The sequence below is a fragment of the Rhamphochromis longiceps genome, linkage group LG4 (genome assembly GCF_057381845.1).
Source record: "Rhamphochromis longiceps isolate RC_006_pf linkage group LG4, R_longiceps_female_GT1.1, whole genome shotgun sequence".
Lineage (NCBI taxonomy): Eukaryota > Metazoa > Chordata > Actinopteri > Cichliformes > Cichlidae > Rhamphochromis > Rhamphochromis longiceps.
In genome coordinates, this window is record NC_140560.1 from 29,031,336 (window position 1) to 29,103,424 (window position 72,089).

The 72,089-nt window shown below is 39.7% G+C and overlaps 3 protein-coding genes and 1 non-coding gene across 9 annotated transcripts; 2 read left to right on the plus strand and 2 right to left on the minus strand.

Annotated features, from left to right (window-relative positions):
• Nucleotides 1-789: 789 nt before the first annotated feature.
• Nucleotides 790-4,595, plus strand: pla2g10 (phospholipase A2 group X). The gene is made up of 4 exons (XM_085405251.1): nt 790-883; nt 1,408-1,576; nt 2,256-2,362; nt 3,623-4,595. Exons 1-4 carry the CDS (start codon nt 847-849, stop codon nt 3,769-3,771), a joined length of 462 nt encoding a protein of 153 aa, XP_085261377.1. The 5' UTR covers nt 790-846; the 3' UTR covers nt 3,772-4,595.
• A 4,107-nt stretch (nt 4,596-8,702) lies between these two features.
• On the minus strand, nt 8,703-8,774 carry trnat-cgu (transfer RNA threonine (anticodon CGU)). The gene has a single exon. It is a non-coding gene; the product is annotated as a tRNA-Thr (tRNA).
• A 4,273-nt stretch (nt 8,775-13,047) lies between these two features.
• axin1 (axin 1) lies at nt 13,048-43,071 on the plus strand. 6 transcript variants are annotated; one of them, XM_085404370.1, is made up of 12 exons: nt 13,048-13,140; nt 16,646-16,831; nt 22,331-23,302; nt 28,468-28,608; nt 29,223-29,319; nt 31,756-31,893; nt 35,081-35,604; nt 35,693-35,857; nt 36,044-36,283; nt 36,678-36,761; nt 39,539-39,688; nt 39,784-43,071. In XM_085404370.1, exons 3-12 carry the CDS (start codon nt 22,407-22,409, stop codon nt 39,908-39,910), a joined length of 2,562 nt encoding a protein of 853 aa, XP_085260496.1. In that variant the 5' UTR covers nt 13,048-13,140; nt 16,646-16,831; nt 22,331-22,406; the 3' UTR covers nt 39,911-43,071. The 6 variants fall into 6 exon arrangements, with proteins under 6 accessions (XP_085260496.1, XP_085260495.1, XP_085260497.1 ...); XM_085404369.1 differs by lacking the exon at nt 13,048-13,140 and adding an exon at nt 13,932-14,060; XM_085404371.1 differs by lacking the exons at nt 13,048-13,140; nt 16,646-16,831 and adding an exon at nt 19,499-19,626.
• Nucleotides 43,072-52,763: 9,692 nt separating this feature from the next.
• On the minus strand, nt 52,764-68,755 carry galr2b (galanin receptor 2b). Its single transcript, XM_085405252.1, has 3 exons — nt 68,649-68,755; nt 61,327-61,709; nt 52,764-54,674 (listed from the first exon to the last, which is right to left on the minus strand). Exons 2-3 carry the CDS (start codon nt 61,698-61,700, stop codon nt 53,909-53,911), a joined length of 1,140 nt encoding a protein of 379 aa, XP_085261378.1. The 5' UTR covers nt 61,701-61,709; nt 68,649-68,755; the 3' UTR covers nt 52,764-53,908.
• Nucleotides 68,756-72,089: the final 3,334 nt, after the last annotated feature.

Below are 72,089 nucleotides of genomic sequence, written 5' to 3' on the forward strand. Positions count from 1 at the left end.
TTACAACAGGTGTCAGAACACTTGACCCACATGTTTTGGTCATGCCCAGCTTTAATAACATACTGGTCTAAGATTTTTAAAACACTGTCAGAAGCACTTAACATCACTATCCAACCCAGTGCAGTAACGGCCATATTTGTTATTACAGATAGAAGACATTTGACAAGAGGGAAAAAGAGGGAACAGGGAAAAAAGACATAAAAACATCATTGCTTTTATAACACATTACTGCTTTGGTTTGGTTTGGTTTGTGGATGCAATTCATCCAATTAGAAAAAAAAAACCCTTTCAGAGGGTCTAGGGACAATTTTTTCTTTGTCTGAGATCGAGTGCTAACATATTACGGTAGACTTAAAACCTTTCCCACCTAGCAGCCCCTGATGCTCCCTATGTTCTGAGTGGGTGGGTGGTATTGCTTTCCAAAGGCAAAGGAGGGGAATGTAATAATGATTATATGTCACTGTCAACCCCCCAAAAAAGCTGAAAATCTTTTTTTCTATGTTTAAAATTCTTATAATAACGATAATAACAATAATATGTGTCTTTCCATAAAACTTCGACTCATCTTACACCTCTAGAAAATCTAAAAACAGAACATTTTGTTTTCTCAATATTGCAGTGTTAATGCTAAAACGAAAGAAAAACACAAACATTGATCCAACTTCAATAAAGCACTAGGGGGAGCATAGATTCACAAACACTGGATTAGCCTCCAGCCAATAGTTACGCTCAGGAGATTATTCAAACAGCGTCTATAAAAAGCTCTCCACTCCTTTCAATGTTACACTCAGAGGGTGGAAGTGAAGAGCACTTACAGATGAGATTTTTAACTACCTGTTGCATGCCATGGCAGTATTTTATCGGATACTTCTCCTGCTATCTGGTAAGGTGATAATTTACTTTAAAAGAGAGCTCCACAGGGAAGCATAGTGAAAACTACACGCTTAAGAAGTTATTTCAAGAGGTAGTCAGTGCATGTTTGAGGGGAAAACTACCTGTGTTTACACAAGAACAGTGATTCAGTGAGCACTTGAAATGGAGCAAATTGTGTTGATTTTGCTGTAAAATAGTATGTGCTTGTCTGTGATTTTAAGCCTTAGGTATGGTGTTCAGGGAGAGTAACAGGAAAGTCAGTCCTCTGAGTACTGTTACCTATTGCAACGGACATCTGAACATTTCAATTCCAGCTACAGAAAGTTTCTTATATCCTAAATCCAATTTGCAGATACATTTTACAATATAAAGCCAGCAAATAGCAGCACAAACGTCTTTGCAACTCTTTAATGTATAATTTTATCAAGATTGTGTTGCATACCAAATCACTAAAGCATATATAGTACATGGACCGGTGTAGGGACAGAGAGATAACTTCTTTCCTTCTCTTGTGTTGTTTGTGTCTCTTTGCAGTGACTGTGGCCTCTGCGGCAACACGCAGATCGCAGCGGACAAAGCGAGGGTTACTTGAGTTGGCAGGAGCAATCAAATGCAGCACCGGGAGATCTGCTTTGGCTTATATGGTGTACGGATGCTACTGTGGTCTGGGCGGCCAAGGCTGGCCCAAGGACAGGGCAGACTGGTGAGGCAGCATTTATTATCACATTCCCTTAAGAACCTGACAGAAGAAAATACAAATTGGTGAGGATAGTATATCTGGTCACCTGAAGATAGCGCACTCCAAAATGTAAACAGTCAGCTGACACTATATATAACCAACCTAGGCATTACACTTCGCAAAAAATATCCTTCCAAGTACTTAGGTCAAGTTTAGCCTTTCGTCGCAGGAGGAGGAAATAATGTGTACATATTATTTTCTCCTCCTAAATGCCGTTGGTTCTTCCCAGTCTATCCACATCCTGATGTGTACGCATAGTTTCCGCTTCTGAATGAGTCGAGTGAACCACAAATGCAGTGCGACGGGATGGAAGGAGGGAATGCTGTGTAAATTCAGCAGACTCACACGGTCCAATACTTACTCCAAAAATTCCACACCCAAATCCTAATTACCGTCTCCTTCTTTTCCTTCTTAACCACAAGACATCTCACCCCCTCAAGCCAGTTAACTTCTAACTATCTGTTGTGAAAACTCATGTGGTGATCCTGCCCTGCCTTTTAAATAGTCCTGGTGTGATTTAAACCACAGCCTTGCAACCACCCACCTACTGTTTTCTTTACCCTGCCTTTCCTAGATTGAGATCGGGCCGAGTTCAGTTTTCAAAATAATGGATTTATCATGTTGTTAATCTGTCTGTGTGCAGGTGCTGCCACAGACATGATTGCTGTTATGGAGATGCAGAACGTCTTGGCTGCTATACAAAATTGAGTCAGTATCGGTGGACCTGTGAGGACAAGACAGCTGAGTGTGGTATTGCGATTTCTATCATTCTTTTGTTTTTCTTTTTGCGATCCATGATTTAAAGTTAAAACAGCTGATGCTCTTATTAATTCCATGGCTTTGAATTTTAGGATGTTCTTCACTAAGTCCAATTGTACTGAGATTGAGATCAGTACCAATATAAAATCTTCCTTTGCTACCCCTCAATGTCTCCTAGATGGATTCACAAAAGGCAGACCGATAGCTTTAGTGTAATCTTACTGACAAACAGTGGCAGAAGCACACAATTTTGAAAGGAATGCCCCAGCGGAGACCATTACTGACACTGCAGCGCTGTTATTTATTCATTTTATTTTGAAATTGGTGGTCAGATGGTCATCGCCCTTGATCACTCACTCTTATAATCAGCTTAACTGCCATGTGGGCACCTGCACCTTCATGTTTATGCCACAGAAAGGATGAGGCTGCTCATGCTTTCCCATAGTGAAACACAGAAAGCAAATAAGAAGACAGTTGATTGGAGAAAAGAAGGATTTATCCAGGATATCTTAATGGCATAAAGCACAGTATTTGCTTATCAAAAAGACCAGCTGTCAAACCCCCCCCCCCCCCCCCCCCCAAAAAAAAACAAGACAAAACAAATATTTTAGAAATCTGTCAAAATCCTGTCTTATCTTAAAATTGTTTTGTTTTTTATTAGGCAAATAGGAAACTGAATTCATGTTTTTATACCTAGCACACTGGGTTTCTCCTAGAGGTCAGAAATGAATCAAGCATATTATTCATTCACTAAATTTTTTTCTGTTTAGAAATAACTGTAATTTGGCATCTGAATCAAAAAATAATAACATGGTTTTTGTATAACAGTAAACTTGGAATTTCGTGGATAACAGCAATAATTATATTTTCACATAAAAAATCTAGTTTTGACTAAAGAACTTGCACTTACTGGCAGATTAACCATGACAGAAATATATAAAAAATGATTTTGGTGATTACCAAGAGTGTTAATTTAGGTCAGCTGTGTCATAAACCTTACTTCGAGTGTTGGTCTGCTAAATTTATTAAGCACTGTACATTATTAGGTTTAAACATGACCCAAATGGTATTTATAACTGGTTACTGAACTTCTCTAATTATAGACAAACTGCTAAAAATGAAACAAAAATATAGCTGGAGTTCTCCAAATGTTTGTATACGTAGCTATGAAACACAAAAACGTAAAAAGAGATTCACAATGTTAATGAAAAATTGACTGAAAATGAGTGAAAATCCTGTTCTTCATTGCAGATAATTTGAAGGACCAATGCGAAAAGCTGCTGTGCAAGTGTGACAGAGATGCTGCCAAATGTTTGAGAAAAGCACCTTTCATTCGGAAATATGCACTATGGCCAGATTTTCTATGTGGCCATGAGCATCCTACATGCAATATTTACTGACACAATAAATACATCTTTATGTGTCTTATGTGCCTTTTCTTTCAATATACGCAGCGTTACAGTAAGTCAGTCACTCTGCTTTTGCAGAAATTGTTTTAATAAAAAACACACAACGTATTACAGTAAATGAAACCCACCTATTTTCTTTCTCGAGTCAAATAGAGGGAACAATCAAATACTCAGACCTAACAATAGTACTTTTATTGGCTAGCATGTGTTACTGAACTGTGAAGTGGAGTGCCTGCTTCATAACAGTGAAGCTGACTCTATGCTTTGGGTGTGTTTTTGACTGGATTTCATTTACTGGAGTTAAAAAAAAAAGCTAATGGTGAGGGTTGTTTTCTTTATATTTAAAATCTGCTCTGACACGACTTCCTCCACTTTTTTCCAAAGCCAGTGAGGGAAAAGTCTCAGCAGCAGCGCCAAATTTTATTTTTGTATTTATTACTGAAAAAAAAAATTGAAACCTCTTGCATGTTTACTTCCTTTTAAGGTTTTAAAATATGGTCACAGTTGCATGTGTTTTCCTATGATGTGTACAGATTACCTCATAATCCCTAAATAGCTACCAAATGATTTTGCATGTGCAACGGCCTGAAGCCTCTATATCCACTTCCTGGATTCGCGGTTAGGAGAATGACTCAGCTGCGGCAATATTTGGTCTGTGATTTGATTGTTCATCTAAGGTATATAGTGACTCAGTCTTTTTATTTCTCTCCTCCAGCTAATTTGAGATTGTTAGAATATTGCGTGCTTTATTTCTTAATTAATGTACCTACCACAAGTACACACATCTGCATACCACACAGGTTACTGATTAAAGATTTACATATTTAATTTTAAATTTTTCTTTTCATAAGGGTTAAAGGTGATCTCGGGTGATTTTGTCTGGGTTGCCATTAGGAAACTTTGCTTGCAGAATCTTATTGTTTCTTCAATGGTTTCCTTTAGTCGCTGAAATAAAGAAACTTTTTTTTTTTCTTTTTACATCTGCAGCCCTCTTCATAACAGGAGGCTATATGTAAATACACTGACACATTTGATATTCACCTGTAGATGGAGCCACATCCACAGCTATGCAGGCATCTTTACACATCCAAACAAAGCTCTTGTTAGTGCTTCATAATGATCAGTAACATGTCACTGACTCAATAAAGTATATTAACTAAAAAGCATTAATGTTTTATGTTCTCTTGGATCCACAACTGGTGTTCTGGTTTTGGGACCAATTTTAGATAAAAGGGGTAAAACTTTATTTCCTCTCTGATGTCCAGTAAAGAGTATCTCAGCCAGTAATCAAAGTAGCCAAAGCTTTCTTCAACGTTACTTGATCTGATGTTATCTGATATTACACTTCTGTAAGCTTGGTCAGGGAATTCACATAGGAAACACGTTTTCTTTGAATTAGTGCAGTTCAGTTGTGTGGGCTGAAATGGGAGATGACGCCAAAGTGATCCACCCAAAGTCCCGGACTGGAATTAAGAATCTGGGTCACAGCCCAAAAACACTTGTGTGATTGTGTCCAGGCTTGGCCATGTGTAAACTCTGAGGTTAAAGAAGTCATCTCTATCCACCGCATGGCAGACAAAGTGACTCAAAATTCCACTCTTCTTCTTTATTTTTTCATTTTCATTTTCATCTGTAAAAATGAAAAGATAAATACTATGAAAAGCTTCGGTCGCACTGGTCTGGTTGCTACAGACGGTGAATGAATATGAATAAATATGTAAAAATAACACTTTTAGCCATTATAAGTTTCTGAAGAACAAACATTTTATTCCGTTTCTCTTTAAAACACATTTTAGATACACTGTAAGTTTTAGGTAGTCATTACATTTAAACTGCCGAAAATAATGTTTCCTTTAGCGCATACAAATGCAAAACCTGGTCTTAGCTGACCCTATATTAGCATCTTGCAGAGCAATGTGGTCCTCTTGAAGAAATCGTGCATCAACTCATAGCATTTAAATCCCCAAAGGAGAGCTGACAGAATCTGCTCCATGCTAATTGCATTCTTTAATCAACTGTTTGGGTCCCCAACGGAGAGCCAGACGGCACGCAGTGAAGTCTGGCTTAAAGGGCGCAAAACATAAACAACAAACAAATATGTGGATATGCCTTGCTAGACTGGAGGCTATCCACATGCTATGTCAGATGATTTTGTATTCATCTAATTCAGTGATGATACTGAAGGACTTTGATTTCCATAATACAATTACCAACTGAGATCCGAATGTAAGAGCAGGTTGAATGGGTCACTTTCTCTTGCCTTCACTGTATAAAAATCTCTTTTGAAAGCAGAGTATACAGCCCACAAGGAAATCAATGTGAGCGCAGCCTAGACCTGCTGCCAGTCTGCCACGTGCTACTGATTCCTTTGTTCTCCTCCTCCTGTTTTACTCCTGTTATACTCCATTTGTGGTGTTTTTCTTCTTTCTAAGGCTTAAATTGCAGAGGGCAGAAAATGAATTCAAGGGGATTCTATTACAGAGATGATACAGCTCTTCACATGGATTATTCACAAAAATAATAATGTTTATAATTAGGGAAAAGTAGAATCTGTAGAAATCTTAACAGTCCCTTTGTAATAACAACCTGCTACTTAAATACCATGTGTCATTATATAAGCAACAAGTAGCTGAATTTATTCAAGTTTCAGCTTGGGGTGGCACTTTTTATATTTGGAAATACAGCCCTGACTCAGCCCTTTTAAACTAATGAATGACTCTGTGATTCTGTGTGAAGACGCATTTTCAAAGTATTTTCCTCCATGTTTCTCCACACAGCCTCCACCTGTGACGGAAAACTCTAGAGGGAAAAGCGATAAACATCTGTCATTAGGCAGTCCAGAGGCTATTTGAGCTTACTAAGTGTCTTGGTTGTAGTATCTTACTTACTATATTAGGATTTTAAAAGCTGCTGTGAAAGCCAAAGCTATTTTGAAGGCGATAATTGCTTTTCTGATCTCATAGGCACTAAGGTGAGACTGTGTCATTATGCGTACATGCTGGTATATGTCATCTTGGGTGACTAGTATAGATCTTGAGCTGAATCTTGAATTAAAAGCATTAAGCACAAGGTTGAAGGCAACAAATCTTAGGATGGAAAAAACGCCCACAGCATTATACACTTGGATGGATGTAAGTAAAAACTCATCTTAGAAAATTTGTCGTAAACATGTTCCTGAAAACTTCTGCTCATAGAGTCAAAAAGACATTTCCACTTCACAATCATGACAAGAAAACCCTCTAGAACCAGTGAATTTGCCATGTGATAGTTTTTAGTGACCAAGGTGCTGATTTAGGACCAAGGAAGTGTAGCACTGAGTCTCAGTGATTGTAGCCAGAGTCTGAAAATCAGCCGTCAGCGGTGTGTTGTCAACATCACTGATTAAAGCTTTTGCAAAGCACTGCAGCATTTTCCAGTTGTTTTCCTTCTATCACCTCTCATTTCACAAAGGGTCACTTCAGCACACAGAACGTGATTGCAATGCAACATGAACCAGATATGAATCATTGATGCTGCAACACGAAGCGTTACCCAGGAAACTGCACTAGTCTACCATCAGTGGTATGTTTGCAGAGCATAAAAAATACAAATATATATTTTTGAGCTAATGAAATGTTTTTGGGGAATAAAATGTACACTCGTGATGTCATAATAGTGTTCAATAAGAAAATGTGGATCTCTGCTAGAGCTGTTTAAACACATGGGTAAATATGCAAATCTACTACAGATTTTTCCATTTCCATGTAATCTTCATCCATGGCTCTTTGCAGTTATGCCTTGCATTGAAATGAGTTCTCATGATACTGATTGCGCCAGTAATTTGATCTTATCCCAAAATTCAAATTAGAAGGTGTGATGTCTCTATACACATAGAGACATCACACCTTGTCCAGTTACTTTTGAGCCTTTATACATTTTTGAATGCTCAAAAGTAACTGGACAAGCTAATATAATTTTAAATATAACGGGCTATATATAAGTACTCAATGACTGTCTGAAATGTAGAATCCATAGACTTGACTAAATGCTGCATTTACTTCCTTGAGATGCTCTGCTAGGCCTTTACTCCAGCCTCCTGCAGTTGCTGCTTGTTTGTTGCTCTCTCTGCCTTTGTCTTTGGTTTTGTCTTCAGTACATGAGAACAATGTGATATTGAGTTCAGACCAAGTGACTGGCTTGACTATTGAAGAATATCCTGTTTCTCTGTCCTTAGAAACTCTTGGGTTGCTTACGCGATATGTAAGTATAGTCTTTTATAATTAAGAATTTGATTGCACGACCTGTTCCCATGAACAGATGCCAAGTACCTTTTATCTGCTTGTAATGGAATTACAAAGTACCAGGTCTCATTTGTCAGTCAAATATCAAAACCTTTTTGAAAAATATGTATTTAAATTCTTAAACATTCAATACAATACTTTCATCAATGCATTATTTGAAATAGATGAAAATATGCACACCTCAATTGTTTCATTTAAAATTTGCCGTGGTGATGTAAACAACATGTCCAAATATTTATGGACCTTTTATCTATATAGGAAAGAGGGTGGATTCTGAATACATTTTGTAACAAATTGAATTTAATTCTGTCTCAGAGCTGATCACAGTGTTATGTGACCAACATGTGTTTCATTGAGAATTATTGAGCAGATATGGGGTACAGAATTTCAAATTTCATAATGTTGAACTGCTATTTTAGTTTATAAATGACAAAAAAACATATTTTTTTAGTTATCAAGCTCAAGCCAAGTATTATTTGTACAGTATTTTCAATGTATGACAAGACATTAATGCAAGTATTCAACATCCTGGATTACAGTGGCTAATTTTCTAGCTATATACTGTTTGAAAAATAATGAAAAAGGTCCCAAATGCAATTACTCTCACAAAAGTTAACGTTTAAAAGTAATTAATACTACAAAAGGCACGGACGGGGTTCGAACCCGCGATCTTCGGTTTACGAGACCGACGCCTTACCACTTGGCCACCGCGCCTGCGCTGTGTTCGTCATCAAGATATCATTTAATAGTTATAAGAATAGCTGTATTTTCATTGTGAGTTTATATTCCATGACTTATTGTGGAGAGCTGCTACTTCAGGTCTTTTTCCCACGAGACAGGCGCCATTATGCTGCTGAGATAAAACATGCAATCGGTACAAATGTATTGTCGACATTTGGCCACAAGAGGGCACTGTTCTCTACTCCATGAAAACAAGATCGGTTTGTAATCTTTGGCAGGCAGAGGTCTCTGCTCTCCTATGACTAGTGTTAGCAACAGAGAGCTACACAGAAGGTAGGTTTGCTGTTGTTGTTACTCTTTGTTACTCTTTGTTTCTGTTGAAAGCTACTAGAAATGGTGATGTTGCTACACTCTGCAAAACTAAAACAGTACACAATGTAGAATTGAACTAATTTAAGCAATGGGGTCAAGCAAAAGTAAAGATGATGTTACCTGAAGGTTTACCCTTCTTATATATAAATAATTATCTTATTGATAAAGTTATTTTTCTTAAAACAAACAAACAAACAAACAAACAAACAAACAAACAAACAAACAAACAAACAAAAAACTGTTATCAAACAATGTATAAAGTGTAAGTGATTGAAATAATGTCTGCAAGCTCAGGAACTCAAAAACATTGTATTTCCCAGCTTGGCCTAACAGTGGTGCTACAGAAAATGTATGATCAGAACAAATCTAAATCGAATCCAATTTTGTGCAGTCCTATTGTTTTAGTCAGTATGGAATTGACAGAGATGGACATGAATGAGAAGTAGCTACAAAAACCAGTGAGCTGCTTGCAATTCGTTGCTAAGGAATACAAGGAATACAATATGCATGAAATCAGACTGCAGCTTTCCACAGTATTTCTTTGCAAAACATCAAAGATGAATGCTTGGCCGAGCTGCTTTTTATATTTTATTTTATCAGATATGCTAGAGGCTGTTTGAAAAATGAATAAGACTCATTTCCAGTGGGAGTGTGTTAGCAGTGGAAACTGCAGATGTAGAGTACTCACCTTGACCTGCTTATAGCACATACAGCACTACAGACTGAAAATTGGCTTTCTGTGGAATAAAAACACACAGGTAAATTGAATTCAGAGTGCCTTGAAACGTGCCAGTTTCTTTCTGTGCTTTAGTAGACCAAAGCAGCAAACTTTCATCTAAAATAAATAGCAAAGTACTTAAAAACAAGAGTGTTACATTTATTAATATACTAATATATTTTTTCAGACTGTGAGATTTTTTTAAGTTTCTCAAGTATTTAACAAAGGTGACTGTTGAACTACAGTTCCCATCTAGGGAATTATGTGATTTGATTTGGATTGCATGCTCTTAAGATGAACTTTTATTGAGCAGACTGTAACTGTCTTACGGGCAGGTTTCTACAATAAAACCAGATAAGTATCCAGCATTGAATCAAAAGGATTTCAAACTGCTCAAAGGGCCTGTGGTTTATTTTATAGCTCATAGATGATTTTTTCCCTGGTCTTCTTTTTCAAATCATAAACCCCTGCAACATTACAACCTGAGAAATAGAATATTTTCCAGTGTAAGATTACAGTGTGCATTCTTCTTTATGAAGGAAACACCAAGCATCTTACTCCCTGAGAGAATAAGTAGTATCACTGTAGCAGTCTGTTTAATTATTTATTGGTCTGTTGCTGTGAGAAATCCTATTTTGCTATGCTGCCTGTGAATGAATACTCTTTTGCCCTGAAACTATGAGAATATTTATTTATTTATTTTTTGTGGTAAACAGACAAGATTTTTTTTTCCTCTAGACTGAAGCACATTTGCTTTGTCTGAGTTCTGGTAACTGACAGTAAGTGGACAATAAATAAATATAAAAATAAATAGTCTGCACTAACCTTCTGGTTGTTTTTCTATTTTACATCTTTAAGCATTTTTATGGCAGTCACGCTAGACTGGTTTTGATAAAAAGTTGTTCATTTCATAAAAAAATAATTCCCTGTATATTCTTTCATATTGCAGAGATCACAAGTGCTAACCATGTATGCACTATGTTTAAAGTTTGCACTTGTACTTTAGCAGAAAGTATGGAATAAAAGAAAGCCAACAAATTGACAAATTCGACCGAACCAGAAAGTTATCATTCTTGTTTTGATTTGATCGATATAGTTATTAACCTTTTTTTTTTTTGTTGTGGCAGAAAAGCTAATCAATTGCCTTTGGTGCCTTTAAAATTAGTTTTATAGAATTAGTTTGAAGTCAATGTAAAAGTGCCTCTAGATGGTGATGGCTATTATTGCAAAAAGACTCCTGATCCTGTAGAATTTTATCAGAAAATATTTTTTCCTGTTTGGCCCGTTAAACACTTCCCTGCTATGCTTATGCACTCAGTAACTTATTTTGTGTCACACTAAATAAAAACCTAAATCTATTTTGGAAATTTTGGTCATGCCGTGGCATTTTCTCCCCACTCTCTGGCTAAGGACTTGTTACTAACAAGCTATGGCCAATGAGCCAATGAGCAAGTGATGTTTCAGACACGCCTGTTCTTATCACATCTGTTTTCCTGGAAAGGCTGATCTCAAGGCTTCAAAATGGGACTTCACAAACCAATGGGTGACATCTCTGTAGCTATTTCTATCTTTTATAGTTCCTTAAAAAGGGCTACGTCAACACGAGTTATTTTAAAGAAAGGATTTTCTGTTTTCATTTCATCCATGAAAAATGCAAAGGAAGTGCTGTCAAGAACATCGTAGCACATCAGGTGGTCAACTGTAGAAAAGTGCTGTCGAGAATACTGTGCACAGTCTGAAGTTAAAAATTAGATAAAAGCATGCACAGTCAAAGCTGATGTTGACTCTTATTTTCCTTGTCCATGCATAAAACGCTTAGAGATGTTTTCCTTAATAACCATGTACATGCAGAGCATGCACATTAGCACCACCATCACGATAACAGACCTTCATTAATCCCTGAGGGCTTCTACTAAATGCTGTCAATACATTGCTCCTTTGACTTATCAGTAATTGCAACCATCTTTGGCTGCGTGTTGATACTTTGTAGCTGCTTCCCATCACTGGAGGTCACTGTCACAAGCAAGTGGCCATGGAGAAGAGCAAAGTTATACAAAAAGCTGATGTGAAATGAAGTGTTAAAAAGAAGGAAAAGCATCCACTGTAGCAACCAACTGTGCTTTTTGCTTTTTTGTGTTTCCACTGTTTGTGGTGAACTCTTCTATTCCTCCCATTTCTGTTATGGCCCAATTTTCAGTCAGTCAGCGCACGTTCATTGACTGAGCTTCATACTGTTAGTTCCTTGGAGAGCTGGATGCAAGCGTGTTTGCGTAAGTTGCGTAAGTCCCTCTGCATAGGCAAATACTTATGGAAATGAAGATACATGCAGAACCATAAAATAAACTTTAGAAGTGCAGAAGTATGTTAGATTACCTCAATAAAGATAATTGTTTCCTCCGTTTTTTGTAGAAAATCACATAAAAAGAGCACTAACCTCTGTTAAAGCAATACACAGTAAAGTTACTTGGACAGCTAAGCGGTTGGAATTTTGTTGAGAAAAAGAACAAAGTAACAAAGTGATAGTAATTTTGACAGATTTGCACAAATATGTTTTTTGTTTTTTTTAAATAGAGCAACCTAAATGTAAGTTTTAAGCGTAGATAGTGTAAATTAAATGTGATGAAGTGGCAGCCAACGCTGCAGGTCTCTGCTGGTGTAGTTTGAAGGGAAAATTGGTCATTGTGCGAAGGGTATGCCGGATTTGACCCTGGTCGCAAACAGACATGCAAGTGTGAAATCCACTTGAAAGGTAAGCAACTGATTAAGCTGCATGACAAAGGGAATATCATCTCTCTTTCTCTCTCCAAATATTCTGTTCACCCACATCTCTTCTCTTTTCTTTGCATTCATTTGCTTATTAACGGGGCTGTTTCCACCGCCTTACACAGCACATACGTGTAAGTTTAAATAACAAATCCTCTCATGGCTGAAAAGCCTGCAAGACGTCTAAGAAACAATTCAATTTGACTGAATACTTATATTTCTCCCTCTCTCTCACTCTTTTCCTTACTCCCTCTCTCTCTCTCTTTTTAAAATTTGTACAAACAATTAGGTGCACGTCCTCATGCCTGTTGGGTCTGTTACCATAGCTACAATACCATTGTGCATGCAATCATCTGGTCCTTGTTTCCTCCAATAGGGTCGCACGGCTAAAGCTGTAATATAAAGTAAAGATGCTCATCTTTCAGCAACACACTAGTAAGAATCATTATGAGCAGAAAGTATTGTAGAGTGGCAGACAGGGGACTGCGCCCAGTCATGGCGGACAACAGAAATAAGATCCGACGAGCCAAACAGCAGGAGAGAAAGGTGAGAGCATCTACCATTTTGAAATTCAACTCCTTTCATTGTTCATTCAAAGAGTTTGGTGCAACAACAGTGACAGTAAACAATATACGGCTTTGCATTCAAGCTTTGAAAGCCAAAAAGGAGCAAAAAAGAAATGTCACTTTAAATGAAATGCATTAGCTGGACGAAAGCTGGCAGATACAGTCTTTAGACTTATAATTGTGTCCGAAGGTTCTTAAGTCAAACTGAGCTTCAGTTGGTGAGATCAAAGAATTTCAGCTGAGCTTTGCTTTAAAGGAACGATGTTCTTTGTACATTTCATATGACGGAATAGCTGAAAATAAGGGGAAGAGACCCAAAACATTAAAACAGATTTGAGGCTTAAACGATCTGAATCCTGAATAAAAATACATGAATTTAATTGTAGTTACACAGATGTGGCCTAAATCAAAGAGAACCCCAAAACACATCAATCAGAACATCCAAAGAAAAGATGCATTCAGGAGCAATCATGGAGGAGCTTTGAGGCCAGGCTTGTTGAAATCAAAGGCCTGAGAGCAGAAATATGTTACGCGAGCTATCCATATAAGTCAGAGAAAAATAAATGCGGTCAGTTCAACTGCAGCTTGGAAAAGGACAACAGCCAATGCAGCATGTTCAAGCTGCTCCCCTACTGGGCGGCCCATGAGCCTGTCGATATGGTGGTTTGATGTTGGATGGAAAATAAGAACCCCCCCACAACAAACAGAGGGCTGGAACAGAGAGACTGGAACAGAGAAAGAGAGGGTAGAAAGGGAAGAACCATCGACAGATGGACTCTGTTGTGATTAAAGATGGCGGCTGTCTTTACTGCAGACTATGAAGGACTATACTCGATGCCTAGAAAAGCGGTGGGAGTAGTCTGCGATTCAGCACAACAAAACCAAGAAGCACACAGTAAGGTAAACCAGCAGGTCTAATGTTTGCTTTGGAATCTGTGAGGATGAAAATTGGTGTTACGTTCCTTTGTCTTGTGTATCGTTCCCTTACGTCTGTTACCGTCTTTCATGTCTGTGCCGTACTGTTTTGTTGTGTCAGCCCTCTCATCAAAAGCAAAGCACATCATCTGATTTGACCAGTGAGTGTGTATCGGATGACCAGACAAGTGAAGACCACGATAGATTGAACACTTAAATTAATTTGGATTTCTTCCAGCCGGCTGATGTCTGGCAATGTATTTTCGCCATTTGGTACATGGTTCTGCATGTATGTCTTTGGTATTATATCACCATGGGAAATGTAGGCCTTTTAATAAGCTTTATTTTCCCTTTTTCTGGGAATATGGTGCTCTGCAAGCTATAATATCCTGCAAAATAAACTCAAGTCTGCAAATTGCTCAATCCTCTGTGGCTAATCCATTCCAAGACTTGTTAGTCATGATCTATTCAGCCTGGACAAAGGATATCAGCAGGACATCAGAATACATTTTCTGACAGTCTTTTGATATTACTCTTTGGATCATTTCCAGAACTTAAAACAAATACAGAAAAGCTTTAATATTCGTTCGTCATATCAACGGTTTTGAATGTTTTTAGTCCATAAGCCCCGCGATTGCTTTACATTATAGTTTTGAGAGCTTTGAAAGATGCATTGTCCTCTTCGTTGTTTCTTTTATACTTCTTAACTTTTGGCAAACTCTTTGAAGACAGCCAGCTTGAAAAATCTTTATTGTGTGCACTGAAAATGGGAGCTTCCATTTAAATATCTTAATGTGGCTTTGTTCATCAGAGAGTCTTCAGCAGAGATAAGCCTGTTTCAGCCAAAGCCTACAAAAGAGCCTAAATCCACACTGACAGGTGGAACAAAAGAATGCATAAAGAGCTGAACTGGGAGACATGAAGTTGTCCTCTGGTAATGCTTAACTGCAGCAGTAATTTGAGAATATTTTAAAATATGAGAACAGTTTTTAAAAGGTAGCTTTGTAGGGTTGTGAAAAAAAAATCCCCCCTGCAAAGTACAGAATAGTGAATGTGCATTTTTAGAATTTAGTATGAAGGATGGGTGCATGCATAAAGGAATTAAGAATAAAATGTAAAATCTTCTCCTTAAAGGTTTTATACAAGTGTGTTTCCATAACAATTCTGACACAAAGTGCTTATTTTACAATAGGTTTGCTGATTTTAGTGAAAACTTGTTCACACTTCAGAGTTAGGCACAGAGAAGCCTCTTCTATTGTTCCTCTGTGCACTAAGCAGCTTGGCCGAGCCAGTTGCTTGAGGGTTATTTATTTGTAGTTAAAAAGAAAGGGAAGAACATTTTTTTTGTACAAATTTCACACCCAGCTGTTTCAAACTATCAAAGAGGTCCAGTTTGAAAAGCCTTCTGGTTACAGGACTTCTTGAGCTTATGTTTTTAAACCTTTTCACTGTTGCAGTTATTTACAGTTTGTGGTGTTATGTTTTGGACAGCATGCCAAAAGAGGTCAAAGTGTGAATTTGTCTTTTATGATAAAGCACACTTATTTTTAGGGACAGTTCTATGCAGAAAGGCACATTTTATTTCTTGTTAATTGCTGAAGTTAAAAGCAGATAACTGACTTCTGGGAACCATCAAATCTGTTAATTTTGGGGACTTTAACCTCCTCTTATTTACTTTAACTGTAATATGAGAAATCTCTCTCTGATTACTCACAGACACCTCCTGTACAATCAGGAGTTGTGCAACCAAAACTGGCACACAGATACCTCTTGGGCATCTGAAGGTTCTTATCTATATCAGATGTAATGTTGTCATCATATCATCTTAGCCTGTTACAAAGTTGCAAGACAATGTGACAACATCATTACATGTGGTATAGATAAGAACCTTTAGATGCTCAAGAGGTATCTGTGTGCCAATTGTGGTTGCACAACTCCTGATTGTACAAGAGGAGTTTGTACAAACGGGGAGATTTATTTACGGTAGGATTGTTATTCATCTTTGAACTAAAGGTGGCAGCAGGGCTAAGGTTAGAGAGGATGCTATATTGTGCATGGTTTGCCTGCTTCTTGATTCTTTGACCTACTCCTGTACTTTCCTCAGTGTCAACTTGTGTCAGTGGTTTTTGTAGTGCAACAGATCCTACTTGGGTGGTGACTAAGAAAACATCTCAAATTATCTCAGGAGGGACTGAATGACTCAAACTGTAAAAAGTTGAGCTTTTTAATTCAATTCAGTTTTATTTATAGGGCACCAAATCACAACGCCTCAAGGCACTTTATAATCTAAAGTAAAGACCCTACAATTTTATAGTTTTTTACAATTTTAAACTATCGGTGTAATGGACTGGGTCATTGTGTTGGGCATGAGGCCACCCTACCCTAGTGTTAGGAGCTTTAGCTTTGTTTTTTCAAGAATATTTCGAATGTAGATCAGTAATGGTTTTGGTTTCAGATATATTGCAGCAGAAACATCTTCAAATGAAAATGTAACTGTTCCATAATGTTGAACTCCTGCATTTTTTCAGTTATGTAGGAACTAGTCTTAACCAATATTTCTTTCTTTTCAGAAGCAAATGGATGGCAATGGCAAACCATTATGGCGACATTCTGCTTCAGCCAGGACTTTCCATTTCACGGGGGTGAGAAGGGCTTTACCTTTGCAGAAGAAATGTGTGCTGAGTAACAATACAATGGAATCTTCAATAAAAGGATGCACTACTGGAGGATGCGTGAGGAAGTCAATCAAACTCAAGGTAATGCAGGTGGATTTGCTTGCAGATCTGCCTTTTCTCCATCTGTGTGTTCACCAAATATAAACATGTAGACCCAGAAGCTGTTGACCCTTGGAGGAGAAAATTTCCAGTTAACACTACAAAGGAGTATACTACAAAAGAAGTTTGACATAGCAACACTTCCTTTGTGCTAGCTGGCTTGACTAAACCTGAAACTCTCAGTCAGTGATAAGGGGTATCTTTCAACTTTCTCCGTTAAACTTGGTTTTCTGGTTCAGGCTTTGTGTGTCCTGACATAAAAGGAGGCGTTTCACTCGCCATATGACTTTTCTTTTTCACAAAATGATTCCAATCGTAGACATTATCAGGTCATGATGATTCAAAAACAATCCGACAAAAAGTACAACACTACTGGAAATAAGCAAAGAGAGTAATGCTGCAACAAGAGCGTTAAAATAAAGATTTTGACTGGAGTTCATGTATTTATTTTAAAGCCGATTGCACTCTTGGTGCTGCTGGTTGTTTTTAATTGGATTTTTAATTGGAGCTTGGAAACTTTAGATTAGATACAAGTAACATCACATGTTACTATTCCAAGTAGCCCACTAAAGGGGATATTAAAATAGCTTTAGTAATGTACGCCTTAGCAAGTTGCTCATGTAAAACTCTGACTTTAAACTCATCATCGCTAACCCATTGATCTTGCTTCATAGTATACTCTCAAGTCTCCAAAAACAGGTACAAAACGCAAGAACCCATAACAAGGCAATGTGATAACAATAAAAAAATCTAATAAAATATACAATAAATAAATAAAATGGTATGCAAACCCTAGGATAAAATGATTAATTTGTCAGTTAAAATAAGCACATAAATATGTTCTTATGTGGGACGATTCCAGAGTCTGGTGGCAGAGAATGGTTGCCTTTAGATTATAGACAAGACGAAGAGAAATTGTTGGGATGACCTTAAGGAGCAAAATATGGAATTAAAAAACCTGTAATATTTTTGTGCAGCTGATTCATGAAGGGCTTTAACAATTAAAATGTTTAAAATCAGTTCCTTATTTCACAGCTGGCCAGTGAGTAAAAACAACAGTGATGCGTTGTCTTATAATACTATAAGACTATAATACTATAGCCTGGCCAATGCAAGATTTTTAAGGCCAATACTGATATATGGTCATTTACAAATATAATCAGCCATTTTTTTCCCTTTCAAACATAAACAGATTTGCCTATCATTTGATAGGAGTAGTTATTCACGAGTCCTTATTAAGATAACATCACAATGCTTGATTATTGTCACAGCAAGCCATGGATTACTTGTGTACACTCTGTTTACGCTCTGCCCGACTCTGCTCGGACAAACTGGTTGTTATGATTGGGATATTCCAAACAAGTGTTGCCAACTGGGAAGTTACACAGTGCCCCCTGGCTGACAGACTATGCAACATCTCCCATCTTATATTCATCGGCCATTACAAATTCTGATATCGATATGTCACGAATATGTGCAGGGATTTACAGTTAACCAGCTGAGGAGTGACAAAGGTTTGGATAACTATTTGTATTAGCACTTGTAGTTCGTAAGAAGCTGTTCTTCACAACATTACCTGTTTGATTGTTAAAAGCTAAGAATGAATCGATAAAAACATCTACAGATCTACATATGTGACTAGAGGACCAAATTATTTTTGTTTCACTCAAAGAAAGTACCAGTTAAAAAATTGACAGTGCTGGAATTATTCTGATTTGCTTTTGGAAGAAACAACAATAACACAGAGTAACTGATGCTATAAAGAGAGAACTGTCAGGGTACTTAAAATGCTTAAACTGCTTCTGCACAAAATCAATTTTGCCTCGAGGAGGCTGCAGTGCATTGGGCCTTTTTCATGTTTTATGTTGCCCGCATAAATATTGTAAGAACTACAGTTCACACTTGAAAGGTTTCCAGGTTTGAGCCGGTGTTTGGAGTGATACGTTGAGACAAAGTGTGAAATGTTTGTGTTCTTGTTGTATACACCTGTATCCTGTTATCCTACTCTAGTTTTTTTTAATGATTTCATGTAATTACTCACTAATCAAAAACAATATGTTATTATAGTGTCCCACTAGCTTTACATCTTAGGCTCAGTAAAACAGTGTGACAGCTGAGGAATTCAAATGACACAATCAGTCAGCAGCTGCACATTGGCTATTGCAAACTGCTTATTATATTTGTTAATTCATGCACTTCAGTTTTCTTCATAAAGACACTCGAACAAGATCTCTTTATCCCAGTTGCTTTAAAAATACTTGCAAAAATTGCATTTACACAGAAAATGTACCATATTTTTTTGTGTCATGAATAATGAGGCCAGCCAGATTCATTGTTTTCACACTATTAGTATGTTAAAGTTTAGCTGATGGCCTCATCATTATGTGTTATGTACCGGTACGTTTGATGTCTGCTTTATCAGATGTTCTAGCGAAACTTCCTGGTGGTAAAAGTTTATGATAAAGGCCGCCTGAATGCAGCACATAACAGGAAGAGTAAACCTTTGCTGATTTTAACTGATCAAAGCGGCTCTTGTAGAATAATCAGTAAAGTCATCTGGTGCAGTCTGTGGTTGGAATGAAACCTGTAGACTCTCTGACTCCGAAACAAGTGGTTGCCCAACCTGCTCTGAAGTGTAGTCTACTCTTGCTGATAAGTGCTACTCATTCCCTGAAGAAGTTCTTTAGTGTCTTTTGTGGATACATTCTGAGTCTGTGTCATGGTTTCTGCCTGGCAAGACACACTCTGACAAAATAAGGCTCCTCAAACCCATTAAGGTAAACATTTGAGCATTTTTGAATCTTTATATATACCAGGGATTAAAAATCAGGGCAACGCTGACATCACAGGTTATCATACTGGCTGTAGATCTGATGTGAACAACAAAAAAACGGCTTTTCAGCTTAATGTGCACAGTGATGCTGATGTGTGTAGCAGTTAATCAGTTGACTTTTTAAATGTGTTGTTATGTCGTATTTCTGTGCATTATGCATGAATTTTCATGTATTTCACCACTTGAAAGAGAGAGAGAGGGGAGGAGGAGGCGGGTGGAGAGGAAAAATCGGTGTACCACATGTACCGAAGCTTAACACCGGCAGTTTGTGAAGTGAACAGGCGAGGCGCTGTGCATCATCTCCTGTAGCCTCAGCTCCATACAGACAGTGAGAGACAGCCATGGAGAGGCGGAGAGCGGGCTGCTTTCTTTGTTATTTTTAAACTCTTGCAATTCGCAACAATGACACTGTCGGCTGGGACTCGTGTCGGTCCGATAGCCCGATGCACTCGCAAGCAGAAAGATTTTCACCGGTTAAGTATATGTCACTTTTTTTAATGGCTCCCCCCTTGCTCAGAGATTGGGATTGCGGTAATCGGGGGGGGGAATATACCATCGCTTTGCTTTGCTGATTGTAAATGTGTTCGGAAATGGTTGCTGGGATTCCCTCTGTGTCCTCTGACGGTAGGGGAAATGTTTACGGGTGCTTATGCTGTGTGTTTAGTTTAGCAGCTGTTAGCGGGTACACCACAGATATTATTAGTGTGACAAAGTTGTGCACTTGTCGGTCGGCTGCTGATAGGCCTGGCTCGCTCTCTCCCTCTATGTGTGTATGTGTGTGTGTGTGTGTGGAGTTTGTTTCTGGCTCCCCTCCCCCACTCGCTGTCGTTCTGCTCATTCTGGAGAGGCCAAGACATGGATGTGATGAGAGGCTCACTTCAAAGGAACAACCCAACTGACACGGTTTCAGAAAAAAGGGTCATTTTCCCCCCTGTTTTAACTCGACTCTGACCGGCGGAAATTGTATGGAATCCCTTCTAAATATACCTCCGCCGGAGCCGCACACCTGAGAGCACAGAAGGTTCATTTATATATTAATACGCGGATGCATCGTCTTTACAGGTAGCAGCAGTTTGCCCGGGTGATTTATTCCTACCAGCATCGTTAATAGGCCTGAAACGCTCGTTTTCTTGGAGGGGAGGGCTAATTTTCATTCCAGCACATCTGGCCTGATGCACAGTGCACGTGCTGCTCACACTCCAGGGCTCTGCAGCGAGCAGAGCCGCTGCTGCCAGTTTTGTCTTCATACAGCCTTTGTTCAATCAGAAAGAAAAGATTTGTATCAGTACTGAACCAGACAAGAGAGTGGGTGTGCCCTAAAGGGAAGGGTGATCTTGCTACAGTAAACCCACCTGTCATTTGTTCTGAAATCATAATTTGGCAACATTTATATTTAATCCTATTAGTCAACAAGTAGGCTGCACTGGGATTTCGATTGGGAAGTGATTTAGGCTGAAGTCAGGGCTATTTGCGTTCAGCTTCTCTACCCGTGATTTGGATCTGCTTGCAGCTGTCAAGAAGTAGTGGATATGTAGTGGAGCTGCTGTGGATATGTGAATTTAAAGGGTCAGCTGTGGCTGCATTAGACCTTAAATTGAATCCTGACACAGTATCTGGGAAGCTTAGCCATAAGCTAAGCAGTCCGGACTGCGTAGAGGTGGAGATCCGGGCTCTACGGTGTCGTTCCTCAGCAAAAAAGCAGCACACTTGGTTATTACACAAAGACTAAGATGTGTCCTTGATCCCTAAAATCATTTGATACACCATCCCAGGTCCTTCCCTAACACCAGGGGGTATCATATAAAACGAGAATATGGCATAAGGATGTAGAATGTGTCATTTGCAGTACTGCTATGTCAGCTAGTGGGAAATAGACTTGGGCTGCTTCATTATCAATTTAATTTTGTAAACCCCAAGTGAATTTTCACCCTTCCAATACTAATTTGAATGAAACTGGAATAGATGTGTGAGCTAATGATATGCATTTGCTACACTGTATTCATACTGCTGTATTCATACTGCGGTCGCCCCATGATCGGAAGGTCGGCGGTTCGAATCCACTTAACGGCTACCCTGAGGTACCCCTGAGCAAGGTACCGTCCCTACACACTGCTCCCCGGGCGCCTGCTTAGTGGGCTGCCCACTGCTTCACTGAGTGAATGGGTCAAATGCAGAGAAAAACAAGTAATTTCCCCATGGGGATCAATAAAGTATCCATTATTATTTCGATTTCTGCTCAGGTTTGCAGATTGAATGTCGAATATCTGATCCTAGCGCATGAATGCTTTTCTTTCACTTTATGCTTTTTTGATTATAAAGTACCGCTGTACTGATTTTTACTGTGGGTGTGTTATTGGACATGACTCAAATGTGAGATCAATGTGCTTTAGGGCTTTAGAGTAGTTTTCAAAAGCTGACACAGAAATAAGTGATATTTATTTACCTGCTTTAAAAAAATCCAGCAAAAGAAAAAGCCCAAAAACCACATTGGTATTCTATTGATTGTGAATTTCTCAGTGTGGAATAAATTGTATTGTAAAAACCTCAGAGCAATGTTACACTGTTAGTGCCCTGTCACTGAGTAGCAAAAGACTGCCTTTCTATGACGTGTTGAAGCTGCATCTCATTATAAATTTTCCTCCTTGCAGGAGTTCTTTTGCAGTGGCATAAGTAGAACTCTGGATCGAATAGTTGTGCAGTGTGGGCTCTACGGGGACGTGGTATATGGATGCTGGGACTATGAGCATAAGCGACAAACGGGGCTACTTAGCAGACCTAGGAGGCAGCTTCACTGAGGATGCTCCCAGACCTCCTGTCCCCGGTGAAGAAGGAGAGCTCATATGCAGTGATGGTCGCCAGCACAGCAACTTCAGCTTCTCCTCGAAGAATGAGAGCCTCAAATGTGAGCCGTCTGTGGCTACACCCAGGCGATCTGACTTGGACCTGGGTTACGAGCCGGAGGGCAGCGCTTCGCCAACACCACCCTACTTAAAGTGGGCGGAATCTCTTCATTCTCTCCTGGATGACCAGGATGGCATCCTGCTGTTTAGGACGTTCCTCAAGCAAGAGGAATGTGCAGATATGTTGGACTTCTGGTTTGCCTGCAGTGGTTTTCGGAAACTTGAAGCCAGTGAGGTTACTGAGGAGAAGAAGGTGAAACTGGCAAAGCTGATATATAAAAAATACATCCTGGACAACAATGGGATTGTCTCTAGACAGATCAAACCAGCTACAAAGTCCTTCATCAGAGACTGTGTGATGAAGCTTCACATTGATCCTGCCATGTTTGATCAGGCTCAGACTGAAATACAGACTATGATGGAGGAAAATACCTATCCATTATTCCTTAAATCTGACCTATATTTGGAATACACACGGACAGGGGGTGAAAGCCCAAAGTTGTACAGTGACCAGAGCTCGGTTTCTGGCAATGGAAAGGGGCTATCGAGCTATTTACCACCTTTAAAGGAGTATGAGGAATGGAGATGCGACCAAGGACCAGAGGAGCTGCCTGAGTGCGACCCCACGCCAAGCAGCCGTCTGACTCAGAAGCTGCTGATGGAGACGGCACAGCAACGAGTTGCCAACAGCACAAGATTCCAGGACAGTCACGAGTACAGGTAAATCCTCTGAGCAATCAAAAAAGCTTCACTTCAGTTTTAGCTGCACAGCATTCCTCTGAAAACTGCTGAATTAGAAAAATAAAAAAGCCCTGAAACTGCACACCAGCACTTGGGCTGATGTGACTGTGAGTGTAGCTCAGGAGATGGCAAAGACTGTGTGTGAAGAGAGTTTTAAGTATTTGCACTTATGGTGGTGAACAAATCTCAGAAGATAATAAGGCTGCATTACCGACTGTTTGGAGGTTGCAGCAGAAATCTCTGTGGTGCTTGTGAGGGCGCTCTAATAATCATGTGTTTTGCTTAGCCACTGGAACAGACTTTGTATTGAAAGAGTCAAACAATGATTTTGTTTAAGGAGGAGTTCTCCTGAAATCATTGACCCTGGAGTTTGTAATCTTTGCCTTCCCTTTCCTCTGTATATGAGGGCTCCATAATAAAATATTGCAAAATACCTGTTTGACTGTTTAGTCTAGAGCTCCCAAACATTTTTTTTACTGTTAGCCAGGGCTGTTAATAGATCCTTAAAGTAGGGATCCTTTTTGAATTTTAATTCACAAAAATATTAAAATCTTCACAACAATATGACATGTTGGAATGCACAATCCTATATGATCTTTTTTCAGTTTACACATCTGCTACAAGCTTTCAGTACATTACATGGTCAATAGTGCAGCTTAAAGTCAAAGAAAATATGCTAATAAAAAGTGGAATGTGTTATGTAGAATTGGGACAAAGTTCATTTTTTGTATTCTGAAGCACATCAGCTGCATACCAATGTCCAGGTCTACAAAGTCTTGGCTTTTTAGCGCCAGTCAAGTGTTGAGTCGAGGTGTACTGTTTTGTGTTTGCCTGTCATGCTCCTGCACATGCTCTTGTTGTTCACAGTATTTATTCCAGTGCTGATATTTCTGATTGCATTGTTAACAGCTGAACAGAACTGGTGGTTTATTAAATTACCTATAGCTATGTGCTGTTATATTTGGTAATGTCTGCATGAGTGAACTGGAAATGCCCCGGAAGACCAAGTCTGATTAATCAAACAAGACAAATCTTCACTGATGCAACACTTGGATTTCTTTCTTGTTCTTTTTTTTTTGTATAGGCTGGCCTTAGGTTGTTGGTAATCTTTTCCTTGATTTTTAAATATGCATAATAGTGCAAATAATTAATAGCTTGGAGCTGTATGAAGGGAAAGAAAACTTTGGTTTAAGGTTGGTTATATTACAGAATGTACTGGATATATGTGGGTAGATCTCAGTGATATTTTATGCATGGAACCTTTCCAACATACAGCAGTCGAGAGACTGGCAGAAAGAAGTGATATTTTATTGGCTTTGGTAGGTTCTGAGTATTTAGACCAGGATCTAGATGATTCAAAGGCAAAGGAAATTATAATCCTGTTAAATTAAAAAAAAAAAGCAGCTTAGAAACAGAAACTTTGTTACAAGGGCTGATAGGAAGTCAACTTCTAAAACTTAGTGTGAACTAAGGTTACGGCTTCAGCGGAGGGTTAAGGACTCTTGCAGTAAAAATGGCCAACAGAAGCATGTTTGGTGTGCGTCACTGTTGAAATCTCACAAGGAGCACTTGTAGCATTGTTCGGTTATTGCTACAACGGAAATAGCTACATTGTAAGACTTTAACGCAATTGCCTAATTTGCTGTTATGTATAATTTTCAATTTCGCTGTCAGACTACAAAAATGTTGCCATGTTTGACCTCTGTTCCTGCAGTAGCAGCGGTATGATGGTGGGGAGAGGAATTTACATCAGCTGACGAACATAGAATACCTTACAGATAGAAAGTTCTCTGTTGCAGCAATATTGAACACAGCCCTGTACTATGTATCTGTGACTGAAAAAATCCCGATAATCATTTGGTCAGTTAAATAGCGTGAGCATGACTACTACCCTTTCTTTCCAAATTCGTTCACTGTGGGCACCTAGACTCTTACTAGCTGATATCTGAAGATTGCAGAATGCAAAAGGCTCTGTTGGAGGATATGAATGTTTGAAATCTTATCCAAAATATAGAAAGGAACAAAAAACAAAAAAAGCTTCTGCCGCAGGCATTTCGGGCGTTTGCTGGTGAAAATCTACACGGCAACTGATAAAGAGGTTTTAAGTTGTGATTGAAACACACTTGTGAGCTTATTTCCACATCATTATTTCAGCAATCAAGCATTTGGCCAGAATTACAAAAAAGCATTTCATTTTTAAAGCATCACCCATTGGGTTTTTGTGAAACTAAATTTTACAGCAGTTTTGTCAGATCTCTTCAGAGACAGGCAACAAGAGACATTAAATAGTCTTTCAGAACAGCTTTAAGAAATCAGATGACTTGAAAGAGAATAGCCTTTAAGTGCGTTAATGTTTTGGGAGATTTTTGCAATGTGAACGAGTCAGATATGTTCTCATTAAAGTTAAAGTTATATTTCAAAGGCACGACTTCACTATATTTGTTATTTTCAATGAAAGTTGTTGTTGCCTCTGAGTAATATTAAAAGCCACCCCACAACAATCACCAGGCTTAAGTAGAGTTGAGTTGCACATGGAATAATAATATTAGTCACAATTTTTATATTGTGTAAGTTAGATAGAGATACTGAGATACTGTATTGCATTTTTCAAGTTAAAATCTTGAACTGCCAGTGCCACCCATGCTTTCTTCCTGGCTGGCAAAGAATGCTGAAATGCACATGTTTCGAGAGCTATGCCTGAATGTATCGAAGAGACGAGTGTTCAGTGTTCGGTGACAGAGATGGTTCGATACGACTAATGGCCCTACGCTCATTATCGCGGGTGTCGTGTGCTGATTTTGACGTAGCTTCGTGTGTTGCATGCCAAAATCTTTGTGGCGCTTCAGCCAGTCAGGTCGTGTACCTCGCCGTTTTTGAAACCGGGTGCCAAAGCTGGGTTGAAGACACGAGTGTACGATCGTGTCGGGTTTTTTACGGCCACTTTAATGATATTCCAGCACAGAAGCTCAAAGACTTACAGATATACAGAGGAAGATTTTGCAACTTTTTGAAAACTTGAGAATTTGTGAATTTGCGAAAACTTTGCAAAAAAACAAAAAGTCAAATCTTTGCTTCTGGTTTTGGCTTATTTTCCTTGTATATCAGTATTTATGTGCCAGTATTATCTGAGTTGCAACACCTATCATTCAGGAGAATACTGCAATTTGAGACAATGTTACAGTGGCGAGAAAAGCGACAATTGGGCCGGGAAAATCTGGCCTTAAAGAAAGCATCTATGTACCCAGTGAATGACTATCATTGAACAGAGGTGGTGGGTTAAGAAACCAGTAAACAGATAACACCTTTTCTTCTTTCAGTTGTATCAAAACTGTTACCACATACTCCACAATTACCAGTTTAAAGGTTTTGATAGAATGCAATTTTTATACTTGTACTAGCCCTTTGCTAACCTGGCGTTCTAATTATTCATAATTATAACATATTTATAAGCTAAATGTTAATGAAGTTGAGTGCAGTGATTTTGTTTTGAACTCTGGCTCTTAACAAGGAAACTCTTAACTCTCAAGGGAGACCTGGCCAAGATAGGCAGCAGCAGGTGTCTCACAGTTACAGAAAAACATTTATAGAAATGTTTTCTAAAAATGTAAAAGGTTTTAAAAGAAGTTTCCCTAAATTTCATTAAATCTATGAGGAAGAATTGCATCTGGATGTGTCTGACATTTGACTGTCCAATACTCTGGTATTGAATTTGAAGAGTATGGCATGATGGTGCAGCAGTCAGCACTGTTGCCTCAGAGCAATAAGATCCCTGATCAGGCCATCTGGAGTTTACATGTTCTCCAAGTTCCTGTGTTCTCCCAAAGTACTCCAGCTTCCCCCGACTATCCAAAAGCATGCACGTAAGGTGATCCTATAATTGTCCGTAGGTGTGAATGTGAGCGTGAATGGTCATCTCTGTGTTCCTGCTGTGGACTGGTGGTCTGTCCAGGTTGTACCCTGCCTTTTGCCCTATGACAGCTGGAATAGGCCCCAATGCCCTGTGACTCTGATTTGAGCCACAGGGCACACAGGGCATTTGAGTATTTTACATGCTGAAATGCTATCAAAAATGCTGTTGCTAGCCTTTCTTGCTCTCTGTTGCTCTTACTTTACTCTGGTTGAGAGCCTGTTTGTGTAAGCCATGCCAAAGAGATAGAAGTGCGAGTGACAGGATATTACAGCAGCAAAAAAATAAATAAAAAAGATAAAAACCTTTTACACTGTATGAACAAACGGAGTCACTCATAACTCGCAGTTAATGGCTGTTTATGGCCTTTGAAGCCTCTGCTTCCTTGTGCCAGACATTTTTCAGATGTGAATCACTGGCAGTCAGGTGGCGCGAGGGGTCAGGGGATTGATATAAACTAGCATTAGGCTCACTGTCAAACTTGGGAAAACACTGTATAGTATTTGCAAATGACCTAAGTTGTGTATAATTGGTGGGCCTATATGAACTTAAATCCAATCTCACTTATGCCAACAATGGCAAAAAATTAAGCAAATATGAAGAATTAAAACGAAGGACTCTCATGTTCTCCTATCCTCATTCCTGTGGTTGAAGATAGAAATCTTCATCCAGCTACAAGAGCTGCAGGTTCTGTTATAATAGTAGAGCTTTCTGACAGATGGAAAACATTTAAATGAGTATGTTACAGAAAATAAATAGCAGGAACAAATAAACTCCAGAATGTAGTGACATAGAGTTTATCCATCCTGCTTACTTCATCCTTACTTTGAGGCAAACTCAGTTTAAAAAAAAGCAAGATAAAATATCAATCAATCAACAAATATTCATTCATGTATTGATTTGTTTTTATATGCAAATTGTATGTCCTCTGCTCCTTTATTCTTTGCTTCAAAGTTGTGAAGACAGCACACTGCTGCCTATACTGCACAAAAAACAAAACAAAACTGACTTCTCATTAATGCACTCAGTTCAACTGATTCTTGGCCTGAAGGCTGGTGTTTTACAAGATGTAGCATTTCTAATCTTGTTTATGTTGGTATGTTAACTACCTTAGAAATCATCCAAAAAACTTGAGGATGCCTTTCATATCTCGGTCTACTTCTGTTTGTTACCCTTTTGTCACCATGTCCTGTTTTTTGTTTTTTTCTTCTTTCTTTTTTTCCCCTCATTTTTCCAGGCATGCACCATGTCGGGAGACAATCAACCCGTACTACGTCAACACTGGCCATGTTATGGCTCCTGCCACCAGCGCCAATGACAGTGAGCAACAGAGCATGTCCAGTGACGCAGACACCATTTCCCTTACAGACAGCAGTGTGTATGTATTTTGGCTTCATCCAAACATTTCACACACAGTTGTACCAGTTAAAACAGGCTATGCAGGTTACAACTTTTAGGGGAATGACAGTTTTACCTTCACCAATAAAATAGACAGGATCCTATTATATGTGGGAATAGTATATATTTTAGTGCAACTTGGATTTCAGTGTTTTTAAGTCATTGCCAGTTGTGTGCTTTTGAATGAAGATATGCAAAATAAAGACTTTTAGTTGCAGATATGACACTGGGGAATTCAGCCAACGAAGCTTCAAAGCATGCACAACTGCACAAAAATGTTTTTGAAGCTGAATGGATTAGAGGCTGTTATCAGCTAACTGATCCAGGACTTCCAGAACAGGAAAAAAAACCCAGAATGAGTAATATCATATAAAATGACACTCTTCTGCATGTGATATGTGACCATAATGTGCAACGCCGCTTGTGCAGAAGGGACACTATTAGCCTGTGAGCATACCTGTCCTGCTTTACGAATTAATCACTATCTAGGTGTTCATTTTAGGCACAAATTCTGTGAAAAGCTTTCAACTTCAAAGCTGCCTCTGTTGTTTATTCATGAGCATGTTTTATGAAAATGTCTTTGTTTAATTCCAGAGATGGGGTTCCACCCTACAGATACCGCAAGCAGCATCGCCGCGAGATGCATGAAAGTGCCAGAGCAAATGGGCTAGTGCCACTACCTCATATTCCAGTGAGTTATTCATGGGTTATTTCCCTTTTCTCTCCATTTCTGCCTCGACACCTTTAGCTGTCGGTTCCTGGCTTATTTTTTTCTGCTCCGCCATTGGAGATGTGCATATTTAAGCTCTGCTGTGTCGCGGGGTCCTGTGATGGAGTATAAGAATAGCTGATGGTGAAAGAGTAGTCTGTCTAAATGCAGCTTGATGCTTTCCTAAGCTGCGTGCGCTTGAAGCCTAGTAGACATGAACCTTTCCCTGTGACAGCCTGATGCCTCCCTCTGCAGCTCCTGCTCTCTCTTGGTAGGAAACTCGAGCTCTAATTAGGCCTTGGAGTAAAGCGTCAAATTAAAATGCCTCATCCAGCCTCTCATTAAGATGTAAGAATTGACTATATAGAAGACCCCAAATCTCTACCCCTAACAAATTACTCTTCAGTTTTTTTTTAATAAGAAAAAACAGAGATTATGTTTTAAATATGTTTAAAGAAGAGTCTCTTGTCAAGTTATTTTTGCACTTACTGGATTCAAATCGGGGGCACAGTTTGAATAGGTAAGATTGCAGTGTAATTGCATACACTGACAGGAGAAGAAATTGTACACTTTACAAAAAATCCCAAGACTAAAGTTGCAGTTCCTGTGTAATTAAGTAGAATTTCAGTAGAATTTATTTTATTTGAAATGACAATGTAATTATATTAACATACAAATACTTAAAGGTAGGTACACTAAAAAAGCAATCAAACAAGGAAATAAATTAAAGTGGTGGAAAAGTGGAAGGAAATCATGCAGTACTTAATATTATTTAAAACCTTATTTAAAAGAACAAAAAACAACATTAACTGTCTTTCTAAGGTGTTGGGCTAATGAATGCTGGCACAACAGCTTTAGTGCTCATTGGTGTTAATTCTCGAGGTCCCAGGAACTCTACTGGACAGTTCTCCCAAAGCCTCCATTTAGAGTTTTTGTGACTGTGGTGTGTTAAATCTGCAGTCGGTTAACAAGGTTTAAATATGCCTATGGTAAAAGCAGTAGAATATGTTTTACATCATTTTGATATTCATCCCAACCCCCACAAGACCTACGCATGACTGTCTTTCAATTCAGCAGACTACTTCCATCATGACAGACATGAAAGACGAACACCCGGAAAAGCAGGGGTCTAGTTGGGCCCAGCTATGCCAGAAAAATGCTCCCACAGCATAACAGCTCTGGTGGATCCCCCTCACTGTAGGGACCAAGCATTCCTGCTTTAAATTGAATTTGTCACATATCTGTAGAATGAGGCCGTTATTAAATCTGGTCTAAATCTCTTTATGTCCTCACAAAGAAAGACACCTTTATCAAATATATGTATTATAATGTAAGTAAGTAAAATAATGTAAGTGATGTATTTCTAAGATAACTGTGTTTATGAGAAAATGTGATTTGATCTTTATGTTAGTTAAATATATGAACTACATTGCCCTGTTGTTTTTACAACGGGGCAATAGCCCTAATCAGTGCTAACAGCTGACCTGATTAGCTATTTTTGTGGGGGGGGCAATAATGCACAATGAACATTCATTCTTTAATTTATTATTCATATCTTTTTTTTGCACTTTAAGGTTTACTGTGTTGTGTTTTTTTTTTTGTGTTTAGTGCCGACATGGGACAGTTTTCCAATTTCGTTGTGTTATTGTACGAGGTATGACTGTGCAATGACAATTAAGAGTTATCTTATCTTACTTTTATGTCAGAGAACCTCCTTAAGCAGCACAAACAATAATTTTGTGCCATTTTATTCCAACAAAACAGTTTTAGCTCATTAAAATTATCATTAATATTTTTAGTTCATGCCTTAAAACTTCAATAAGATTAACGTCTTGTCATTCATACTTATGTTCTTTCTGTCATTGTCTTTTTCCATTAGTCAACCTCTCCTAAGGTTGTGCTGCCCTGATATTCTTCTGTAAAAGTTCTTTGTACAATATGGCAAGACACTTGTCAATGAAATATTATTAACTGAATTGAAGACTAAATGATTCAGATACCAAACTGGTGAGTCCCTACTGCTGGGGAGCAAACCCACATCTTCAGAAATAATTACTGTTAATACTTATTTTAAGGTTTTTCATGGTTCACACCAATCAGTCTTGAGCAAATACTCAGACTTGCAAGGTTAAGAGTATTTTACAGCAGTGAATGAAGCATACTGAAAAAAAGCCCATCAGCTTTAGTGATATTTAGTGGTAAAGTTGTGGCACATTTGCTAATACTTAAATTTATTATCCCTTTGGTGTTTTTAACACTCAACACCATCTAGTTTAATGTCTTCCTGCTTATGTTTAAGCACTTTAATGTGATTGCTGAAAGGATGTTGGAGGCCAAGGTGGGAAAACATCCTGGGACTGCTGAAGTGGCTTTGACAGTAATGCAGCAGTGCTTACATTTTGACATTTCTTTCTCCAGCGCCCAAACCGGATTCCAAAGGATATACACGTGGAGCCAGAAAGGTTTGCTGCAGAGCTGATCAGGAGACTGGAGGGCGTACTGAAAGAGAGGGAGGCTCAGGAGAAACTAGAGGAACGACTGAAGAGAGTACAGTTGGTATGTTCTCTCTGTTTTCTGAAGAAGCGTATACTATTGAAAGAACAATCAGAAGCTGTATTTTGTTAATTCTGCCTAATTTATATGAATAAGAAGCATCCTTTAGCGGTTTCTACAGAGGTTCAGGCTCAATGGAATCACGTGTTCACTGAATGACCTCTAATATAGTCTCAACAGTGCAGAGCTACTGGTTACACATTCAAGTCATGTGAGGAAGTGTTAGGAGCTGAATATTGCTACTACTGTGTAACACAACTGAAGAATTTTAGTGATGAGGGGATAGGGGAAATTAAAGTATGAGTTCCTAAAGTTAAAAATGCTTTGGGGCAAAGGAACAATTCTTTTTTATTTGCTATATCATCAGTAATATGTCAGCTAATAATGAAAAATGCAGTACAGTGACCTAAAGAACTAAACTTAAAACATTTTTTTCATTTGCAAAGCTTGAGTCAGAGATTGTTTGTGATTGCAACATGAAGGGCTGGTTTTAAAGATCACATTTAAAGTCCTCACAGTGCAAATGGTAAAATCAAAGAGCTCTGTTTTCCCAATTTACTAAGTTTGGTTTACTTTAATAAAAGAATACTTGAATAGATTGTGAAAGCTTATTGAAAAGCAGATTGCTGGTTGAAGTGTAACAGTAGATTCTACCGATGCTTATTTCTGAGCCAGACTGTGAGGTGTGTGCTCGGCCGTTGAGCTTTAAGTCTTCAGTAACAAAGGAGACTTAAATCCACCTGGCCTTAATGAAATTAATGAGGCCAACCATTTGAATAGGGAATAAAAAAACATTATGAATCACTTGGAGAATTCTGTCCTTGGCCTGTCAGCAATCTGGCTTTGTCTGTGAATCAGATGGAGCACCTGCACATTCCGCCACTTGTAAGCCTGGAACAGTGAGCCGCCTGTTTGATGTCACTTGAATGTTGATGAAATGGTTCCTGAAACCACAAATGAAATCTCCCTCAGTGTACGGTGCCAAGTATTAAGTCTCAAGGCAGGCAATTTATGTGGGTAGCTATGAAAGGAAAGAAGGTGCCATCACGCAGCTGAAGGTTTGGCCTGTGGAAACGGGAGGCGAGGACGCCATTCATCAAGTAATACTTTGGAAATGTGAGCTTGGGTTTTAGCTTGTAAATGAGGATATCAGAAGCAGTAAAATGTGATATAGTTATGGTGTCTGTAGCATAAAATTAGATTTTTAAGGGTGTGCCATCTTGTTAAAAAATCCAAAATCTGATTCCATGACAATGCAACTTTTCAGCTTTCCACAGCTCCGTCATGCATTCTGCACAAAATTTGATTAGGACTTCACATAATGTAATTATTGTACGGAGTAAGCAAATTATCGGCAAAAGATTGTGAGCAGGGCTCTCATTGATTCCTTGAAATATCTGCTCGTCTCTTCTTCATTGTTCTGTGTGGATTTTGTGGGCTCGGCTAGCGCAGATATCCGGATGGAACGCGGAGATGTAAAGAAACATCAATTACTTAAAAACTTGCCAAAAAATACTTGGCTGCATGGGTCATATTTTGCAATACAGCTGCATCTAAGAAAGCCGTGGGCATGAGAAAGTTAACTGCGTGTATGAACAGGCTGAGTTTCCTTTTCACACAGTTGGAGTAAGAGGATGGCGAGCACAGAGGCAGCGCTCAAAAGATGGTTTGGCATGTTTACAAGTGGAGATCTATTGAAGGTTGATTTAATTATTGACATAGCTGGCATGAAAGGTTTGAGCCTGTGCTGGTTAAAAATGAAAAGTAAAATCTGTCTTTCCATATATACATATTCTCTCCTTTACCTTCTTTCTCTGCCAAAATGTTCCCACCTTTATACAGGAGGCAAAATAAAAGGCGTATGGTGCTCATTTCTCCACCTACAATAAATTTTTTTCTCTTTATCCAAATTTCCCCGGGAAATTATGATGAATATATTATTATCAGGGTAAAACTGAATGCTTAAGGTCTTTACTGTCACCCTGGACAACCTACTGGCATGACTGTTGAGATTACAGGGGGCAGTAGGATTACATGATGACTGTGTCATCAGTTTTAACCACAAGTCAAGAGCCGTTGTTGTAAATAGGTGCTCATTTTGGTTTGGTGTAAACAACATGTGTTTGAATAGGTGGAGAAATAGTTTTAAAGTGCTCATGTAAATCTGCCCTTTGCTTAATGCTGCTTCGTTTAAATAGCCACGGGGCCTTATTGTATTACTAAGGCCCCGTGGCCTTAGTAATACAATAAGGCCATGCTAGTGCTAAGCTAAAATATCATTCACATCAAGGATTATGTGGAAACAAGTTAGAAGAGGGGAAATTATATATCATTCATGATCCTGTCATGATCGGTAATCTCTGATAGGGATTTATTTTTTCAACCACGAGTATCAAATAAAAATGCTCGAGCTCAAGTGTGGATTTCTAGAGACATTACACTCCTAGAAGTTTACATTAAAAAAATCTAGTAATGTTTTATGATGGTTTGTTATGTCAGTATTTCATTTAGAATAAAGTATTTCTGTTAACAGAGGCGTGAGATCCTGGGCCATATAGGAATAACAACATGACCATGCAGTTCTTGACCGGCATTCTCCGTTCACTCTTTCCGTTTAACATTGCACGTCCTGCACTTCCTACAGTGCCTGCTTATCAAAACCTATTATGAAAGCCTGCAGCACCCCACCCTTTAAATCCCCCTGGAGACGAGTCTGTCAGAGAGTTTTGTCCCAGTCAGTCAGCGCTCGAGCTGTAGCAATTCTGCTTGTCATGACACGAAGCCACAGAAATATGCTATTTGGATGCTGAAACGGTTGTATTCATAGATTGTCTCCAAACTGCTGCATTAAGAAGGAGAACACACATTTCAACTTAAGGTTAAACCTGCCATCTTCAGGTTGAAATAAGTACTGCAGCTGCAGCCTGGTGGAATAGCATCAGTTGTGCTGATAGTGCACATGGAACACAGCTGGTGAATAAATAAAATGCACATTTACATATTTTGTATTTCTTTGCTATATGATTTAAACATTCATTGTAATCCATGCTACGAGTATATATACATTATTTATAAATTAGGTTAGCCTTTTTTGTGTTTTCTTTGTGTTATATGTTGTGTTTATCTTTATTTAGATTTTTATTTCAAGGTTTTATCTTTTACATTGTGCGTATATGTGTTTGTGCTAAAGGAAGAGGAGGCTGACGAAGTCATGATGGCCACAGCAACATCATTATCCAGTCACAGGTTCCCCCCTGGTGCTTATTCACAGAATTACAACCCTCGCTATGCTGACAACACCTACAGCGCTCCTTTTGTCGGAGATGCTCATGAAGAAAACCCAGAGAGCATCTTGGACGACCACGTGCAGCGAGTCATGAAGACCCCGGGCTGCCAGTCGCCGGGAACCGGCCGTCATTCTCCGAAGTCGCGCTCACCAGACGGTTTCCCAGGGATAAAAGGGATTGGGATGCCAGGCCAGGGTAAACATGCATCCAGGCACGGTTTCAAGGGAGAAACTAGCCACTTGTACCACCACAAACACCATGGCCACCACACAAGCGTGGGCAAGCCCAAAGAGCAGGTGGAGGCTGATTTAGTCACGCATGTGCATGGGAGCTTTCCCTGGAGCACCGAGTCAAGTCATTACGGATCAAAGTCTCGCAGCTATGCAGACGGCATGGGATCCAACCCCATGGACTATGCAGGGTACATGTAAGGAACAAACTAAGAAAAACTGAATTCACACATGAAAAATACCTGTTGTTTTCTACTTATCAGTTATTTATTTTCTATTTTGCAGCGGCAGAGGTGGCACACAGTGTAAAAGAGCATCAAAGAGAGGTGAGGAATTGCGGCCTTATGACATGCCGGGGCCTGGAGAGGAGATGGAGAAAAACCAGAAGATCCTTTTGTGGCTGATGGAAGGACAGAAAGAAATGGTTCAGCATAAGAGAAGCCCATATGGGTCAGTGATTACCTTTTATTAGAAAACATAATTTTTTTTCCTTTTTTTAAATTAAATAAAACTAAAACATTTTAGACATGTGCTCATGCCACTACGTCACCAGTGCACAAGTAAAGCTAAAATATGCTAAAATAAGCATGTTTCTTTATTTTATTAAATAAATTGCTGATATGTTTTTTATCATAGGAGCACCACTGGGTCCAAAAGGACTGTTGGACATGAGGGATCCCGCCTCAGCTCAACGGGGTCGATGCATCCGTGCATCAGTGGTCAGCTGCGGAACAGTGTGCAGCCCTCTCACCCTTTCATCCAGGATCCCACCATGCCGCCCAACCCAGCTCCCAGCCCCCTCATTCAGCTGGAGGAGGTTTGCCGGCGACTCGAGGAGGAGAAGATGAAGTCCGGAACACTGCAGCCTAAGCAAAGGTAAAAGAACAGATATGACTCATGTCCACTTGTTTAGTTCTTCAGTTTTTCCAAAGAATATAATATTCTGCCATATCTGTACCCTGCTCTGTCGTACTTGTGACAATTGCTCCCCTCTTCAGCTCTGGGAGCTAAGTCATTGCTGGCTGTCAGCAGATAGAAATCTCAAATATATTGTGAAATACAAAGAGATTTAAAAGGCACAGACAAGCTTGTGTAAACGGTTTGAAAAGGGTTTGCATGTCACAGACTGTAATTTATATATATTAGTTAAGCCACAAAAGAGAAAGCCAGCCCTTTCCCTGTTATCTAGTGAAAATCTTTAGCCCGTGTGCCTCTTTTTTTTTTTTTAAGCTGGTCTGTGTCTAACCACCGGGGTTTTTTGGTCTCTCAGGTATGTGCTGGAGGTGATCCAGAGGGATCGCACAGCAGTCAGGCCCGTACAGTTCCCTCAGCTCAGCGAGCTCTCCGAGCCCGAGTACGTCCACTGTGTTCCACAAATAGCTTTTAACATTGTGTGCGACATGTTAAGTCAGTGGAAAATAATGGACAAATAGCACTTTCCTGCAGTACTGCCCTTTTGCAGGATTATTACTGATTTAATAACAATGGTTTTACTGTTAACTGTATGTGGCAGAATATTTTCATGATCTAAGGTTTATCATTTCCTCAACTGCTCACAAATAAATTGATCAGACTTGAAGGCTGAGATCATCAGATTTCTTGGTGATTAGTTTCTGTGAAGACCAAAAAAAAAATGAGGTCACAGAGGAAGTAGGAGTGTATGTTTTCTCTGTTCCCGGAGCGGCAGACTAGCTAGAGTGTTACAAAAAGGATCTGTTTTTGATGTTATTTGAGAAACATGTATTTCTGTTTGATGTCTGACTGCCTGATAGCTGCCTACCAGATGAGGAAGAGCATGAGAACTGCAGATGAAAGAAAGATTACGTGACACCACCTCCTGAATCCTCCTGTTAGATTTGCGAGGTCTGGCATTCGTTTACTGACCGGACCTTTCCGTAACTCGAGTACGCACCTCTAAAAAAATTACTTAAAGATGACAGCAAAATTGGAATACAGAAAATATGAAGGACAATAGGATAATAATAATAATAGTATTTAGGAATTATAATTATACATAAATCTAAATTATAAATATAGAATTTCTGATACTTTTGGTGAGACAGCTGTGGGCTGGGGCGTATACTGGAAACCCTGCATCACTGGCAGTATAAAAGCTGGGCGTAGCCACTGTTGTCACTTATTTTCTTCGAAAGCGTTTTTGTCATCACCGTCTTAATATTTTGAAACTGAACTTGTTATTCACGATTCATTAGCACATGAGCATAAACTGGAGAATCCACCAGTCCTTTTAGATGGGCCGTATTTTACAAAATGAACTTTATTCACTGTGACCCAAAATGACGGAGCCTCTAAACCTGAGGTGTCAAACTCATTTTACATTGCGGGACACATACAGCCCACTTTGATCTTAAGTGGGCCGGACGAGTGAAACTCCGCCTTCCTGTCAGTGTAAAGAAATTCCATGTCCGTTTTTCTACACGATAACGAAAAGGCTCCTGCGACAAAGAAAGAAATCTGTCTTGACTCTTTGGACTTAAATTGTAAGAAATAAATGTGTAAAATTACAAAACAAGTTCTGTTAGCTCATTGCCCAGACTGTCCTTTTTTTCAGCTGTAGTCGTAAAAAAATGTCTACAGTAGAAAGTAAAAAGCAGAAACTATTCTGTCATTTGATTATTTATTGTTTAATTACTTTGTGTAGTATGAATGGCTACAAGGGAGGGTTTTATCAATAGGAAAAGCTGCAAAAAATATGAAAATACAGTTAAAAGTCCAAAATGTCTGCTTGTGCTTGTTTGTGGTTAGCAGCAGATCAAACAAGTTAAGAATTATAAGAATTATAAATGGCTTCATGATGCTCATTTTACATTTTGCTCCTTTCTTCACTTCTTCCCGACACTTTTGAGTTTACTTCTGTGTACCTGGCCTGTATGCCTATACTGGCTGGCTTCAGAACGTCTGCCCCCCTTTCTTGTTTCACATAAAGGTTTGCATGTGATTGGCCGGATGGTGTGCCCATCAAAATAAAGTCCCACTCCTTCCTGGATTCTCAGCAGGGCTGAAGATTCGGCTCGCACATACCAATGGGCCATTAATAATTGACATATGAAATTATCTCACTCGCCTGATACAATTATATCCGGCCCACGGGCCATATGTTTGACACCGCTGCTCTAAACTCATCAGGAAAGTGTTTACTGAGGTCAGAGCTGAGAGCAGTTTTACCTCAGATTTCTACAGATTAGATTTTCTTCATTTTTGAGACTCGGAAGCTTTTATGCTCTCTGTGCTGTGTACTGGTATTAGATTATTTGAAGTGTCTTATTAAAGAAGCTTAAAGGCTAGGTTCTCACAGAAATTCTGGAGTCATAAGTATCTTCTCTCTAATCTTTCTGTGATTTCTAACTAGATTTATGGATGTTTACTTGAGGGAGCATGTTTGAGGTGGATAATGACATCTTTGGTAAATGTGACACTGAATCCAAAAGCATGCGTGTCGTGTTTGCATGACCAGCTGTGACTCACAAGGATGAGGATTTTGGAAGCAAATTGTGAATATCAGGCTTAATTTGCATCCGCAGTTCTTGCAGAAAAGAGAAAATCATGCGGCAGAGACGTATTAATACGAATGCATCAAAACCAATGTATGTATCCTATAATGAAAGCTGTGTGTTTAGATCGATGGAAAAACGGCCACCTGCATTTTGCCATCTGTTAGAGGCCAGATGGATGCGATGCTATGTAAATGCACTCCTACAGTAACGTGTTGACTAATGATAGCTGCTTATTCATTGACATCTCTCAGCTGTGATTATTGGCCTTGATTCATCATGAAATCACAGGCTATAAATTGCGGACAAAAATCAGTTTATATCTGAAACTTTCCGTAACTTGAATCAAGTTATACAATTGATCAAGTTTGTAGCAAAAATGTAAACCTCCTTTCCAGTCCATGAATTCAATTAGTCTTTTTTTCCCCTGTTCTTCCATCTATTGCTGTGATTTTTTTGAGTAACTTACAATTGTCACTACTCTAAGTCTCAGCAAACTCTATTCAAAGTAGACTTTTTTCCCTCTGTGTGTCTTTTAAGTGAAAAATGTTTTACATAGCTTTGGACATGAGAGAACTTCAAATGTTCTAAAAAAAAATCCTCTCTTTACTCTTTTCAGACACAAAGCTACTAAAAAGCAGCCATGTGAAAACATTACTGTGGCGTACTACTTCTGTGAGGAGCTGATACCTTACAGGACTTCTGTCAAAGGGAGGGTTGTCACGCTGGGCCAGTTCAAAGAACTGCTAACAAAGAAAGGAAATTACAGGTGAGACTCACGGTGCTACTGGGTAACATGTGGGGTGTCTTCTGGTATCAAAGAAAGTCAAGTTGACCTTGTATTATTTTTTTTTCTCTTTTTAGGTATTATTTCAAGAAGGTAAGCGATGAGTTTGACTGTGGGGTGGTGTTTGAAGAGGTACGTGAAGATGACGCTATCCTGCCCATCTTTGAGGAGAAGATCATTGGCAAAGTAGAAAAAGTTGACTAAATTTTAAAGAGGAGAGAGCCGAGTAGCCAGTGTATGATGGACTGAGGAGCAAGTGGATGGTGAAGAGGAAGTGCTTTACAAAGGAGAATGGATAAGGAGGCAAGAAAAAAGGTGGATCCAGCATCAGAAGATTATAGTAGTGGGCATTGACTTCTGTATCACGGCTGCAGTGAAGTTGGACTTGAAGAAGAAAAATCTCATTTTCTTTTTGGAGTGTAATGTAGCATTGTAAAGTTTACTAGAAAACAAGAACAAAAAGTGCTACTAATGCTACGTATTTTTGATAATGACTTATCAAAGGGTTTCCTTTCTAAAATAACTGCACTTGTAATTTTTATATGTATTGATACCAGATGTGTACAGTTTGTGTTAAAATACAGCAAAAATTTTCTATCTATTTAAGTATTTAAATTGCTACTTTTAAGCCTAATTAAAGCTGAAGCGTTGCCCCTCGTGAAGACGATCCGATTCCTCGATAGGGCTGATTCTTGTTTGCTTTTTTTCATTAATTGTAAGAGCCCTCTGGACGCTAATGTTTGTGACTTTAAAGTGCTTTTAATACTTCACTTCTCAGAACTTTATTTAGAGGCATCAAATCAGACTGCTTGTTCGTTATATTATATACTACTGACTCGGTGTAGACCTTCTTAAGAACCCATTCTTGCAACCCAGTGTAGGAATTTTATTAATGTATTTAAAAATATATTTAAAAAGTCCAATACAGAACAGATTATAATGTCTGTCTTATGGCTCAGTCACACATGAGTAAAAGTAGGATGGCAACCTTCTTGCAACAGTTTGATTGCACTGAATTTGTTTGCTGTTGGACTGCAAGTAGTTATGGTCACAAGCCACCAGTGGTTTAATGTGTAACACCCTCAACCTGTGGGTGACCACTTTAGATCTCCTCTGCCATTTGAACAGGGCCAAGCAGTAACGATTTGAGTTGGACTGACTGCAGTCACTCTTAGATTAGCAAAGGCTGACAAATATCTGCCATTTGATTTATAAATGCAGACTGCAAACATATTCCAGTCGTTCTGAGTCAGTCTTGCTGCCTTGCATCATTTTGCATTAGGGGACTTGATAGGTTGTCAAGCACCCATGCTATTTTGCAGTTAAATTACTGTCCTACAGAAACTATGTCACTATTTTTGCAGGAATCTGTGTTTCATATCTGTGAGGTTCTGGCTTGACTCTGAATGTAAGTAGTTAATGTGAATTTCTGTGTATGTTGTTGGAAACAGATTTTCTCTTTTTGGCGATTTATTGCGTGCCAACTTGACCCCAACGAAAGTTGCTTTAAAAATGGCAACTTACTACATCTGGTTGAAGCAACCGTTACAAAGGCAACAAGACCACAAGTTTATTGCATGTGGCTTCAATTAATTTTTTTTTGTCACAGTCTCTCAGCCACTGTTTTCCCTGGTATAGGTGACTGTAACAGAGAACAACCATATCCTCCATACATTTGCTGTATATGGCATGTAAGTGTGGCTTATTGCTATGTTCTTTAAGATTTGTCCATTACATTGCTTTTATCCTAAATTAAACTTAACAGGTGAAAATGGATGCAATAATAGTGACGAAAAAGTTGTGATTAAAAATCCCAAGGTGAATACCTATGCAACTTGGTTTATAATTTTGGTTACTTAACAACAACAAAAAAAACATTAGGCGTTGCGTTTTTTAAGTCAAAATAAGCACATTAAATAGAAAAAAATATATAATTAAAGACTTCACATATCTGTCAGGCTATAAAAAGTCAGTATCAATAAATTAAATAAAGCCAACATTTGAAACGGCACGAGATTTTGCAGATTTTTCGTTCTAATTATTTATTGACTTGTGTAAAACTGATATTACCAGTTAAAATTCTAACTTTTGCTTGTTTGAGGTAAACAAGTTTTAATTTTTTTTTAATTTTTAATTTTTAATTACAGAATCTATTTGAACATCGTGATGCCAAAAAGCATCTCAATATCAATTTCAAGTTTATTTTTTGTCTTTTCAACTTTGAGGTCCGTAGTTGGCTGGTAAATTAATAAGGGACTGCACTAAGAGCTCATGTCTACTCGATCGCCTTTTCTAGCTTATAACAGTCACATATTGTGCCTGACAGGATGTGTTTATTGACGTTTAGTAAATTTGCAACGGACACATTAAACCAAAGAGGAGGAAAAGGAGGCAAATGCTCATAAATGTTGAAGCCTCGTTTCCAAAATAGCTGTAAGTGAAAGCCTACAGAATTGATTTGATTTCAGCAACTTGCTTCAAAAAAGATTGGGCAGTTTCATAATATACAAACATGTAAAATGTATTATCCAAGTAACAGGGTTTAAACCATTTAGGCTTTAATATATTTGAATAATACAGTTTAACTACAGTGGTGTTTTTCCACCTGTTTGTATTTTCTGACTTTTTGATTATGGCACCAGGTTTATACTGAAATATCTCACACAAAAAAAGTCAGCTAGAGTGTCTAAGGTGACATTAAGATTCAAGGCCTCCATGTTTTATTTTTTCTTATTTTCTGTTCTTCCCCATTGTGCTGAAGCAGTGTGCTCTAATGAGTGTGTATTCCTTTGTAATGGAAAGACCCGTGGGCCTTGAATTCAAAGTGCTGTATTGTATGCGTTGTTGCGTAGAACCTTGTGTAAAGAATGCCTGCTTTTTTTTTCTTGACATGCTGCTTTTTTTAGATTTCTAATTTAAGTCAGTTTAATATATGAAGTGCGTTAGCCTTCTGTTGTCGTTTGCCTGGTAAATTGTGCATTTAACAAATTGAAATTCCCATTTATTATTTCTTTTAAAATATCAACTCTATCATCAGTCTTACTGTAATAGTCCCAGAAGTGAACTTCTCTTATTTAAGATCAGTATGTGGATAACAAACAGCAGAGTGCCTTTATTGCTATGCTAATGATGTCTTTAGTGTAACTTTCAGAGGGATATGGGGACGAGCTTTAATTTTGCATTGCCATGAGTTTAGTTCAGTATTTGTAACAGTTCCACCTTTTAATGTAAATATGTAAAACTTAAATTGCCCCTGACCAGCAGCCCAACTGTCTCATTCAGTACCTTGGAGCGGTTTCTGTTCAGTGACTGGCATGGGAACCATTTGAGGTACCAATAAATACTTGCAATAAAAAAGCACTTGTGTTCAATACAAATTGTTCCGTTGCATCTTTATTTGCTGAATTGGTTACGTAGTAGTGAGTGTTGTGGCACAATAAAATTTGTAGCCGTGCTAGGAAATGTAAAGGTTTTGTCAAAATTTTCCCAAGTGCTTTTGGTCAGATGAGATGAAGCGAGAGCTCTCTGGGCATAGAGACGCTACTTACATTTGTCGTTGTTTTGACTTCCAACATGACAGTGACCCAAAACATATGTCGCTCCCGGTGAAGAACAGCCTCGAGAAGACCAGAGTGAACATTACTGACAGCCCTGCACAAAGCCCTGACTTATTTATCTGTGGGGTGAAGTGAAGGTTGAGGTCCATGCCAGAGAACCACTAAATCTGGGGGATTTGACGAAAAAAGAGTGGGCTGGGATTGCTCAGGAGACGTGTGGGAGACTTGTTGAAAACTCAAATGACTGCAGGCTGTCATCCCCCCCCCCCCCCCCCCCCCAAAAAAAAAAAAAATACACAATTGACTGTTAGCATCAGTGAGGCTAAATGTTTAAAAAAAAATCCTTGCTCTATTTAAAAGTAATTGGGGAATACTTTAAAAATAAATACTTCATTGGGTTGCTAAAAATGCCTTACTATTTCTATAAGCTTTTAAAGTGCAGCACATTCTGGAGCTACACCTTAAAACAAGTGCTAACCCAGGGATAAAGTAGGCTAAGACACAGTGATAGGGGAAAAATCACATTAGCTAATTTCTTCCTCCATCACAACTATGCAGGTTGAGCTTTTATTTGTTGTTAAAACATTTCATATTGTTGTAGCTTAAATTTATGATCTTAGCGTACTGACACATGCAACTGTACCCATCTGAGTCATGTCATCTTTCAACCAAATTAGAGGTGTTGATGGCTTTTGGAGCACTACAGTACTGCATGATACACACCACTAGAGAACAATTGTGCCTTTGTTTTGGTGAGTGTGGTGGTGGTAAGAATTTTAGCATTTGACTTGTCTGTTTCTACTCATTAATTATCAGGCTTCTATCTTTCATATACAACCTATGGTTGGAGCTCCAGTCCATACGGATGGAGTGACCTGTGACACCAATGAGCAGGCCCCCAGGATAATGATATTTAAAATGTAAACTTACTTTAAATAGCTAATTACATACTGAATATTAAAGAGACTGGATATTCAACCATGTTTTGTGGAAAAAGGCCACGGAACCCTTTGACCCCATAGTTCCAGTATCCTTTAATCATTACCCTTGGGTCAAACCACATTGATCTGTAAACTTGACCTCTATTTTGATCCCAGCCACAAATTTTGTGTCTTGGGAAAAAAATCTGTCCACAGACATATACCACTAACCACACCTAACTTTTTGATATTTACTGCTGTTGTAGTCATCTCCAGGCCCATATTTTGCTGCGATAATCAACATGCATAGACGCACAGACTCATTAGGTGTAAACAACCCTGTCCACACTGTCACTGCTGGTAATCATACCATGCTTCAGATAGCAGCAGCTTGGTACAACTGCAGTGTTTTGTTGCAGACTGTAGATGGCACTCACAGGGTGCTGGTAATAATAGATTTGCTGCACCTTATTTTTACATAATACTCATATTCTTCCAAGCCAAATGGTTAGGACAAGCATATCGGATGCTATACACGAAAAATGAACGGTGGCTCAATGTGTTTACTGAGTATAAAGAAAGAAAGGATATTGTGGATGTGAAGAAATCAGAATCTCGCCGGGAAATCCTGCTGAGCTTTGTTCACCAACATTAGAAGATTACAAGAATGGAGGATGCAAACACTGCTCAGTTCAATTCAGTTCAAAGGGGTCTTATGGGCATGAAAGTTTTATAAAGCAATATTGCTGAGGCTTTAGGATATAATTTGGACAAACATATGGATTGGAAGCTACACAACTACAGTGAAATGAATTTCTGTGCACAATTACCACTGATTCATGTGAAACGTATTTAGTGTGTATAATATGTTTACTTGTCTGAGAGAGAGTGAACAGCTGAACCAGAAGATCTCCTCACACATCTCAAACTTGGACCAAAAAGAAAAGAAAAGAAAAGAAAAAACCCATTTTACAAAATAACATTGAAACAAATCTCCTGCGAGGAGCAGGTAGCAGAGTTAATAACTACTCGCTCTCATTGCTAACGATGGGTTTCCTGCATAGATTACCAGGAAGTGCTGTGTTTGTCACTTTACACATAAAGTCTGATCAGCATTTTATATAATGGAGAGTTAAATGAACATGATGCTGAGAGCAAATAAGGCAATCTCTGCTGATGCTGCCATATTGTTAGTTATGTTGCTGTGGTTTATTATCATATTTGGGGAGGTGGGTGGGGGTGTGGGGTGGGGTGTGGGGTCTTTTTAGGTGACTAACATCTCCTGATTCAGTTAAATAAACGAAAGTAATATGAATGGCATTATCAATCAGACTATTTCTCTGCTTTTCTCTTTCTCTTTGTACTTTTGTCTTTCTAGTAGAAAACATAAAAAATACTATATGGATATGCATTTGTGTATAGAACAGTATGCAAATGCTTTTGTGTATACAATGCACAATAGCATTGCGGGAGTTTTGATGTGATTATTCACCTCACCAAGAAACTACATGACAAGGCTACACTTGATCTGTCTGAGCCAGTCTGACCTGAAAATCGACACTATACTTCACTCTCCTCCTCCTTTGAGTCATTTTGCCCATTAGTCTGTAACCTTACTCAGTGAGTCACTGGGTTTAAATGTTAAGGAATATATATGAATATATGTGAGTTGGTCTGCAAAGGCTGTAAGACTGTAGTTACATGGCCTCTGTACAGAAAGTTAAGAGAAACTAGTTTCATATAAGTTAATAACATTTAAAATGTTCTGATCACTGACATAAATGCACAAAATGTCATCATGAAGTCACCATTATGTCACCAATTGAAGTTATACTGAAAATAATCAGGTAGCAATTGTAGAAATAAATATTTTGATAATGATTTCACTATCAAATAATCAGGCAAACATTTGATTTATATTGTTTTGTCATTGATTTATACAAGTTGCCTTCATTATTTTTCTGGAGTTACATGTCAGCTACTCCAGTCCTTCCTGGTTTGAGTAAAAGCGGAGTCAGAGAACAGAGCTAGTTCTAATGGATAGGTCAACAAAATAGACCCAAACACCCACTCTGACTGGATGAGGGAGAACTACATTCCTTTATATCACATTTATTTATTGTTGCAGTGGTTTAACCCTTTGCATTTAAAATGTTTTACTCCACTAGTAAACAGATTAAGCTGGTTCTTATTTTTTAAGGTCTTATTTTGTTAACCATTATTTTTGTGTAGTTCTGTGCATTACAGTTAGTTTAGTTAACTTTTTATGATCCCACTCTTAAAATGCACTTATGTTCATTATGTTTATGTATTATTTTTGTCTTTTTCAGGAATAATAAAACCCACATGTTGAAAGTAAGACCTTCTGCCAGTATTTCCTTTGAATACTTGGGCGCTTACAAATGCAGTCACCAATGTTAGGTACTCTTCAAATGACTATATACACTACACATGAGAATGACGCATCTGCAGCAAGTGAATTTTTATTTTATAACTGGATGTTGTTGAATTCAAATTTAACCCTAAGTTTGATATTTTTCCAATACCTGGGGTCATTAGAGAGAAATCAATCTCCAGATCATATTTTATGTCTTCAGCCATTTTAATTTAGATTTTAGTGTTTTATTTATTTATTTATTTTTTTAACATTGCCCTTATCATGTAAGATTATGGATTTTTCCATGTCTTTGGGCTACTAATTGCTGACTCACGGACTCTTGCACTGTTTTATAGTTACAAACAACTCACATTGGGTGATATAATATGTTTGTATTCTTAAGCAACCTCTAACACAAACTGCAGAGTGGTTTCCAAAGCAACCATAAAACCAACACAGACACTGTCAAGGTTGTCAGTGACGTAAGTATAACTTTCCTTGAATCATTTCCAACCTAAGAGGGCTAATTTGTGCATCTTTCTGGCATGAAGCATTATCATTCACTAAAAAAGACCCACAGTGATCCCACTTTGTAGCTACGCACTTAGTCATCTGCAGGTAAGAGGTGTTTTTTTTTCTATTAAAGCATTGTTCCATCAGGAATAGTACACTAGTCTACTACAACAAAGAAGCTGCTGAAAGTGTTGACACTTCTGACATACAGAAGGCAGAAAACACCACGGGTGTAAAATACTTTTTACAATAAGTATTTTACACCCGTTGCTGTGATAACAGCTATTGAAAAATTCTGGCAGTCACCAAAAAACTGTAGATTTGTGTGTTTGAGATTCTGATATAAAATATGCTTCTATTCTTCTAATATGCATCTATCTATCTATCTATCTATCTATCTATCTATCTATCTATCTATCTATCTATCTATCTATCTATCTATCTATCTATCTATCTATCTATCTATCTATCTATCTATCTATCTATCTATCTATCTATCTATCTATCTACAGACACCAGAATAAGCTGTTCCTGCAGAGGGAATAAAACGTGTATAATAAAATGATGTAAGAACTGCAACAGTGTCTCACTGACTAAGGAAAATTAATTATTCTAGACATGTGTAAGAACATGCACTTGTTCAGTCCCAAAATATAATTTGATATATTGCGTTGAAAAATGCCCTTTCCCCTGATATTTATATATATTTGCAACAGATTGATACTATAATGTAGCCTCTCTTGTTCCGGCCTTCCATTAAGGATTCAAATAGCTGACAGTGGCTGTATCCCAATTCAGGGTCTGCAGCCTTAAAGTACGCATTTCAAGGCCGATTACGTCACAGCGGCGCGCCGAAGGCTGTCCCAATTCAAAGGCTGCTGGAAATGCGGCCCTGAAATGCGTCCTTCATTTCCCTGAATTTTAAGGCTGTGGCAGTGTAGACTTCGTGGCCCAACATATCCCAGAATGCATAGCGCGGCGGTGGGTGTGGATAATTTTGCTGAAAAAAAACGGCGGATGAGGGGCAGCCGAAGAGTAAACTTTAAGTAAGTACTGAATATTATGTCACTTATTTATGTGCAAATGTTTAATAACGAAGAACATTAAAACATTACTGTTGGCCACATGTCGGCAAAGTTATGTGACATTAGTGACGTTTGTACTAACTTGATTTTAAAGCCTTTACTTTAAAATATACGCCGTTCAATAGCTGAGCTTAATCTTACAGAGAATGATCAAAGCTCATGTAGAAAGAAACAAACAAATGAACAAAAGATTTTCTCCTTCATTTCTGTTAAACAAAGCTGTATGAAACGTTTCCAGCTGTTAGTATCATGGTTGCTAGGCAACCTGGGCAGCGCAACGGAGGCTAGACCGTCCCATTTCACAAGCCTCGCACTTCCGGCCTTAGCGGTCTTTGAGTACGCGGCCCTTGAGGATCGTTGAGGCTGCGTACTTTAAGGCTGCAGACCCTGAATTGGGATACAGCCAGTGTCTTTGTTGCACTTTATTATCCATGATGTACTTACCATTGTGAACCTAACAAATCTTTTAGATCGCTCAGCAGACATCTGCAGCTAAGTCTTGAGTGTAATGCCTAATGCCTCTACAACATCTTTACAACATTCCAGTGTACTGACTGGTTTACCACTTCATTGATTCATTAGTAGCTTTCATTCAAAATGCAACATCGCCTGTAATGCCTCTGGCTTTGCCCTTTATTTTCACTGAAGCAGTAGTCTCTTGGGGAACTCCTCTGGCATGCTGTATGTGTATGTTAATATCTCTTACTCCAGCAGCAAAACAGTAATTAACAATATACAGCAGCAAGTGAACACAGTGGAAAACCAAATCGATTTTTTTGTCCCTGTGGAAGAGGACAGATATGGGCCGTTGAGTTTCTAAGCTTGCTGGAAAAGACGTTAACATGCGGCATTTGGGAAACTCTCCTTCAAAATTAAATTAAAATACAAAAGTAAAAAATGTGAAACAGTAATATTCTGCTACAATATAAAGTGAAAATATCTAACTATGAATTCATCTAAAATGTACAAATAAAAAAAGCAGTAGCATTCTTTCAGGGCAAGCAAGCCGAGCAATGCTTGCCCATTGAAATCGAAACATAGACATCAATTAAAACCTACAAAGTTGAAAGTAATCCCTGTTCTTGCATATCTACCACTGATCTATCCTAAAGCTTGTTGCTGGTTTGCATCCGTCATTCATATTTTGTGGCAGCCACTGGAAATCTGTTGCATCTTTTGTTCCCATATCTGTTTTGTTTCATTTAACAAAAGCTGGTGCTGCTCAAGCTGTGAGGTCAGCGGCCTTTCTGGTTGTTTGTACACTCTGTTCTTTGAGAGGAGACTGATGGGAGACTCACATGCCAGCTAAGCTGCTGCTGACTCTGCTTTTACTGCTCTGAGATCATCTATAATCTGTGCTTTGTGTTGAAACAGAGATAGCATTAGCTAGTAAACAAAAATGTAAAAAACTGAAAAATAGAATAGAATAGAATAGAATTCAACTTTATTGTCATTGCACATGCACAGGTACAGGGCAACGAAATGCAGTTTGCATCCATCCAGAAGTGCTTTAGTGATATAGATATATTACAATATATATTAGCAATAATATAGATATGTGAGTATATTACAGAAATGGGTCTATTATGGTATGTTATAATGTACACGGTATGAAGTATGTTGTGAATATTCTATAACTATAAGTATGTACAGGCTGTAGTGAGTACAAGCTATGTACAGGATATGAACAGGATATAAATATGAAAAACTATACAGAATATGAAATAAATAGCTTTACAGAATCTGGGATATACAGCTATACAGAAATGGGAACTATGCAAGTTGTAAACAGTTGTAGGATTAAAGATTATCGAATGTACAGAATGATTATTTACACAGAGCTATACAGTAGTGCAGTTAAGATAAGTGAGGGTGTAGATAGTTTCTACAGAGGCTATATAAAGTGCTAGTGGTTGTGAGTGGTGGTTCAGTCCATGTTATTATTGTGTTTGAGGGTACAGTTGTCCATTGTGGGTGTGTGTATGTTCAGTCCATGAGTTTAACGTGGGTCAGATGTCAGGAGGCAGAGTTCAGGAGTCTGACAGCTGTGGGGAAGAAGCTGTTCCGGTACCTGGTGGTCTTAGTCCGGAGGCTCCTGTGGCGCCTCCCAGAGGGCAGGAGGGTGAAGAGTCCATGTGATGGGTGACTGGGGTCTTTGATGATTTTCCCAGCCCTTTTCAGACACCGCTTCCTGTAGATGTCTTTTATGGCAGGAAGTGGTGCTCCAGCGATGCGCTGGGCAGTTTTCACGACCCTCTGCAACGCCTTCCGGTCCGAGGCAGAGCAGTTCCCGTACCAGACTGTTATACAGTTGGTCAGGATGCTCTCGATGGTGCAGCGATAGAAGTTCACCAGGATGTCTGAGGACAGGTGGTTCTTCCTCAGAGTCCTCAAGAAGAAGAGGCGCTGGTGAGCCTTCTTGACCAGCTTGGAGCAGTTGGTCGTCCAGGTGAGATCCTCGGAGATGTGGACTCCCAGGAACTTGAAGCTGCTCACACGCTCCACAGCCGTCCCCTTAATGTGGATGGGTGGATGTGGGTCAGCATTCCTCCTGTAGTCCACGATGAGCTCCTTGGTCTTCTCGGTGTTAAGCAGCAGGTTGTTTCTGTCGCACCACTCAGCCAGACGATCCACCTCCTCCCTGTAGGCGGCCTCATCGTTGTCACTGATGAGGCCAATCACCGTGGTGTCATCTGCAAACTTAATGATGGTGTTGGAACCATCAGCAGGTCTGCAGTCGTGGGTGAAGAGGGAGTAGAGGAAAGGGCTCATCACACAGCCTTGTGGTACACCGGTGTTCATTGTGATGGTAGATGAGCAGCGGTTATCCAGCCGGACATGTTGGGGGCGGTTGGTCAGGAAGTCCAGTAACCATTTGCAGAGAAGAGACTTTGCGTAAGCTTTCGCTTACAGATAAGCTTGCCCAACATGTTTAATATAGAGAAATTAGTGTGCAGGTTGATGATTTAAAAAACTCCTTTAGCATGTTAACAATAAAAGCCTTGATAATGGAGAGCTGACAGCCACTAACGGACACCTGATTTTTAATGCATTATAAGAGGTTGAACACAATGTAAACTGCGCTACTTAAAGTCGGTTATTTAAACTGAACATTAACCCTCAATAAAGAAATATTAGTCCAGATAAAACTGTTGGGGAAAGTTTTTTTTTCTGCTTTTTCATAGTTTGGTAATAATAATAATGGATACTTTATTGATCCCCATGGGGAAATTACTTGTTTTTCTCTGCATTTGACCCATTCACTCAGTGAAGCAGTGGGCAGCCCACTAAGCAGGCGCCCGGGGAGCAGTGTGTAGGGACGGTACCTTGCTCAGGGGTACCTCAGGGTAGCCGTTAAGTGGATTCGAACCGCCGACCTTCCGATCATGGGGCGACCACTTTACCTACTGAGCTATCCCTGCCTTTCACTACTCCTTTCACTACTGCCTTTCACTACTCCTTTCACTAAAGGATTATAAAAAGCAATACGTCCAGAACTCCCCATTGTATGTAAAAATGGTTCACAAAGCTGAATACAGCAGCTAATATAACCATCATTGCATAATTAAGAATATTAAGTAAAATATTTTGGATTACTAATAGATTTCTCAAAACATACATTCCAAACATAATCTTACAATCAGATTTGTTGTTATTTTTCAAAAACAGTCATTTGCAGTATAGATAGGGACAAAATGCATACTCTTTTTGTGGATTTTGTATCAAAAATGTTTTACAATAGCAGACCAATCACTAGATCTGACAAAAATCTACAGAAAATCCTTTACAGAGCTTTTTTGTGGCTGTTGAACATTTACCCGTTTACTTCACAAACCTCTAACTCAGACAGTTTACCAAGTATGGCGGGGAAATTTTGCATGGCTCTAATTTTAAGCACCTACTCATGTTCAGTTGAATGGCCTAGATGTTAAATATTCTTTGAGCTGCTTAATGCTAAGTTTTATGAAGTAAGCTTCGCAGTAAATGAAATATTTCTTCGCTGAGTGGACAAGAAGAGCATTTGAAGATATTCAACACAAACAGTTTAAAGCTACAGTGAGTGTTGCAAAAGCAGAATTTTTTTTTCTGCTTTTGCATTGGAGAAATAAGAAAGAATTCTATTTACCTCAAGTGTTAAACAGAGCTCCTTATGTAGTATAAAATAAGCAAAGACAGATGGCACTGACCTAGCATTTTTGTTGGTGGCAGGAGAAACCAGAGTACCTTGATAAAAAAAAAATACGAAGATGCAAACTCCACACAGGTTTGAACCCAGGACTCTCTTTCTGTGAGACAATAGATCTAACCACTGTTCCACCGTGTGCGAGGTAACCTCCTGGAGCTTATTTTGCTACAACAAATAACCTCAGTACAGTTTCACAGCAGAAAATAGTTTATTTGTTTTTAGGTGTGATACACATTGTTTTAAATCACTTTGATAGATATTTATTTAAATATATTTTCTTAAAATGTACAACAGAGATATACTTAAGTAAGCTGTATACCATAGGATGGGATGGGAAAGTATTACAGCAACACAAAATAGGGACACCCTGTGGGTGTGCTTTCATTTGGAAAAATAAAGCAAATGTATGATAACCAGTTCACAGTTTTTTAAATACACAAATAAAATACACTTAATACATACATTTTAAAATACATAAATCTCAATATATAAGTATGCCTTTTGAGAAACATATTTATTTAAATATAGCATTTCACACCAAACATGCCATGAATTTGTTAATCACAAAATACAATTATAGCAATAAACTATGCCCAGTTTTTTTTTTAAAGATTTCTACCAACAACTGCTTGGTATCAAATTTTGCTGACACCAAACATGTTATTTTTACTTAACATGTACCACCTGTCAATATCTTCAAAAGACAGAACAGCATCTTCATGCAAAAATACAAAACAATGAATCCAAATAACATTCTGCTCCACTTATGGAGCCCTAATGACTTGGAGGTTGAAGTAGGTCAAAATGTTGTATATAGTGCAGCTAAAATTGAGCTAATGCCGGATAAATGCCATATTAGGGCTCGAAGCACCTGAACACGAAATCTACAGTTGAACATGGTGTTGGAAATGCTAATGAATCCCATAAGATGGTCTTTATATGGAGGAGGAGCACTGCTTTGCTGTGCATTGCCATATTTCTGACTTTGATGCCTGAGCTCTAGAGGGACCCCAATCCTCCATGAAAAAGCTTGTTTGAAGTCAGAAAAGTAGCATATAGTGCTGACTCACATGAAATTCCCTCCCCAGTTGCCAACGTATTAATATTTTTTTTTGGGATCAGGTGAAGCATACCATAACATTATAGGACAGGTTCTGTGTTGGTCCTAGAAAGTGTTAGGACAATATGAAGTCTCAAACATTGTGACAAATGACAATATGAGGTAAAGTGCAAACCATGATTAAGGCAAATAGTGAAGACAGGGGAAAGTGAGAACATTTCTCATTTAGCTTAACAATAAACATTTCTAACTTTCTAAGTAACAGGAAGTTGTTTTGGGATATAAAATATATGTTTAGGTAAGTGATAAAACAAATACATTTCTGTAGTGGACTAGCTTTATGCTCCTTAATATCTTGTCTCTCCAAATATGAACAAATCCCTGTTCATCTTTTTTGCCATCAAAAATATGAATATATGAATAGTAAATTTTTAAACATTAGCTTCAACGTCTTTCACAAAAGGCAATCTGTGCTGAGCCAATTTAGCCAATCTGAACCAGTTGTCAAGTCTGCTGCTGCTGAAAGGGCAAATTCAGGGACACGGTGGCTTCTCTTGGCTCTGCGACTGGCCTGTTGATCATTTCACATTCATTCTGTCGCACGTTCTCCTCGTTCATCTGTGACACCTCCGTAGAGCCGGCTTCAAACCCAGGCACAGTGTTGGCTACATGAACCACGTGAACCTTATTTCTCCCATGCTTACTGAGGATGCAGCTGAACACCTTCTTGAAACCTTTGCGAAAGTGTTTGGAGACCAGAGCGTACACGATGGGATTGACACAAGAGTTGGCGTAGGCCATGCAGTGAGAGAGAAGCCTGAAGGCATATGTGGTCTGATTAAATGGGAAATCTCCATACAGGTAACACAAGATCACCACGTGGTACGGCAGCCAGCATATACAGAAAAGTACAGTGACGATGATGATCATTTTGGTGACTTTGCGTTTAGCCCTCTTGGATTCTGACATGCCGTCCAGAGGGTCAACAGCCGTCCACAGGTACTTGATAGTTCGAGTGTACGAGAGGCTCACAATGAGCACAGGGATGACATAGCCAAACAGGAAGGTGCACGTATCCAGCACCTTACGATTCTGCTCCTCCCAGCCGGGGATACACACAGTGCTGTTGGCATAATCAATCAGGTCATAGTAGCTGAGATATGGACCCGCAAAGACCAGGGAAAGACCCCAGATAACTACCATGGCAACCACAGCATTACAAGGGGTTCTTAGCTCCCTGGAGCGCAGAGGATAGCGAATAGCCAGATACCTATAAAGACAAGAAAATAACATGTTTGAGCTGTAATCTAGACTGCAAAATACAGAAAAATGGGGACAGCAGGTTAAAAACTTTAGTAATTAAGTCTGAATTTATAACTGTATAAGTTAAAAAGTAGAAAGTGAAAGATTACTTGTGACTGCATATCTTTAGTCTATATAGCTGTAATGTACTTTAAATGTTTTAACTGTAATAATACAAGAACAATACAAAACAGTCAACATATCAAAAGCACTTAAGGGAGAAAAACAGCTCACATGAGTGTGTGATTATGTTGCATATGTGTCCTAAATTCTTGTATATACTCATGGATAATATAACTGACAACAATGCATTACATTTAATTAGATTTACATTCTGTAATATTTATTCTTAATTTGCAAAATAACCAATAACCAAAGCTGTAAAACCAATTTTGTGGAATAAAAGGTGAAATATCTGCTAGAGCTTCAAGAAGCTGAAATCAATGACTTGTCATTTTATCATTGTCTTGACCTATAAAAGTCACTTGAAAGCAACAGTTTCCTCAAAGAATAATTTCAAAGGCAACAAAATAATGGAATTTTATTGCACACAGTCACATGTGATTGTTCAAACACAATTTTCCCTAGTGTGATTGTACTATAAATCCAGAGATTTATAGTAAAGATACCAGCTTTTTGGCATATTTTCCAATACAGCACTAAAAAAATTAAAGAAACACTTTGAAAATAAATCAGATCTCAATTGGGAACAAAAATGAAATCTACACTAATATGAACTGGATAGTGTATTATGAATGAAAGGATGCCACATTATTTGATCAAAAATCAACCTATAGAGGGCTGAAGACACTGAAAATCACAGAGGATAAAATGATGTGACACATTTATCCATTTTACTGAAACTTCATTGCAGCAACTCAAACAGGTACTTAGTAGCTTGTAAGGCCCACATGTACTTGTATGGATGCATAACAACATTGGGGCGTGCTCCTAAAGAGATAATGCACGGTGTCCTGTGGGATCCTCCTCCCAGATATGGACCAGGACCCTCAGGTGTTCTATTAGATTTATGTCATGCGAGTGTGGGGGCCAGTCAATGATATCAGTTCCTTTATTCTCCGAGAACTGCCTACATACTCTCACCACATGAGGCTGGGCATTGTCACATACCAGGAGGAACCCAGGACACAAACCAGTGCAGTCAGACCATCACTGACCCATCCACAAAATGGTCATGCTGAACAATGTTACAGGGAGCATAACGTTCTCCATGACTTCCTTCATGTATGTCCCATTTGCTCACCCACCTGCTGTGGGAAAGGATAGGGTGCCAGTGGTGGACTTGCTAGTTTTGGTATTCTATGGCAAATGCCAACTGGGCTACACAGTTCTGGACAATGAGGAAATCTTAAGTTATTTCTGATTGGTCAGAGAGATTCACTCAAGTGTCCAGCTGAAGGTCATTTTGTAGTGCTCTGGGTGTGCTCATCTTATTCTTACTTGCACAAAGAAGCAGATACCGACCCTCTGATGGCTTAAGGAACTTCTACGGCCCTATCTAATGCTCCTAGAGTAACTGCCTGGAATATCATGCTCTTGTGCTTGACTGTGCTGGGAGACACATCAAACTTTTCAGCAATGGCACATATTAAAGTGCCATCCTGGAGGAGTTGGACTACCTGTGTGATCTCTGTAGGCCCCAGGCATCGCCTCATACCACCAGCAGCAACAGGGACCGCAGCCAAATGTAAAACGAGACTGAAAAAGAGTCAGAAAAGATGTGTAGGGAAAAATGTCCCCTCTAGTGCATCTCTAAGTAATTTCATTGACAACAAAGCACCTGAAATTGATTAACCACCCTCTCTGCTACTTAACCGACCAGATCAGTATCCCAGAATTTTAACTGACTTGATTAAAAAGTGTCTCTTTGATTTTATGAGCAGTGCAGTTGGATCCTTTGAGTAGGTATTATTGTAACAGTAGTGCCACCTATACATTCACAATGAATTCACTCACACTGAAGTTTTGTGGTTGACTGGTAATCATTCACTTACTCCACTGCTGTTTGTTGGTTCTACTGAATAAGACACCTTAGAGACAGTAATATCCAGAGAGAGGGCTTTTAGGCTTTTTCAGTAAGACGAACTTGCATAAATTGTAAAACAGCAGGAATAACAGAAAACATGCTTGGTGCTGTGCTTTTGATTTTACTCAGCAGGTAGGAGATGAAGGCGCAAATCCCACAAGACACTATGATGCTTTCAATAAAAGCTGTCTCTTTCAATAATCTTACAGCATACTGATTATCACATATTATCTCTGCAGTTGGAACCTCATCATTTCTTGGTTGGTTAGCCTTTAAATATTTGGCATATTTAACATGCTGCTTTATGTGTTATATGTTCTCCAAGGGAGTATTTTCACTAAAGAAGTGGACATTGCTAAACATCAGCACTCTGAGAAGATGCAGCAGCAGATCTCAGAGAATGACTCGGCCTCTGTGTGGAAAGGTTTTAGGAATATCACCAACTACAAGCCTAAAACCCCCCACTCCACTGACGACTTGCTCTTGGCCAACACCCTTAACGACTTTTACTGCCGTTTTGACGAGCCATCAGGCAGCCTTCACACCTCCAACGGCCCCAACAATAGAGACACTTTGGACACTCATTCCCCCACCTCTCCCCCCTCCATAGAGCCATCACCACCTTCAATCACTTCACCTGCAACACCCCCCTCCTCACCCCACACAAAAGAGGATTTCACACCACCTCCTCCCACCACAACTCTTCATATTCATGAAGCAGATGTGAGGAAGCAGTTTAAGAGTCTGAATGCTCGAAAAGCTCCCGGCCCAGACGGTGTGTCTCCTGCCACCCTCAGACACTGTGCAAACGAGCTGGCCCCAGTGTTTTCTGGCATTTTCAACTCCTCACTGCAGGCATGCCATGTGCCTGCCTGCTTCAAGTCCTCCACCATAATCCCTGTCCCCAAGAAACCTAGGATCACTGGACTAAATGACTACAGACCCGTGGCTCTGACATCTGTGGTCATGAAGTCATTTGAGCGCCTAGTTCTCTCCCATCTCAAGACCCTCACGGCCCCCCTCCTGGACCCCCTGCAGTTTGCATACAGAGCCAACAGGTCTGTAGATGACGCCATCAACATGGCCCTACACTTCATCCTGCAGCATCTGGACTCCCCAGGAACCTACGCCAGGATCCTGTTTGTGGACTTCAGCTCTGCCTTCAACACCATCCTTCCAGACCATCTCCGAGGCAAGCTTTCCCAGATGAATGTGCCTGATCCCATCTGCCGGTGGATCACTGACTTCCTGACGGACAGGAAGCAGCATGTGAGGCTGGGAAAGAATGTCTCGGACTCCCGGACCATCAGCACCGGCTCCCCTCAGGGCTGTGTTCTTTCTCCTCTGCTCTTCTCCCTGTACACCAACTGCTGCACCTCCACCCACCAGTCTGTCAAGCTAATCAAGTTTGCAGATGACACCACCGTTATCGGACTCATCTCGGACGGGGATGAGTCTGCCTACAGGAGGGAGGTTGAACGTCTGGTGTCCTGGTGCAGCCACAACAACCTGGTGCTGAATGCCCAGAAGACAGTGGAGATTATTGTGGACTTCAGGAAGCACACAGCTCCACTCCCCCCCATCATCCTGACTGACACCCCCATCACCTCTGTGGACTCGTTCCGCTTCCTGGGTACCACCATCACCCAGGACCTGAAGTGGGAGCCCACCATCACTTCCGTCATTAAGAAAGCCCAGCAGAGGATGTACTTCCTGAGGCAGCTGAAGAAATTCAACCTGCCAACACGGACGATGATGCAATTCTACACTGCAATCATCGAGTCCATCCTCACCTCCTCCATCACCGTGTGGTACGCTGGAGCCACTATCAGGGACAAACAGAGACTGCAGCGTGTTGTGCGCTCTGCTGAGAAGGTGATTGGCTGCAGACTCCCATCTCTGCAGGACCTGTACACCTCCAGGACACTGCGGCGTACAGCTCGGATCTCAGCTGACCCTTCTCACCCTGGACACAGTCTGTTTGACCTGCTCCCCTCAGGCAGGAGGCTCCGGTCCATTCGCACCAGAACCTCTCGCCATAAGAACAGTTTCTTCCCCTCTGCTGTCGGACACATGAACAATAACCGTATGACTGTTCCCACCACTAACACATGACCCTACGCTGTGTTCACTGCATCATTCCATGTTTGGCACTGATCACCACCTGCACTCATGTATATATCATGTATATATCTATCCACTTAGCACTTTTAATTCTTATTCTTATTTTTATATTTTTATGACAGTATGTTTGCACTGAAGCACCACAGCAATTTCCTAATGTTGTAAACCTGCTCAACATTTGGCAATAAAACCCTTTCTGATTCTGATTCTGATTTTGCCAAAGGCAGGAATTCTCAGAAAACAAAATGTCCATGTCCTTTGTAGGACACTTCAGAAAAGCCCAGTAGAAACTGAGAAAACAGCCTTTCTGGTTTTTGAAAGCTCAGTGAATTGGGGCCACGGTGTTTTACATTAAATTCAAAAAGCAGTCACTTTGAACCTGCTGGTAACTTGATACCTCAGTGGTTTTGAAAACTACAAGTATTCAGACATTACTCTTTAGTTAAATTGAATTATCTTTATAAGGATTAATATAAAACAAATGGGTCTGTTTATGCGCTCATGGCAGAAATGAACTCTTTATGTATCCAAATAATGTTTTACTAAATTTAAACAGAAACAACATTTATGAATGATTCATCTGTGAGCCTTTTTTAATACATAATTCTGCACCATAAAATCAGAGAATACATATTATCTGCCTGCAGATAGCACATTCAGCAGCAAGTCATCCCTTTACACCGTTTTGTCTGTGTGTGTGTGTCAGTGCTGCTATTCCCCCAGGCTTATCTGTGGCTTAATTTCTGCTGGGGATTCTTGGTGTAAACTGTAACAGTTAGCTTTTTCTATGCGATGTTGCTGTTTTTGTTTTGTTTTTCCTTAATAATCAGTGAAAGACAAAGGAAGAAGACAGGACATGTTCATTACCCTCCCGACTCAGGTGTTACTGTTCTTTTCCACACTGAGGGGGAAATGACTATTGAATCCTCTGGAGTGTAAACACAGCCAGTGTGAACAGAGGGGTCTGCTGGAGAGGGCAGCTGCACACTTACAGCTCATATTGACTGATTATTGCTGCCCAACAGCTATAATAATGGCTTACGGCTTATTCTCCGAGGGATATAATTTTTAGCTTCTGGAGTCCATGTTTAAACTCCAGATGCGAAAAATGCATTTGTGACCAATTAAATGTGTAATATTTCGCAGACATTGCGGGAGAGTAAACAAAATAAAGCACAACAAAAAAATTAACAGCGTGACCATGCAAATAAAAGCTTTCTCAATGCTTTCCTTAGGGAGTTTTGAAGGCTTATTGTATGTCCTAGAAATGAAAAACAATGGATTCAGTCGTTCAGTTTTTCCCAAAATCTTGGCAGATTGATGTATTTTTTTCTTCCTTTATTTAAAACTATATTTGTTGTCATATTTGCAATGTGGCAGGTGGAATATCACATTTTTCATCATTTACACAGGCATTTTTCATCCCACCTTTAAACTAAATTTGTATTTGAGCCCAGATATTTGTGCCCTCAATATCCTTCTCATTTCCTCTCTTTAATAAATTTATGTCCTTGCATTAAATAATTTCCTTACATTAATAATCCATGCCCTTGCTTGTTTTTCTCTTCTCCTTTCTCTTAGATATAAGACGCTAGAAAGCACTGGCAATACACATTGGCATCAAAGACACTGAATGTCTTAGATGTTAGAGAAAGAACATGTCGGCTTTTAACATGTTTTGTGCAATATCCAAATGCCTACATTTAGAGTTTAACAATAAAGGACAGACTGTGAGAGACACAGCTATAGCTGTTGATTTGATGGAAGTAATTTCTGTGTACAACAAGCTTGAGGCTAATATTTTCTAGATTAAAGAGAAATATGTGAGTGTGTGATTAATTAGGTTTATTTTAATTTCAGATCCATTTTTTTGTGTTAAAAAGTATGTGCCACCTGAGTTCCCTGAAAATTTATGTTGACACCAAGAAAATGACCAACAGCTACTCATAGTTTGATTAATAGAATATTAGTAATGAATAATATCATTTTGGGTGATATATCCAAGCACAAACATAGAGACAAAGAAATACAGCAAATGCTTAAATTGCTGTGGCTCAGACTTCGGTGGTAGATCTGCTAAATGAAACGTAGGTGGTTCGATTGTGTTTTCTTTTTCTTGTTAGCCAAAATGATCGTCCTGTTTAATAAAACAGAGTATTGCAAGGCATGTTGCTAACCAAGCTAGCTAGTCTTAGCTAGCCTTAGCTGATAGAAAAATAAGCGCAATAACAACGAAGTGGCAATAGCCAACATAGCAAACTTCACTTCAAAATGTTATCCACAAATGGGAGATGTTATATATAGGCTATGCATTTATCAAGCAAATAGAACAAATATGATTGATTTCAGATTCTTAAATATGATAATTTGCTAATTTTTCTGTTCTTTGTGGGTGCAATTTGCTTTAGATGTTCGGTATTTCAGCAAAACAAGTATTTTGAAGCAATACCTGTCAACAGACACGGTGGCCAATGTGAAGCTGCTGGCGTACATGGTAAGGTTGATAAAGAAGTGGACGACTTTGCACATGAAGGAACCGAATACCCATCCCTCCAGAGAGTAGATGGTAGCTTGGAAAGGAACGCAAAAGATGATGAAGAAGAAGTCAGCCACGCTCAAGTTGAGTATGAACAGATTGGTCGTGTTGTACGCGACCTGTCCGCTTCGCAGCAGTACAGCGAGCACCAAACTGTTGCCAATGGTGCCGAGCAGGAATATGAGAGAGAAGACCACTGACACAATCACACTGGTGGGGTTCAGTTGATAGCTTTCAGATACATTGGCCTGCCCTCCCGGCCAGGTGAAATCCTCAAAGTCTGACATTGTGCAGGTCTGGAATGAGAGAAGAAAGGAGACAAATGTTAGACACCACTATCTTGGTGGTTTTAGAGTCACTTCTGTGTACGTCTTAAATCCCATTAACTGATAACACTGTTGTCCGAGCCAAACCCTTTCTTATCGGCTTATGCACTGGTGGTCGATGTTGACAATATGATGAAGAGGTAGTTTCTTGACAAGTTATTTACAACTTTTCAGAGTATGCAAAAAAAGGCTGCATGCACCAGAGGATTTTTTCATCCAAATAATCCCTAGTTGGCTCATGTTACATGTATTAATGAGACAACAATGAAAGGCTGCTTTTAATTGGATGATGTTTTTGACAGATGTACTGGGAATATTTTGAGTGTTTAATTGCAAGAAATTTTGCTTTTAAATGTTACAGGATGAATTTCAGTGGTATTGCTTATTTTATTCCCTTTATCACAGCATTAAGTATTTTTATTAATCTTTCTAGGCTTATTCATGTATGGGAGACTTGCAGTTAACAGTTTGCTGCTGTTTAATCATACATCACAGCTGCTGGTTTTGAATATGAAGCAGGTGGTTTTCAGTTTAGTGGATCAATCCATTAACAGGTGCTGATTGAGTAATTCTCCTTTGTAATTCAAGGAATTTTTGCAATGCTCACCGGCAAAATCACTCTGTGAAAATCAGAAGACCAGAAGCTCATCTCTGCTTGAGGGGATTTGCTCTCAGGAAGATTACATCAGAAGGGATCATCTGTTCATGATGACAAATGGTGAGCAGAGTTTTTTTTTTTTCTTTGTGTTTCTTTCAGTTTTTGACCAGCAACAATATCATATTAGAGCTTGTGATGTGCTGCAGTTTCATAAAGTGATGTCTCCAGTGAAATCAGGGTGCACTTTCGGCCATTTTTGGTAAATTGTTTTGTGACAAGTGGCGCAAAATAAGGACTTGAAAGTAAAGAAGTGCTCTTAATTGTGACTTAGTGAGACATACATGAGGTAGTCTCCAAATGTTTTATTCAAGCCCTTTTATTTGTCTGATTTCAGCTAGATAAAAATGTTTAATCAGCTGTTTTTAATTATTATTATTCCCAGCTGTCATTTAATAATACTATTAGCTTCTGGTTGTCATTAAAAAGAATGCTTTAAAAGCATCAACATCAGCTCTTCTCTGACAGCATGGTGGGAGTTTCTAAAATTGACGGCGTCTTCATTAATCCCATGCAAACGTACACCTATCTGGAACAACCCTGACATATTACAAAACAATAATATGATAAACTTTTCAGATTGGAGTGATAAAGGAATCAAATATTTAGAACATATACTAGAAGGAACAGAATTTATTTCATTTGACGGACTAGTTACACAATATGGGATCAACAAGAAAAGATTTTTAGAATATCAACAAATTAAATCCATAGTAAAAAAGAAATTTAAACCGGGTCAAGTTGAACTACAAACACCACCAAGTGTGGTTCAATTTCTTACTCTTAAACCCCCCAAATTACTATCCAAAATATACAGAATGCTTTCTAAAACAGATGAATCAATATCACTTCCTATTGCAAAATGGGAAGCGGATTTATCAGTTAACTTAGACCTAAACTTCTGGTCTCAGATTTGCTTAAAAACCTTTCATCTAATTAGAAATCCCAGTCTTCAATTAATTCAATACAAAATATTACATAGAGTGCACTATACAGGTCATCGGATGTTCAAGATGGGCTTTACGTCTACCAACAACTGCTCACACTGCCAAACCAATTCACCGGACAATTATATCCACACTCTTTGGTTCTGTCCACCAGTTCAGAAGTTTTGGCGCGAGATATGTGAAGACTTATCGAAGTGTCTGAAATGTAACATTCCAACTTCCCCCTTAGTGTGTTTGTTGGGCAGCTTAGATAATGTCACTTCAGAAAAGAATATCGCCCATATGGTTTTCACTGCCCTATGCATAGCCAAGAAAACAGTCCTCATGAACTGGAAAAATAAAAATAATCTTAATTCTAACCAATATAGAAATTATCTATTAGATTACATTAGTCTTGACACAGCCTCTGCCACCACATCAGATCAATTGCTCTGGGCTCCTTTGATCAGCTCCATCACCTAGTGGGGGTGGGGGGTCATAGTTTGGTCCCGCCTTCACTGTTGTGATTGGTGTGGGGGTAGGGACAGGCTTAGGGCGTCGGGGGGGTTCCCCGGAGGCATCTTCCTTGGGGGGCTCAACCCGGGGTAGCGGTCATGTCCGGTTAGGGGCTCTGTTGGCTCTCCGGTGACTGTTTCCTCGCGGCTGCGTGCAGCGGGGCTAGGGGAGGGTCTGTGCTGACGGACGTGGGTTACTGACCTGGTAGCCTGGCTGCCCCTGGGTGGGTCCGGGATGGGCGTGAGGTTCTGGGGGCGCTCCGTCTCTGGGCTGGGACCCGGACCGGGCCTCGGGGGCTTGGGTCCTGGTTGGTGTGTTGCCGGGGTTGTGGGCGGGTGGGTGCATGGGGGCCCAGCCCTGGAGCAGGGTGCCGCCGGTGCGTCGAGCCACCTGGGGGGCTCTTCAACTGGTGGGGGAGATTGTCACATCTTGCAGGAGCTTTCCTCTCCTCAGGAGCTGCCTCTGCAGGAGGGGGAGATACAGGAGAGGTGGAGGAAGATCTCAGCCTGGGTGTTTATTGTCTTATGTAGTCTGGAAGATGAGTGGATGGTGGGGTGGGTGCAGTTTTCTCTGTGGTGGGGTTGGGTGGACTGTCCCGGGCTCTGTGGGGCCGGGCGGCGCTGCTGCACTGGGCCCGGTCTGGATGGGCCTGGGCCCCCTTTCCCTGGCGGGTCGCGGAGTATGGGGGTGCCTACTGGGGTCAGCGGGGGAGCTGGCCCCAGGGAGGGGTCACCTGCCCCTCCCTTCCTTCCCTCCCCATCTCCAGCTGCCTCCCTCTTCCCGCTCCACCACAACCACCCACACATGCAGGGCCTTGGAGTAGGGGTATGTCACCAGGGTGCAGAGGAGGCTACCCCCCCCCCCCCCCCCTCTGTCCCCTTCTGGCTGCCTCTGCCTCAATTTTATCCCACAACTTAGACATTCACATTACTCACACTCTCATTACACATACATATAGGATCTTGGGGGTGGGCACGATACACGGAGTCCAAAGTACCATCAGGGTGTACACCCCACCCCTGGCATCGTTGCCCACCTCTCAATTTTAAATACACGTAGACATTGAGGGCTAGCAGGAGGGACCATGCGCTTACCTGCTGCTCTCTGGCAGGTAGCTCCAAGCCCTCCTGGGTTTTAAATGCACCTTAGAACACACATGCATCAACATTACAATGAGCGGGTGGAGGGAGGTTCGGAGTCTTCTCTCACCCCCGTTCTCTGCGACCTGCTGGAGCAGGGGGGCTAGGACTAGGAGGAGGAGTTGGCCGTCCGACTGCGGTCTGGAGTGTGGAGCCTTCCTGCTGCTGCGGAGTCGGGGCGGTCTGCCTCCCCCCACCGCAGGGAAAAGGGAAACACCACCTGGGTCTGGGTGCAGTTCCCCCCTCCAGGGGCGGGGGCACCTAGACCCGGTTTGTAGAGTACGCTTGGGGAGTGTGATCGTGTGTACAACGTCTCTTTATGTCTGTCTCCACGTTGGTTGAGTGTGGAGTAAGTGCATATGAGAGCATGAGGGTGGGAATGGATGTTTGTATCTGTGTGAGCCTGTATGTCTGTGTCTATATGTCAGGTTGGGTGTCAGGCGCCACCTCTCTGGGGACATCTCAGGCCCTCCAAGGTTTGGAGGCCTATCTCCCCCTACCACCACTTCCCCTGCCAGTGGCGGACCCCCTCAGACATCGGTGCATTGGTGGTTCTTTGTGTCCGGGGATGGGCGTCCAGGTACACACCTGCTCACTCCTTGGCGGCCGCTTATCGGGGCCTGGAGCCTGGGGCTCGCTCGGGCCACTTTGGAGGTGGGGTGCCCCCGGCCTCTCGGCCTGGGGCTCGGTCACTCAGGCGCAGCTGGCTGCCGGCGGAGCTCACGGGCGCGTCACTGCAACTCCCCCTGGCTTCTGCTCCGCGGCTGCTGGGTGAGCCCTCATCTGGGACTCTCCTCAGCTCTTTCCGGGACAGTGGCGCAGCTGCCCCTCTGTTGGTCTTCCTTGGTCTCTTGTGTTCTGGGGGCCTCTGGATGTCTGGAGTTTTGATCTCCTCCACACCTGCTTCACGCCCTGGAGGACGGGGCTGTGGCCCCCCCACACCCTCTAGCAGATTATTACATGAAGGAACCTTTTAAAAAAACAAAAAACAAGCGCGTCCATGCTCACAGGTGTACACACGGGTGATCACACCCACAAACTACACCCTTTTTGGCTCCTACCTCAAAGCACACTGTGTTCTGTTGATCTTATGTGCTGCACAATAATGTTTAACATTTAGTATTTACTGTCATATTCCCATATATCATTGTGATGTTGTTTATTCTATTACTCTTGTTCTCTTCTGCTTGCTTTCTTTTTTCTTTCTCAGCAGGTGATCCAGGTGATTGATATATGCATTTTTTTTTCTCTGCCCGTTCTGTTGGTTTTTGTCTTTTGCCCTTCTCCCCCGTCCCTCTTCTCAGCTGTTTCTCTTTCCCTCTTTCTTTCTCCCCTTCTTTCCCCCAGTCAAGTCTGTCTCGTATTCAGTAAGTGAAAATAAAATAAACAAAAGGTGAATCAAATGGACCATTACGGCAAGGCTGGGATGGTCAGTTTGGTAAAGTAAATCCGTTGGGCATCTTTCTTTGCCTTTAGACAACAATTCTGATGGCAAAAGAGCCAAACGGGACAGGCCAAAAAAAAAAAAAAAAAAAAAGCTTGCTGAGTACATAAGAGCCTAGAGTTTGCTTTGTGTGCTTTGTCCTTTTGGGCCATAAATATTTAATTCAGAAAATTCTGAGTACCATTATAGGTAGCTGGAAACAAATACACTGCTTCCAGCTATTGGGAATACTAATTTTTCTACTGAGTGAACTTCAAGAAAACACTGACATTGGTTCCTAATAAGACATCACAAAAGAAATCAATGATTTATCATCTTTTAAGGATGGGCTGAAAAAATATTTTAAAAAAGTCAATATTTTCCTTTTAATCGTTTTTTTTTTTTTTTTTTTGTAGAGTATGCCATTCAATTTGAGCAAAATAAAAAACACACATAAAGCCGATATTTTGAACAGATTATTATTTTCTTAACAATTTATTTATTTGATTGTTATGCCCGGCCATGAAAGCGACTAAAGACAGAAAACCATCCACATATTTGTTGACACCCATCTTTGTCTACCAAGCTCAAACTACAAACATCAAAATCAAAAGAAAAGAAGAAGAAAAAACATTTTTAATAATAGATTGCATTTATATAGCACTTTTCAGGGCCCTCAATGCACTTTACAACTCCACTATTCATTCATTCACTGGTGGAGGCAAGCTACAGTTGTAGCCACAGCTGCCCTGGGGCAGACTGACAGAAGCGAGGCTGCCATATTGCGCCATCGGCCCATCACCAGTAGGTGGTAGGTGAAGTGTCTTGCCCAAGGACACAACAACCGAGACTGTCCAAGCCGGGGCTTGAACCGGCAACCTTCCGGTTACAAGATGAACACTCAACTCTTTGAGCCACGATCGCCCTTCCTGAAACTGGAATCGCCCTAAAGAAGGAAAACAGTTGGACTAAATTGAAGCGATGTGAATAAAGGTTGCTCATTATCCTACCTTAATCAATTTTTTTTATGAAAGACGTGGTGAATGATTAATGCTTCGAGTCTGTGGTAGCAGAAAACTGCTTGTAAAAGAAATCACTGAGCTTGGGTGAAATTACAGCATGGACACGTTCTGACTGCAAATGGACAGAGTGGATTTTAATTTGGCAGTCTCCTTATAAATTATGAAGAAATCAATCTTCTGTTTTTTTAAAGAGAGGGAAGCAAAATCAAAATGAAAAAAAAAAATGCTGTTAATGCAGATAATAAATCGTCGTATGTTGTGGCTTACTTTGACTCACTCTCAGCCTTTTTTGCTTTTATGTATCAGTCCTCAGCAAGCTGAAGATTAATTATTGAACATTGCTATTAAACATTCAGCATCCTTTGGGTATTACACTGTACTGCCATCTACATCCACATAATCAAAATTGTGACAGAGCAAAATTAGGAGATATACTGATTACAGTCAGTGGCAAGTAAGTGGAACTTAACGTCGTGAGAGGAGATAAAGTAATATATCCTCATTAACCTTACAAAGAGACAGGAGTATAATATCAGCTGGTTGTTGCTGCAGAGGTATTTTCCTCACAGCTTTGAGTTCATGCCAGGCTTTAACTTTCTCAAGCATGGTGAAGATGAGTCCCCTTCTTTCCCACTAGGAAAGGTAGTTGGGGCTGATATTACATTTCCAACTGCAGAGGGATATCTTGGCTAAGACTCCACTGAGCAGGGAACATGTTTAAGCCTCAGTGGAATCGCAGAAAACAGAGACCCGTATACACGAGTTTGATCGTCTCATAGCAGAGCGTGCAGTACCTAACAGGTTGTGAAATTTACAGACTGTGGTTGAACTGCAGACTGAATTTTCGGTGGAGAAGCAATGAAAATAGCAGAGCTAGAGAAAAAATAGAAGTGCGATGGGGATGTAGGGCAGCCTGAAGCAGACATTGCCAAATGCGGCTTTATTGTGAGTCTAAAAATAATGACCACAGAGAAGACATTGCATCACTGGATTTCACATCATTATCAATAAGAAACAGAGCTCGAATAGAGTATGTCATTTTAAATCTTCATGTCCGGCAAACTTTAAATATCAGCAGAGGGGCTACAACATTGTTGCATCCTATAATCAGGTGATACAAATATGCTGATAAATATAGACCGCAAATGTTCTATACATACGAATGTTTACACTGCATGAACAGCAGAATTAGCATGCAGATCAGGCAGATGCAGTATGATAAACCTACCAGATGGGTGGACAGTATCCAAAGCGTCAGTACTCCTCTCAGATTAGGAATGACACTCCCAGACCCTTTCTGTTGAGATGCTCATACTCTTTGCTGTGAAACCTCTGTTCTACCAATGCACACTGATATCTGCCTCCCGTTGCTGGTATCTTACTCTTTCTCCGCCCCCCCACCCCCACCACTCTTTCTCTGGTGAGGACTCCTCCTCCACATTCACTTTAATGTTCACACTTCACTGCAGAAAAGCATTGCAGAGCCAAGGTATGAAGGCAAGCCGCAGCAACTGGCGGTCTATTCATGCTCACTGTAAAATCAGGGGGATCACTGACAAATAACCACAATAAGTGGCAGTGATAGCCCGTCTCTAAAGACTACTCTGCACCCAAGCCAGCCTGCCCTCAAATGAGGTGCGGGTCTTAGCATTTAGGCTTTACCCTATCTTACAGGTTTGTAGCGAGTTTAGCTGAGGGGGAGAACAATTCAATTTACTCAATTCAAGAGGGAGCAAAGGGAATGCAGTATTGTCAGTGGTGGAAGTTGAATTATTGGGTAAAGTTAGGCCAACATTAGGTTTTGATATTTAAAGGGGTGTAAAGTCAATAGGGAATGCAATCCATTTTACTGAATGGATGCTGCTGTGATGTCACATGACCAGTGTCAGAGACTATTTAACTGCAAGTAATTAAACAGAGTTAAAATTAGTAGTTGTTTGCTGGATGTTGGACTACTACTGTTAAACATGAATTTGTAAAGCTGAATGTGAATATTTCAGGTTTTTTCTAGTTACAAGTTTTAATTTTTGTTATTTTGTAGTAGTTTCACAGAGGTTGTTGCATGTCGTTTTAAAAGTGTCCATTAGATGCAGTGCTTCCTCCTGATGGATATGTACTTACACCCAGCGAATATGGGGAAAATGTACTTATTTATTTTTACTGCACAATAAAAAACAGAATGGTCATTAAATACACATAAATAATACTGCACATGCAACATGTAAAACAAGGAAATTGAGATTTTTCTGTATTATATGTAGTTCTCAGTTTTATGCTGGTATTATGAAGAGAAACATTTGGAAGAGCCCATGTTTACTACTGCATTATATTTGCTTTTAACTGAGAGACTGAGCTTGTGACCTAATCTGTGTTCCAGCTGTTTTGACCAGTAAAACAGTTTGCAGTCTCTCATGTTGTAATGTCTCTTTCAAAATGCCCCAAATGTTTTCGGTGGGTTACAAGTATATCATATTGAAAAAAAGCATGCAGGTATAAAACTGTATTTTTGCACCAACGAGGACAATCCCAACATTCCCGTTATGGTGTGCAGCGTACGCATTGCTGTAAATGGAGAGACTCTTGAGGGATGGCTGTTATGAGGAAAGGCAGCACAGAAACTTTACCAGCAGCACATATCGTTGTGTTCCTCAACTTTCGGTCTTTTACCCATCTACAACCATCTACAACCATCTGTAAAAAACACGGCAAAGACTCTATCATTGTTTGGGACTGCATTCAGCCAGTGCTGTTGGGGAGCTTGTCAGAATTGATCCCTGTTTTCTTTTTTTAGCACAAACTCCCAAACACATGGCAAATGCAGTAAAAGCATACCTAGATAGAAACAAAAATACACAATGGAACATTATCAGTCATGGACTAGCTTCCCCAGCGCTCCAGACCTAAACATTATAGAAGCAATGTGGGATCATCTTGACATAGAACAGAACAAAAACCAGGCAACTTACAAATAATAGCTTTGGATATATTCCTCAGTAAGACTGGAGAATCACTCCTGAAAACCTCTTAAAGAAATTACAACAAAGCTTGTCTAAGAGAGTTCAGGCTGTGTTGAGGAATAAAGGGTGGTCATCCAAAATTATTGACTTGCAAGGTCGTTAGAGTTGTGCAAACTGTTTCAATAAACCTATGTCAAAATTTCCTAGCAAAATATAAGGAAATGAGAGGTGGCTCAAGACTTTTGCATAACACTGTAGTGTTTAGAGATTGTCTGTGTCAGACTTCTGTAGTTCTGCCTAATGTTTTACTGTATGCATTCATAGCCAATAGTAGGTGTAAGTGCTTTCATATCACTATGCATGTTTTATATCAACATTACTAGACAACTGCTAATGGATATCAAAGCAAACAAACAATAAAAACCATAGATAGAATCTGATTCATGTCAGGTATAAAATTAATGCTTTGAGGGCCAGTAAAGGGTCGAGTTGATCTGATTCATTCAAAATGAAACGGGGGACCAGAACGACTCATGCTGCAGGGAACAGGCACTCATGACCAATGTCGCTTATTACTCATGGCGAGTTATGATTCATTTAGTCACAGCCAATACAGTCTGCTAAATAAAAAGCCTCTTAATGACATGTTGTCTGTAATACTACAGAATGAAACATCTGCACATCAATCAAATTTTTTAGTGTTTGTTTACCTGATAAAATAATTTACATTTTATTAATAGCGCTGATTTTTGGGGGGTATTTTTGTTTGTTTGATATTGTGATGTTTTATTGGTTATATTAAGGGTAGATATGGGCTCCTCATGTTTCCTCTTGTTCTTTTTCGCCCGATCAATTGTTCCTCTGGCCACCCATCCATCTATCAAACTGACAAGTGTGCACTCAGCATTACCCACTGCCTCTGCCACCTTTTATAAACAAACCACAGCACATGTCAGAGGGAGTATGGATTACCACTACATGTTACAATGAGGCCAAACAACTTTTATTAACGGGCTGAATTTCACATTGTGTATTTACACACTAATTAAAATGCAAACCCAATTAAACTATTCAAGCTTTTGGGCATTGTCATTCCTACGTCATATTGAGTAGAAAATCAGCAGGATCTGACGTGGGTCTGCCCTCGCTGTGCTGCTTGGAGTGAATCAAATAACATTCAGATTCTATCCCAGGAGCATCAATCTGACACATTTCCACCTCTTCCTGTTCCAAACACAATCTCTGACAGTCTGTTTTCACTGCTGTCAGCCACCATCCATCAAGGAATTACATGAAACCAGGCTGGACCAAACGTCTGGGCACATCATCATTTCTACACCTGTGGATAAAACACACACACACACACACACACACACACACACACACACACACACACACACACACACACACACACACACACACACACACACACACACACACACACACACACACACAAAACTACCTCCAGCTGCATCCATATTTAAGATGACCATCCTATATAAAAAATGAAGGTCAAAAGAACAGCCAGTGAAAACAGCTTAGTTTGGTCAATGTTGGATTGTGCTCTTGGTGTAGCATGGAATAACATTCAGAAATACCTCTAGGTTTTGTTTTATGTGAGTGTTTCCATGGCAACAGCATGGATCTCTATGAAGTGACACACACACGCACAAACCCACCGCCCCCAAAACAGGACGGATTTCCACCTAGAA

Coding starts and splice junctions, on each gene's coding strand:
- pla2g10 (XM_085405251.1), top strand. CDS start 847: ATGGCAGTATTTTATCGGATACTTCTCCTGCTATCTG. Junction 1,577..2,255: donor CCCAAGGACAGGGCAGACTG/GTGAGGCAGCAT, acceptor GTCTGTGTGCAG/GTGCTGCCACAGACATGATT. Junction 2,363..3,622: donor GGACAAGACAGCTGAGTGTG/GTATTGCGATTT, acceptor TCTTCATTGCAG/ATAATTTGAAGGACCAATGC.
- axin1 (XM_085404370.1), top strand. CDS start 22,407: ATGGATGCTGGGACTATGAGCATAAGCGACAAACGGGGCTACTTAGCA. Junction 31,894..35,080: donor GACTGAAGAGAGTACAGTTG/GTATGTTCTCTC, acceptor TTTGTGCTAAAG/GAAGAGGAGGCTGACGAAGT. Junction 36,762..39,538: donor AGCGAGCTCTCCGAGCCCGA/GTACGTCCACTG, acceptor TACTCTTTTCAG/ACACAAAGCTACTAAAAAGC.
- galr2b (XM_085405252.1), bottom strand. CDS start 61,700: ATGTCAGACTTTGAGGATTTCACCTGGCCGGGAGGGCAGGCCAATGTA. Junction 54,675..61,326: donor GCCACCGTGTCTGTTGACAG/GTATTGCTTCAA, acceptor TTGTCTTTATAG/GTATCTGGCTATTCGCTATC.